This window comes from Pantherophis guttatus, chromosome 13 (genome assembly GCF_059756535.1).
Source record: "Pantherophis guttatus breed Tessera chromosome 13, ASM5975653v1, whole genome shotgun sequence".
NCBI classification, from domain to species: Eukaryota; Metazoa; Chordata; class Lepidosauria; order Squamata; family Colubridae; genus Pantherophis; species Pantherophis guttatus.
In genome coordinates, this window is record NC_142075.1 from 737,581 (window position 1) to 809,289 (window position 71,709).

Genomic DNA, 71,709 nt, shown 5'->3' on the forward strand with positions numbered 1-71,709 from the left:
TTTTGCATACCTGAGCTGTGTGTCAAAAGTTAAGTTTTCTGGCTGAATTGAGCCGTACTGCCCCTTCTGAGATGCACTTTGTTCTATCTCCTCAGGGAAAGCTCAGATTTGAAAAAATTGACTGTTTTTTGGGCTTCTCAGACTGTGGGGTACATGAATATATGTTTGTTTTGCATATCTGAGCTGTGTGTCAAAAGTTAAGATTTCTGGCTGAATTGAGCCATACTGCCCATTCTGAGATGCACTTTGTTCTATCTCCTCAGGGAAAGCTCAGATTTGAAAAAATTGACTGTTTTGGGGGCTTCTCAGACTGTGGGGTGCATGAATATACGTTTGTTTTGCATACCTGAGCTGTGTGTCAAAAGTTAAGTTTTCTGGCTGAATTGAGCCGTACTGCCCATTCTGAGATGCACTTTGTTCTATCTCCTCAGGGAAAGCTCAGATTTGAAAAAATTGACTGTTTTTTGGGCTTCTCAGACTGTGGGGTGCATGAATATACGTTTGTTTTGCATACCTGAGCTGTGTGTCAAAAGTTAAGTTTTCTGGCTGAATTGAGCCCTACTGCCCATTCTGAGATGCACTTTGGTCTATCTCCTCAGGGAAAGCTCAGGTTTGAAATAATTGACTGTTTTTTGGGCTTCTCAGACTGTGGGGTGCATGAATATACGTTTGTTTTGCATACCTGAGCTGTGTGTCAAAAGTTAAGTTTTCTGGCTGAATTGAGCCCTACTGCCCATTCTGAGATGCACTTTGGTCTATCTCCTCAGGGAAAGCTCAGGTTTGAAAAAATTGACTGTTTTTTGGGCTTCTCAGACTGTGGGGTGCATGAATATACGTTTGTTTTGCATACCTGAGCTGTGTGTCAAAAGTTAAGTTTTCTGGCTGAATTGAGTAATACTGCCTATTCTGATATACAGATCCTCAGGTAAAGTTCAGATTTTAGAATTGTGTGTTTTTGCTGTTTTCATACTTTGCGTAACATGAACATCTGTTTCTTTTGAAAATCTGAGCTTGGGTCAAAAGTTAAGTTTTCTGGCTGAATTGAGCCCAACTGCCCTTTCTGAGATTCACTTTGGTCTATCTCCTCAGGGAAAGCTCAGATTTGAAAAAATTGACTGTTTTTTGGGCTTCTCAGACTGTGGGGTGCAGGAATATACGTTTCTTTTGCATACCTGAGCTGTGTGTCAAAAGTTTTCTGGCTGAATTGAGTCCTACTGCCTATTCTGATATACAGATACTCAGGTAAAGTTCAGATTTGAGAATTGTGTGTTTTTGGTGTTTTCATACTTTGCGTAACATGAACATGTGTTTCTTTTGAAAATCTGAGCTTGGGTCAAAAGTTAAGTTTTCTGGCTGAATTGAGCCCTACTGCCATTTCTGAGATTCACTTTGGTCTATCTGCTCAGGGAAAGCTCAGATTTGAAAAAAATGACTGTTTTTTGGGCTTTTCAGAGTGTCGGGTACATGAATATATGTTTGTTTTGCATATCTGAGCTGTGTGTCAAAAGTTAAGTTTTCTGGCTGAATTGAGGCCTACTGCCCATTCTGAGATGCACTTTGGTCTATCTCAGGGAAAGCTCAGATTTGAAAAAATTGACTGTTTTTTGGGCTTCTCAGACTGTGGGGTGCATGAATATATGTTTGTTTTGCATATCTGAGCTGTGTGTCAAAAGTTAAGTTTTCTGGCTGAATTGAGCCCTACTGCCCATTCTGAGATGCACTTTGGTCTATCTCCTCAGGGAAAGCTCAGATTTGAAAAAATTGACTGTTTTTTGGGCTTCTCAGACTGTGGGGTGCATGAATATACGTTTCTTTTGCATACCTGAGCTGTGTGTCAAAAGTTAAGTTTTCTAGCTGAATTGAATCCTACTGCCTATTCTGATATACAGATCCTCAGGTAAAGTTCAGATTTGAGAATTGTGTGTTTTAGGTGTTTTCATACTTTGCGTAACATGAACATCTGTTTCTTTTGAAAATCTGAGCTTGGGTCAAAAGTTAAGTTTTTCCGCTGAATTGAGCCCTACTGCCCATTCTGAGATGCACTTTGGTCTATCTCCTCAGGGAAAGCTCAGATTTGAAAAAATTGACTGTTTTTTGGGCTTCTCAGACTGTGGGGTGCAGGAATATACGTTTCTTTTGCATACCTGAGCTGTGTGTCAAAAGTTTTCTGGCTGAATTGAGTCCTACTGCCTATTCTGATATACAGATCCTCAGGTAAAGTTCAGATTTGAGAATTGTGTGTTTTTGGTGTTTTCATACTTTGCGTAACATGAACATGTGTTTCTTTTGAAAATCTGAGCTTGGGTCAAAAGTTAAGTTTTCTGGCTGAATTGAGCCCTACTGCCATTTCTGAGATTCACTTTGGTCTATCTGCTCAGGGAAAGCTCAGATTTGAAAAAAATGACTGTTTTTTGGGCTTTTCAGAGTGTCGGGTACATGAATATATGTTTGTTTTGCATATCTGAGCTGTGTGTCAAAAGTTAAGTTTTCTGGCTGAATTGAGGCCTACTGCCCATTCTGAGATGCACTTTGGTCTATCTCAGGGAAAGCTCAGATTTGAAAAAATTGACTGTTTTTTGGGCTTCTCAGACTGTGGGGTGCATGAATATATGTTTGTTTTGCATATCTGAGCTGTGTGTCAAAAGTTAAGTTTTCTGGCTGAATTGAGCCCTACTGCCCATTCTGAGATGCACTTTGGTCTATCTCAGGGAAAGCTCAGATTTGAAAAAATTGACTGTTTTTTGGGCTTCTGAGACTGTGGGGTGCATGAATATACGATTCTTTTGCATACCTGAGCTGTGTGTCAAAAGTTAAGTTTTCTAGCTGAATTGAATCCTACTGCCTATTCTGATATACAGATCCTCAGGTAAAGTTCAGATTTGAGAATTGTGTGTTTTAGGTGTTTTCATACTTTGCGTAACATGAACATCTGTTTCTTTTGAAAATCTGAGCTTGGGTCAAAAGTTAAGTTTTTCCGCTGAATTGAGCCCTACTGCCCTTTCTGAGATTCACTTTGATCTATCTCCTCAGGGAAAGCTCAGATTTGAAAAAATTGACTGTTTTTTGGGCTTCTCAGACTGTGGGGTACATGAATATATGTTTGTTTTGCATATCTGAGCTGTGTGTCAAAAGTTAAGATTTCTGGCTGAATTGAGCCATACTGCCCATTCTGAGATGCAGTTTGTTCTATCTCCTCAGGGAAAGCTCAGATTTGAAAAAATTGACTGTTTTTTGGGCTTCTCAGACTGTGGGGTGCAGGAATATACGTTTCTTTTGCATACCTGAGCTGTGTGTCAAAAGTTTTCTGGCTGAATTGAGTCCTACTGCCTATTCTGATATACAGATCCTCAGGTAAAGTTCAGATTTGAGAATTGTGTGTTTTTGGTGTTTTCATACTTTGCGTAACATGAACATGTGTTTCTTTTGAAAATCTGAGCTTGGGTCAAAAGTTAAGTTTTCTGGCTGAATTGAGCCCTACTGCCATTTCTGAGATTCACTTTGGTCTATCTGCTCAGGGAAAGCTCAGATTTGAAAAAAATGACTGTTTTTTGGGCTTTTCAGAGTGTCGGGTACATGAATATATGTTTGTTTTGCATATCTGAGCTGTGTGTCAAAAGTTAAGTTTTCTGGCTGAATTGAGGCCTACTGCCCATTCTGAGATGCACTTTGGTCTATCTCAGGGAAAGCTCAGATTTGAAAAAATTGACTGTTTTTTGGGCTTCTCAGACTGTGGGGTGCATGAATATATGTTTGTTTTGCATATCTGAGCTGTGTGTCAAAAGTTAAGTTTTCTGGCTGAATTGAGCCCTACTGCCCATTCTGAGATGCACTTTGGTCTATCTCAGGGAAAGCTCAGATTTGAAAAAATTGACTGTTTTTTGGGCTTCTGAGACTGTGGGGTGCATGAATATACGATTCTTTTGCATACCTGAGCTGTGTGTCAAAAGTTAAGTTTTCTAGCTGAATTGAATCCTACTGCCTATTCTGATATACAGATCCTCAGGTAAAGTTCAGATTTGAGAATTGTGTGTTTTAGGTGTTTTCATACTTTGCGTAACATGAACATCTGTTTCTTTTGAAAATCTGAGCTTGGGTCAAAAGTTAAGTTTTTCCGCTGAATTGAGCCCTACTGCCCTTTCTGAGATTCACTTTGATCTATCTCCTCAGGGAAAGCTCAGATTTGAAAAAATTGACTGTTTTTTGGGCTTCTCAGACTGTGGGGTACATGAATATATGTTTGTTTTGCATATCTGAGCTGTGTGTCAAAAGTTAAGATTTCTGGCTGAATTGAGCCATACTGCCCATTCTGAGATGCAGTTTGTTCTATCTCCTCAGGGAAAGCTCAGATTTGAAAAAATTGACTGTTTTCTGGGCTTCTCAGACTGTTGGGTGCATGAATATACGTTTGTTTTGCATACCTGAGCTGTGTGTCAAAAGTTAAGTTTTCTGGCTGAATTGAGCCATACTGCCCATTCTGAGATGCACTTTGTTCTATCTCCTCAGGGAAAGCTCAGATTTGAAAAAATTGACTGTTTTTGGGGCTTCTCAGACTGTGGGGTACATGAATATATGTTTGGTTTGCATATCTGAGCTGTGTGTCAAAAGTTAAGTTTTCTGGATGAATTGAGGCCTACTGCCCTTTCTGAGATTCACTTTGGTCTATCTCCTCAGGGAAAGCTCAGATTTGAAAAAATTGACTGTTTTTTGGGCTTCTCAGACTGTGGGGTGCATGAATATACGTTTGTTTTGCATACCTGAGCTGTGTGTCAAAAGTTAAGTTTTCTGGCTGAATTGAGCCGTACTGCCCATTCTGAGATGCACTTTGTTCTATCTGCTCAGGGAAAGCTCAGATTTGAAAAAATTGACTGTTTTTTGGGCTTCTCAGACTGTGGGGTGCATGAATATACGTTTGTTTTGCATACCTGAGCTGTGTGTCAAAAGTTAAGTTTTCTAGCTGAATTGAATCCTACTGCCTATTCTGAGATACAGATCCTCAGGTAAAGATCAGATTTGAGAATTGTGTGTTTTAGGTGTTTTCATACTTTGCGTAACATGAACGTGTGTTTCTTTTGAAAATCTGAGCTTGGGTCAAAAGTTAATTTTTCTGGCTGAATTGAGCCCTACTGCCATTTCTGAGATTCACTTTGGTCTATCTGCTCAGGGAAAGCTCAGATTTGAAAAAAATGACTGTTTTTTGGGCTTTTCAGAGTGTCGGGTACATGAATATATGTTTGTTTTGCATATCTGAGCTGTGTGTCAAAAGTTAAGTTTTCTGGCTGAATTGAGGCCTACTGCCCATTCTGAGATGCACTTTGGTCTATCTCAGGGAAAGCTCAGATTTGAAAAAATTGACTGTTTTTTGGGCTTCTCAGACTGTGGGGTGCATGAATATATGTTTGTTTTGCATATCTGAGCTGTGTGTCAAAAGTTAAGTTTTCTGGCTGAATTGAGCCCTACTGCCCATTCTGAGATGCACTTTGGTCTATCTCCTCAGGGAAAGCTCAGATTTGAAAAAATTGACTGTTTTTTGGGCTTCTCAGACTGTGGGGTGCATGAATATACGTTTCTTTTGCATACCTGAGCTGTGTGTCAAAAGTTAAGTTTTCTAGCTGAATTGAATCCTACTGCCTATTCTGATATACAGATCCTCAGGTAAAGTTCAGATTTGAGAATTGTGTGTTTTAGGTGTTTTCATACTTTGCGTAACATGAACATCTGTTTCTTTTGAAAATCTGAGCTTGGGTCAAAAGTTAAGTTTTTCCGCTGAATTGAGCCCTACTGCCCATTCTGAGATGCACTTTGGTCTATCTCCTCAGGGAAAGCTCAGATTTGAAAAAATTGACTGTTTTTTGGGCTTCTCAGACTGTGGGGTGCAGGAATATACGTTTCTTTTGCATACCTGAGCTGTGTGTCAAAAGTTTTCTGGCTGAATTGAGTCCTACTGCCTATTCTGAAATACAGATCCTCAGGTAAAGTTCAGATTTGAGAATTGTGTGTTTTTGGTGTTTTCATACTTTGCGTAACATGAACATGTGTTTCTTTTGAAAATCTGAGCTTGGGTCAAAAGTTAAGTTTTCTGGCTGAATTGAGCCCTACTGCCATTTCTGAGATTCACTTTGGTCTATCTGCTCAGGGAAAGCTCAGATTTGAAAAAAATGACTGTTTTTTGGGCTTTTCAGAGTGTCGGGTACATGAATATATGTTTGTTTTGCATATCTGAGCTGTGTGTCAAAAGTTAAGTTTTCTGGCTGAATTGAGGCCTACTGCCCATTCTGAGATGCACTTTGGTCTATCTCAGGGAAAGCTCAGATTTGAAAAAATTGACTGTTTTTTGGGCTTCTCAGACTGTGGGGTGCATGAATATATGTTTGTTTTGCATATCTGAGCTGTGTGTCAAAAGTTAAGTTTTCTGGCTGAATTGAGCCCTACTGCCCATTCTGAGATGCACTTTGGTCTATCTCAGGGAAAGCTCAGATTTGAAAAAATTGACTGTTTTTTGGGCTTCTCAGACTGTGGGGTGCATGAATATACGTTTCTTTTGCATACCTGAGCTGTGTGTCAAAAGTTAAGTTTTCTAGCTGAATTGAATCCTACTGCCTATTCTGATATACAGATCCTCAGGTAAAGTTCAGATTTGAGAATTGTGTGTTTTAGGTGTTTTCATACTTTGCGTAACATGAACATCTGTTTCTTTTGAAAATCTGAGCTTGGGTCAAAAGTTAAGTTTTTCCGCTGAATTGAGCCCTACTGCCCTTTCTGAGATTCACTTTGGTCTATCTCCTCAGGGAAAGCTCAGATTTGAAAAAATTGACTGTTTTTTGGGCTTCTCAGACTGTGGGGTACATGAATATATGTTTGTTTTGCATATCTGAGCTGTGTGTCAAAAGTTAAGATTTCTGGCTGAATTGAGCCATACTGCCCATTCTGAGATGCAGTTTGTTCTATCTCCTCAGGGAAAGCTCAGATTTGAAAAAATTGACTGTTTTCTGGGCTTCTCAGACTGTGGGGTGCATGAATATACGTTTGTTTTGCATACCTGAGCTGTGTGTCAAAAGGTAAGTTTTCTGGCTGAATTGAGCCATACTGCCCATTCTGAGATGCACTTCGTTCTATCTCCTCAGGGAAAGCTCAGATTTGAAAAAATTGACTGTTTTTGGGGCTTCTCAGACTGTGGGGTACATGAATATATGTTTGGTTTGCATATCTGAGCTGTGTGTCAAAAGTTAAGTTTTCTGGATGAATTGAGGCCTACTGCCCTTTCTGAGATTCACTTTGGTCTATCTCCTCAGGGAAAGCTCAGATTTGAAAAAATTGACTGTTTTTTGGGCTTCTCAGACTGTGGGGTGCATGAATATACGTTTGTTTTGCATACCTGAGCTGTGTGTCAAAAGTTAAGTTTTCTGGCTGAATTGAGCCGTACTGCCCATTCTGAGATGCACTTTGTTCTATCTGCTCAGGGAAAGCTCAGATTTGAAAAAATTGACTGTTTTTTGGGCTTCTCAGACTGTGGGGTGCATGAATATACGTTTGTTTTGCATACCTGAGCTGTGTGTCAAAAGTTAAGTTTTCTAGCTGAATTGAATCCTACTGCCTATTCTGAGATACAGATCCTCAGGTAAAGATCAGATTTGAGAATTGTGTGTTTTAGGTGTTTTCATACTTTGCGTAACATGAACGTGTGTTTCTTTTGAAAATCTGAGCTTGGGTCAAAAGTTAAGTTTTCTGGCTGAATTGAGCCCTACTGCCATTTCTGAGATTCACTTTGGTCTATCTGCTCAGGGAAAGCTCAGATTTGAAAAAAATGACTGTTTTTTGGGCTTTTCAGAGTGTCGGGTACATGAATATATGTTTGTTTTGCATATCTGAGCTGTGTGTCAAAAGTTAAGTTTTCTGGCTGAATTGAGGCCTACTGCCCATTCTGAGATGCACTTTGGTCTATCTCAGGGAAAGCTCAGATTTGAAAAAATTGACTGTTTTTTGGGCTTCTCAGACTGTGGGGTGCATGAATATATGTTTGTTTTGCATATCTGAGCTGTGTGTCAAAAGTTAAGTTTTCTGGCTGAATTGAGCCCTACTGCCCATTCTGAGATGCACTTTGGTCTATCTCAGGGAAAGCTCAGATTTGAAAAAATTGACTGTTTTTTGGGCTTCTCAGACTGTGGGGTGCATGAATATACGTTTCTTTTGCATACCTGAGCTGTGTGTCAAAAGTTAAGTTTTCTAGCTGAATTGAATCCTACTGCCTATTCTGATATACAGATCCTCAGGTAAAGTTCAGATTTGAGAATTGTGTGTTTTAGGTGTTTTCATACTTTGCGTAACATGAACATCTGTTTCTTTTGAAAATCTGAGCTTGGGTCAAAAGTTAAGTTTTTCCGCTGAATTGAGCCCTACTGCCCTTTCTGAGATTCACTTTGGTCTATCTCCTCAGGGAAAGCTCAGATTTGAAAAAATTGACTGTTTTTTGGGCTTCTCAGACTGTGGGGTACATGAATATATGTTTGTTTTGCATATCTGAGCTGTGTGTCAAAAGTTAAGATTTCTGGCTGAATTGAGCCATACTGCCCATTCTGAGATGCAGTTTGTTCTATCTCCTCAGGGAAAGCTCAGATTTGAAAAAATTGACTGTTTTCTGGGCTTCTCAGACTGTGGGGTGCATGAATATACGTTTGTTTTGCATACCTGAGCTGTGTGTCAAAAGTTAAGTTTTCTGGCTGAATTGAGCCATACTGCCCATTCTGAGATGCACTTTGTTCTATCTCCTCAGGGAAAGCGCAGATTTGAAAAAATTGACTGTTTTTTGGGCTTCTCAGACTGTGGGGTACATGAATATATGTTTGGTTTGCATATCTGAGCTGTGTGTCAAAAGTTAAGTTTTCTGGATGAATTGAGGCCTACTGCCCTTTCTGAGATTCACTTTGGTCTATCTCCTCAGGGAAAGCTCAGATTTGAAAAAATTGACTGTTTTTTGGCCTTCTCAGTCTGTGGGGTGCATGAATATACGTTTGTTTTGCATACCTGAGCTGTGTGTCAAAAGTTTTCTGGCTGAATTGAGTCCTACTGCCTATTCTGATATACAGATCCTCAGGTAAAGTTCAGATTTGAGAATTGTGTGTTTTAGGTGTTTTCATACTTTGCGTAACATGAACATCTGTTTCTTTTGAAAATCTGAGCTTGGGTCAAAAGTTAAGTTTTTCCGCTGAATTGAGCCCTACTGCCCATTCTGAGATGCACTTTGGTCTATCTCCTCAGGGAAAGCTCAGATTTGAAAAAATTGACTGTTTTTTGGGCTTCTCAGACTGTGGGGTGCAGGAATATACATTTCTTTTGCATACCTGAGCTGTGTGTCAAAAGTTTTCTGGCTGAATTGAGTCCTACTGCCTATTCTGATATACAGATCCTCAGGTAAAGTTCAGATTTGAGAATTGTGTGTTTTTGGTGTTTTCATACTTTGCGTAACATGAACATGTGTTTCTTTTGAAAATCTGAGCTTGGGTCAAAAGTTAAGTTTTCTGGCTGAATTGAGCCCTACTGCCATTTCTGAGATTCACTTTGGTCTATCTGCTCAGGGAAAGCTCAGATTTGAAAAAAATGACTGTTTTTTGGGCTTTTCAGAGTGTCGGGTACATGAATATATGTTTGTTTTGCATATCTGAGCTGTGTGTCAAAAGTTAAGTTTTCTGGCTGAATTGAGGCCTACTGCCCATTCTGAGATGCACTTTGGTCTATCTCAGGGAAAGCTCAGATTTGAAAAAATTGACTGTTTTTTGGGCTTCTCAGACTGTGGGGTGCATGAATATATGTTTGTTTTGCATATCTGAGCTGTGTGTCAAAAGTTAAGTTTTCTGGCTGAATTGAGCCCTACTGCCCATTCTGAGAGGCACTTTGGTCTATCTCAGGGAAAGCTCAGATTTGAAAAAATTGTCTGTTTTTTGGGCTTCTCAGACTGTGGGGTGCATGAATATACGTTTCTTTTGCATACCTGAGCTGTGTGTCAAAAGTTAAGTTTTCTAGCTGAATTGAATCCTACTGCCTATTCTGATATACAGATCCTCAGGTAAAGTTCAGATTTGAGAATTGTGTGTTTTAGGTGTTTTCATACTTTGCGTAACATGAACATCTGTTTCTTTTGAAAATCTGAGCTTGGGTCAAAAGTTAAGTTTTTCCGCTGAATTGAGCCCTACTGCCCTTTCTGAGATTCACTTTGGTCTATCTCCTCAGGGAAAGCTCAGATTTGAAAAAATTGACTGTTTTTTGGGCTTCTAAGACTGTGGGGTACATGAATATATGTTTGTTTTGCATATCTGAGCTGTGTGTCAAAAGTTAAGATTTCTGGCTGAATTGAGCCATACTGCCCATTCTGAGATGCACTTTGTTCTATCTCCTCAGGGAAAGCTCAGATTTGAAAAAATTGACTGTTTTTTGGGCTTCTCAGACTGTGGGGTACATGAATATATGTTTGGTTTGCATATCTGAGCTGTGTGTCAAAAGTTAAGTTTTCTGGATGAATTGAGGCCTACTGCCCTTTCTGAGATTCACTTTGGTCTATCTCCTCAGGGAAAGCTCAGATTTGAAAAAATTGACTGTTTTTTGGCCTTCTCAGTCTGTGGGGTGCATGAATATACGTTTCTTTTCCATACCTGAGCTGTGTGTCAAAAGTTTTCTGGCTGAATTGAGTCCTACTGCCTATTCTGATATACAGATCCTCAGGTAAAGTTCAGATTTGAGAATTGTGTGTTTTCGGTGTTTCCATACTTTGCGAAACATGAACATGTGTCTCTTTTGAAAATCTGAGCTTGGGTCAAAAGTTTAGTTTTCTGGCTGAATTGAGTCCTACTGCCTATTCTGAGATGCACTTTGTTCTATCTCCTCAGGAAAAGCTCAGATTTGAAAAAATTGACTGTTTTTTGGGCTTCTCAGACTGTGGGGTGCATGAATATACGTTTGTTTTGCATACCTGAGCTGTGTGTCAAAAGTTAAGTTTTCTGGCTGAATTGAATCCTACTGCCTATTCTGAGATACAGATCCTCAGGTAAAGATCAGATTTGAGAATTGTGTGTTTTCGGTGTTTTCATACTTTGCGTAACATGAACATCTGTTTCTTTTGAAAATCTGAGCTTGGGTCAAAAGTTAAGTTTTCTGGCTGAATTGAGCCCTACTGCCCTTTCTGAGATTCACTTTGGTCTATCTCCTCAGGGAAAGCTCAGATTTGAAAAAATTGACTGTTTTTTGGGCTTCTCAGACTGTGGGGTACATGAATATATGTTTGGTTTGCATATCTGAGCTGTGTGTCAAAAGTTAAGTTTTCTGGCTGAATTGATCCCTACTGTCCTTTCTGAGATTCACTTTGGTCTATCTCCTCAGGGAAAGCTCAGATTTGAAAAAATTGACTGTTTTTTGGGCTTCTCAGATTGTGGGGTGAATGAATATACGTTTGTTTTGCATACCTGAGCTGTGTGTCAAAAGTTAAGTTTTCTGGCTGAATTGAGTCCTACTGCCTATTCTGAGATATAGATCCTCAGGTAAAGTTCAGATTTGAGAATTGTGTGTTTTTGCTGTTTTCATACTTTGCGTAACATGAACATGTGTTTCTTTTGAAAATCTGAGCTTGGGTCAAAAGTTAAGTTTTCTGGCAGAATTGAGCCCTACTGCCCTTTCTGAGATTCACTTTGGTTTATCTCCTCAGGGAAAGCTCAGATTTGAAAAAATTGACTATTTTTTGGGCTTCTCAGACTGTGGGGTACATGAATATATATTTGGTTTGCATATCTGAGCTGTGTGTCAAAAGTTAAGTTTTCTGGCTGAATTGAGCCCTACTGCCCTTTCTGAGATTCACTTTGGTCTATCTCCTCAGGGAAAGCTCAGATTTGAAAAAATTGACTGTTTTTTGGGCTTCTCAGACTGTGGGGTACATGAATATATATTTGGTTTGCATATCTGAGCTGTGTGTCAAAAGTTAAGTTTTCTGGCTGAATTGAGCCCTACTGCCCTTTCTGAGATTCACTTTGGTCTATCTCCTCAGGGAAAGCTCAGATTTGAAAAAATTGACTGTTTTTTGGGCTTCTCAGACTGTGGGTTGCATGAATATACGTTTGTTTTGCATACCTGAGCTGTGTGTCAAAAGTTTTCTGGCTGAATTGTGTCCTACTGCCCATTCTGAGATGCACTTTGGTCTATCTCAGGGAAAGCTCAGATTTGAAAAAATTGACTGTTTTTTGGGCTTCTCAGACTGTGGGGTGCATGAATATATATTTGTTTTGCATATCTGAGCTGTGTGTCAAAAGTTAAGTTTTCTGGCTGAATTGAATCCTACTGCCTATTCTGAGATACAGATCCTCAGGTAAAGTTCAGATTTGAGAATTGTGTGTTTTAGGTGTTTCCATACTTTGCGTAACATGAACATCTGTTTCTTTTGAAAATCTGAGCTTGGGTCAAAAGTTAAGTTTTCTGGCTGAATTGAGCCCTACTGCCCTTTCTGAGATTCACTTTGGTCAATCTCCTCAGGGAAAGCTCAGATTTGAAAAAATTGACTGTTTTTTGGGCTTCTCAGACTGTGGGGTACATGAATATATGTTTGGTTTGCATATCTGAGCTGTGTGTCAAAAGTTAAGTTTTCTGGCTGAATTGAGCCCTACTGCCCTTTCTGAGATTCACTTTGGTTATCTCCTCAGGGAAATCTCAGATTTGAAAAAATTGACTGTTTTTTAGGCTTCTCAGATTGTGGGGTGCATGAATATACGTTTGTTTTGCATACCTGAGCTGTGTGTCAAAAGCTAAGTTTTCTGGCTGAATTGAGTCCTACTGCCTATTCTGATATACAGATCCTCAGGTAAAGTTCAGATTTGAGAATTGTGTGTTTTTGCTGTTTTCATACTTTGCGTAACATGAACATGTGTTTGTTTTGAAAATCTGAGCTTGGGTCAAAAGTTAAGTTTTCTGGCAGAATTGAGCCCTACTGCTCTTTCTGAGATTCACTTTGGTTTATCTCCTCAGGGAAAGCTCAGATTTGAAAAAATTGACTGTTTTTTGGGCTTCTCAGACTGTGGGGTACATGAATATATATTTGGTTTGCATATCTGAGCTGTGTGTCAAAAGTTAAGTTTTCTGGCTGAATTGAGCCCTACTGCCCTTTCTGAGATTCACTTTGGTCTATCTCCTCAGGGAAAGCTCAGATTTGAAAAAATTGACTGTTTTTTGGGCTTCTCAGACTGTGGGGTGCATGAATATACGTTTGTTTTGCATACCTGAGCTGTGTGTCAAAAGTTTTCTGGCTGAATTGAGTCCTACTGCCTATTCTGATATACTTATCCTCAGGTAAAGTTCAGATTTGAGAATTGTGTGTTTTTGGTGTTTTCATACTTTGCGAAACATGAACATGTGTTTCTTTTGAAAATCTGAGCTTGGGTCAAAAGTTCAGTTTTCTGGCTGAATTGAGTCCTACTGCCTATTCTGATATACAGATCCTCAGGTAAAGTTCAGATTTGAGAATTGCGTGTTTTAGGTGTTTTCATACTTTGCGTAACATGAACATCTGTTTCTTTTGAAAATCTGAGCTTGGGTGAAAAGTTAAGTTTTCTGGCTGAATTGAGCCCTACTGCCCTTTCTGAGATTCACTTTGGTCTATCTCCTCAGGGAAAGCTCAGATTTGAAAAAATTGACTGTTTTTTGGGCTTCTCAGACTGTGGGGTACATGAATATATGTTTGTTTTGCATATCTGAGCTGTTTGTCAAAAGTTAAGATTTCTGGCTGAATTGAGCCATACTGCCCATTCTGAGATGCAGTTTGTTCTATCTCCTCAGGGAAAGCTCAGATTTGAAAAAATTGACTGTTTTCTGGGCTTCTCAGACTGTGGGGTGCATGAATATACGTTTGTTTTGCATACCTGAGCTGTGTGTCAAAAGTTAAGTTTTCTGGCTGAATTGAGCCATACTGCCCATTCTGAGATGCACTTTGTTCTATCTCCTCAGGGAAAGCTCAGATTTGAAAAAATTGACTGTTTTTTGGGCTTCTCAGACTGTGGGGTACATGAATATATGTTTGGTTTGCATATCTGAGCTGTGTGTCAAAAGTTAAGTTTTTCCGCTGAATTGAGCCCTACTGCCCTTTCTGAGATTCACTTTGGTCTATCTCCTCAGGGAAAGCTCAGATTTGAAAAAATTGACTGTTTTTTGGCCTTCTCAGTCTGTGGGGTGCATGAATATACGTTTCTTTTGCATACGTGAGCTGTGTGTCAAAAGTTTTCTGGCTGAATTGAGTCCTACTGCCTATTCTGAGATGCACTTTGTTCTATCTCCTCAGGAAAAGCTCAGATTTGAAAAAATTGACTGTTTTTTGGGCTTCTCAGACTGTGGGGTGCATGAATATACGTTTGTTTTGCATACCTGAGCTGTGTGTCAAAAGTTAAGTTTTCTGGCTGAATTGAATCCTACTGCCTATTCTGAGATACAGATCCTCAGGTAAAGATCAGATTTGAGAATTGTGTGTTTTCGGTGTTTTCATACTTTGCGTAACATGAACATCTGTTTCTTTTGAAAATCTGAGCTTGGGTCAAAAGTTAAGTTTTCTGGCTGAATTGAGCCCTACTGCCCTTTCTGAGATTCACTTTGGTCTATCTCCTCAGGGAAAGCTCAGATTTGAAAAAATTGACTGTTTTTTGGGCTTCTCAGACTGTGGGGTACATGAATATATGTTTGGTTTGCATATCTGAGCTGTGTGTCAAAAGTTAAGTTTTCTGGCTGAATTGATCCCTACTGTCCTTTCTGAGATTCACTTTGGTCTATCTCCTCAGGGAAAGCTCAGATTTGAAAAAATTGACTGTTTTTTGGGCTTCTCAGATTGTGGGGTGAATGAATATACGTTTGTTTTGCATACCTGAGCTGTGTGTCAAAAGTTAAGTTTTCTGGCTGAATTGAGTCCTACTGCCTATTCTGAGATATAGATCCTCAGGTAAAGTTCAGATTTGAGAATTGTGTGTTTTTGCTGTTTTCATACTTTGCGTAACATGAACATGTGTTTCTTTTGAAAATCTGAGCTTGGGTCAAAAGTTAAGTTTTCTGGCAGAATTGAGCCCTACTGCCCTTTCTGAGATTCACTTTGGTTTATCTCCTCAGGGAAAGCTCAGATTTGAAAAAATTGACTATTTTTTGGGCTTCTCAGACTGTGGGGTACATGAATATATATTTGGTTTGCATATCTGAGCTGTGTGTCAAAAGTTAAGTTTTCTGGCTGAATTGAGCCCTACTGCCCTTTCTGAGATTCACTTTGGTCTATCTCCTCAGGGAAAGCTCAGATTTGAAAAAATTGACTGTTTTTTGGGCTTCTCAGACTGTGGGGTACATGAATATATATTTGGTTTGCATATCTGAGCTGTGTGTCAAAAGTTAAGTTTTCTGGCTGAATTGAGCCCTACTGCCCTTTCTGAGATTCACTTTGGTCTATCTCCTCAGGGAAAGCTCAGATTTGAAAAAATTGACTGTTTTTTGGGCTTCTCAGACTGTGGGTTGCATGAATATACGTTTGTTTTGCATACCTGAGCTGTGTGTCAAAAGTTTTCTGGCTGAATTGTGTCCTACTGCCCATTCTGAGATGCACTTTGGTCTATCTCAGGGAAAGCTCAGATTTGAAAAAATTGACTGTTTTTTGGGCTTCTCAGACTGTGGGGTGCATGAATATATATTTGTTTTGCATATCTGAGCTGTGTGTCAAAAGTTAAGTTTTCTGGCTGAATTGAATCCTACTGCCTATTCTGAGATACAGATCCTCAGGTAAAGTTCAGATTTGAGAATTGTGTGTTTTAGGTGTTTCCATACTTTGCGTAACATGAACATCTGTTTCTTTTGAAAATCTGAGCTTGGGTCAAAAGTTAAGTTTTCTGGCTGAATTGAGCCCTACTGCCCTTTCTGAGATTCACTTTGGTCAATCTCCTCAGGGAAAGCTCAGATTTGAAAAAATTGACTGTTTTTTGGGCTTCCCAGACTGTGGGGTACATGAATATATGTTTGGTTTGCATATCTGAGCTGTGTGTCAAAAGTTAAGTTTTCTGGCTGAATTGAGCCCTACTGCCCTTTCTGAGATTCACTTTGGTTATCTCCTCAGGGAAAGCTCAGATTTGAAAAAATTGACTGTTTTTTAGGCTTCTCAGATTGTGGGGTGCATGAATATACGTTTGTTTTGCATACCTGAGCTGTGTGTCAAAAGCTAAGTTTTCTGGCTGAATTGAGTCCTACTGCCTATTCTGATATACAGATCCTCAGGTAAAGTTCAGATTTGAGAATTGTGTGTTTTTGCTGTTTTCATACTTTGCGTAACATGAACATGTGTTTGTTTTGAAAATCTGAGCTTGGGTCAAAAGTTAAGTTTTCTGGCAGAATTGAGCCCTACTGCCCTTTCTGAGATTCACTTTGGTTTATCTCCTCAGGGAAAGCTCAGATTTGAAAAAATTGACTGTTTTTTGGGCTTCTCAGACTGTGGGGTACATGAATATATGTTTGGTTTGCATATCTGAGCTGTGTGTCAAAAGTTAAGTTTTCTGGCTGAATTGAGCCCTACTGCCCTTTCTGAGATTCACTTTGGTCTATCTCCTCAGGGAAAGCTCAGATTTGAAAAAATTGACTGTTTTTTGGGCTTCTCAGACTGTGGGGTGCATGAATATACGTTTGTTTTGCATACCTGAGCTGTGTGTCAAAAGTTTTCTGGCTGAATTGAGTCCTACTGCCTATTCTGATATACTTATCCTCAGGTAAAGTTCAGATTTGAGAATTGTGTGTTTTTGGTGTTTTCATACTTTGCGAAACATGAACATGTGTTTCTTTTGAAAATCTGAGCTTGGGTCAAAAGTTCAGTTTTCTGGCTGAATTGAGTCCTACTGCCTATTCTGATATACAGATCCTCAGGTAAAGTTCAGATTTGAGAATTGCGTGTTTTAGGTGTTTTCATACTTTGCGTAACATGAACATCTGTTTCTTTTGAAAATCTGAGCTTGGGTGAAAAGTTAAGTTTTCTGGCTGAATTGAGCCCTACTGCCCTTTCTGAGATTCACTTTGGTCTATCTCCTCAGGGAAAGCTCAGATTTGAAAAAATTGACTGTTTTTTGGGCTTCTCAGACTGTGGGGTACATGAATATATGTTTGTTTTGCATATCTGAGCTGTTTGTCAAAAGTTAAGATTTCTGGCTGAATTGAGCCCTACTGCCCATTCTGAGATGCACTTTGTTCTATCTCCTCAGGGAAAGCTCAGATTTGAAAAAATTGACTGTTTTTGGGGCTTCTCAGACTGTGGGGTGCATGAATATACGTTTCTTTTGCATACCTGAGCTGTGTGTCAAAAGTTAAGTTTTCTAGCTGAATTGAATCCTACTGCCTATTCTGATATACAGATCCTCAGGTAAAGTTCAGATTTGAGAATTGTGTGTTTTAGGTGTTTTCATACTTTGCGTAACATGAACATCTGTTTCTTTTGAAAATCTGAGCTTGGGTCAAAAGTTAAGTTTTTCCGCTGAATTGAGCCCTACTGCCCTTTCTGAGATTCACTTTGGTCTATCTCCTCAGGGAAAGCTCAGATTTGAAAAAATTGACTGTTTTTTGGGCTTCTCAGACTGTGGGGTACATGAATATATGTTTGTTTTGCATATCTGAGCTGTGTGTCAAAAGTTAAGATTTCTGGCTGAATTGAGCCATACTGCCCATTCTGAGATGCAGTTTGTTCTATCTCCTCAGGGAAAGCTCAGATTTGAAAAAATTGACTGTTTTCTGGGCTTCTCAGACTGTGGGGTGCATGAATATACGTTTGTTTTGCATACCTGAGCTGTGTGTCAAAAGTTAAGTTTTCTGGCTGAATTGAGCCATACTGCCCATTCTGAGATGCACTTTGTTCTATCTCCTCAGGGAAAGCTCAGATTTGAAAAAATTGACTGTTTTTTGGGCTTCTCAGACTGTGGGGTACATGAATATATGTTTGGTTTGCATATCTGAGCTGTGTGTCAAAAGTTAAGTTTTCTGGATGAATTGAGGCCTACTGCCCTTTCTGACATTCACTTTGGTCTATCTCCTCAGGGAAAGCTCAGATTTGAAAAAATTGACTGTTTTTTGGCCTTCTCAGTCTGTGGGGTGCATGAATATACGTTTGTTTTGCATACCTGAGCTGTGTGTCAAAAGTTTTCTGGCTGAATTGAGTCCTACTGCCTATTCTGATATACAGATCCTCAGGTAAAGTTCAGATTTGAGAATTGTGTGTTTTCGGTGTTTCCATACTTTGCGAAACATGAACATGTGTCTCTTTTGAAAATCTGAGCTTGGGTCAAAAGTTTAGTTTTCTGGCTGAATTGAGTCCTACTGCCTATTCTGAGATGCACTTTGTTCTATCTCCTCAGGAAAAGCTCAGATTTGAAAAAATTGACTGTTTTTTGGGCTTCTCAGACTGTGGGGTGCATGAATATACGTTTTTTTTGCATACCTGAGCTGTGTGTCAAAAGTTAAGTTTTCTGGCTGAATTGAATCCTACTGCCTATTCTGAGATACAGATCCTCAGGTAAAGATCAGATTTGAGAATTGTGTGTTTTCGGTGTTTTCATACTTTGCGTAACATGAACATCTGTTTCTTTTGAAAATCTGAGCTTGGGTCAAAAGTTAAGTTTTCTGGCTGAATTGAGCCCTACTGCCCTTTCTGAGATTCACTTTGGTCTATCTCCTCAGGGAAAGCTCAGATTTGAAAAAATTGACTGTTTTTTGGGCTTCTCAGACTGTGGGGTACATGAATATATGTTTGGTTTGCATATCTGAGCTGTGTGTCAAAAGTTAAGTTTTCTGGCTGAATTGATCCCTACTGTCCTTTCTGAGATTCACTTTGGTCTATCTCCTCAGGGAAAGCTCAGATTTGAAAAAATTGACTGTTTTTTGGGCTTCTCAGATTGTGGGGTGAATGAATATACGTTTGTTTTGCATACCTGAGCTGTGTGTCAAAAGTTAAGTTTTCTGGCTGAATTGAGTCCTACTGCCTATTCTGAGATATAGATCCTCAGGTAAAGTTCAGATTTGAGAATTGTGTGTTTTTGCTGTTTTCATACTTTGCGTAACATGAACATGTGTTTCTTTTGAAAATCTGAGCTTGGGTCAAAAGTTAAGTTTTCTGGCAGAATTGAGCCCTACTGCCCTTTCTGAGATTCACTTTGGTTTATCTCCTCAGGGAAAGCTCAGATTTGAAAAAATTGACTGTTTTTTGGGCTTCTCAGACTGTGGGGTACATGAATATATGTTTGGTTTGCATATCTGAGCTGTGTGTCAAAAGTTAAGTTTTCTGGCTGAATTGAGCCCTACTGCCCTTTCTGAGATTCACTTTGGTCTATCTCCTCAGGGAAAGCTCAGATTTGAAAAAATTGACTGTTTTTTGGGCTTCTCAGATTGTGGGGTGAATGAATATACTTTTTTTTTGCATACCTGAGCTGTGTGTCAAAAGTTAAGTTTTCTGGCTGAATTGAGTCCTACTGCCTATTCTGAGATATAGATCCTCAGGTAAAGTTCAGATTTGAAAATTGTGTGTTTTTGCTGTTTTCATACTTTGCGTAACATGAACATGTGTTTCTTTTGAAAATCTGAGCTTGGGTCAAAAGTTAAGTTTTCTGGCAGAATTGAGCCCTACTGCCCTTTCTGAGATTCACTTTGGTTTATCTCCTCAGGGAAAGCTCAGATTTGAAAAAATTGACTATTTTTTGGGCTTCTCAGACTGTGGGGTACATGAATATATATTTGGTTTGCATATCTGAGCTGTGTGTCAAAAGTTAAGTTTTCTGGCTGAATTGAGCCCTACTGCCCTTTCTGAGATTCACTTTGGTCTATCTCCTCAGGGAAAGCTCAGATTTGAAAAAATTGACTGTTTTTTGGGCTTCTCAGACTGTGGGGTACATGAATATATATTTGGTTTGCATATCTGAGCTGTGTGTCAAAAGTTAAGTTTTCTGGCTGAATTGAGCCCTACTGCCCTTTCTGAGATTCACTTTGGTCTATCTCCTCAGGGAAAGCTCAGATTTGAAAAAATTGACTGTTTTTTGGGCTTCTCAGACTGTGGGTTGCATGAATATACGTTTGTTTTGCATACCTGAGCTGTGTGTCAAAAGTTTTCTGGCTGAATTGTGTCCTACTGCCCATTCTGAGATGCACTTTGGTCTATCTCAGGGAAAGCTCAGATTTGAAAAAATTGACTGTTTTTTGGGCTTCTCAGACTGTGGGGTGCATGAATATATATTTGTTTTGCATATCTGAGCTGTGTGTCAAAAGTTAAGTTTTCTGGCTGAATTGAATCCTACTGCCTATTCTGAGATACAGATCCTCAGGTAAAGTTCAGATTTGAGAATTGTGTGTTTTAGGTGTTTCCATACTTTGCGTAACATGAACATCTGTTTCTTTTGAAAATCTGAGCTTGGGTCAAAAGTTAAGTTTTCTGGCTGAATTGAGCCCTACTGCCCTTTCTGAGATTCACTTTGGTCAATCTCCTCAGGGAAAGCTCAGATTTGAAAAAATTGACTGTTTTTTGGGCTTCTCAGACTGTGGGGTACATGAATATATGTTTGGTTTGCATATCTGAGCTGTGTGTCAAAAGTTAAGTTTTCTGGCTGAATTGAGCCCTACTGCCCTTTCTGAGATTCACTTTGGTTATCTCCTCAGGGAAAGCTCAGATTTGAAAAAATTGACTGTTTTTTGGGCTTCTCAGATTGTGGGGTGCATGAATATACGTTTGTTTTGCATACCTGAGCTGTGTGTCAAAAGCTAAGTTTTCTGGCTGAATTGAGTCCTACTGCCTATTCTGATATACAGATCCTCAGGTAAAGTTCAGATTTGAGAATTGTGTGTTTTTGCTGTTTTCATACTTTGCGTAACATGAACATGTGTTTGTTTTGAAAATCTGAGCTTGGGTCAAAAGTTAAGTTTTCTGGCAGAATTGAGCCCTACTGCCCTTTCTGAGATTCACTTTGGTTTATCTCCTCAGGGAAAGCTCAGATTTGAAAAAATTGACTGTTTTTTGGGCTTCTCAGACTGTGGGGTACATGAATATATGTTTGGTTTGCATATCTGAGCTGTGTGTCAAAAGTTAAGTTTTCTGGCTGAATTGAGCCCTACTGCCCTTTCTGAGATTCACTTTGGTCTATCTCCTCAGGGAAAGCTCAGATTTGAAAAAATTGACTGTTTTTTGGGCTTCTCAGACTGTGGGTTGCATGAATATACGTTTGTTTTGCATACCTGAGCTGTGTGTCAAAAGTTTTCTGGCTGAATTGTGTCCTACTGCCTATTCTGATATACTTATCCTCAGGTAAAGTTCAGATTTGAGAATTGTGTGTTTTTGGTGTTTTCATACTTTGCGAAACATGAACATGTGTTTCTTTTGAAAATCTGAGCTTGGGTCAAAAGTTCAGTTTTCTGGCTGAATTGAGTCCTACTGCCTATTCTGATATACAGATCCTCAGGTAAAGTTCAGATTTGAGAATTGCGTGTTTTAGGTGTTTTCATACTTTGCGTAACATGAACATCTGTTTCTTTTGAAAATCTGAGCTTGGGTGAAAAGTTAAGTTTTCTGGCTGAATTGAGCCCTACTGCCCTTTCTGAGATTCACTTTGGTCTATCTCCTCAGGAAAAGCTCAGATTTGAAAAAATTGACTGTTTTTTGGGCTTCTCAGACTGTGGGGTACATGAATATATGTTTGTTTTGCATATCTGAGCTGTTTGTCAAAAGTTAAGATTTCTGGCTGAATTGAGCCCTACTGCCCATTCTGAGATGCACTTTGTTCTATCTCCTCAGGGAAAGCTCAGATTTGAAAAAATTGACTGTTTTTGGGGCTTCTCAGACTGTGGGGTGCATGAATATACGTTTGTTTTGCATACCTGAGCTGTGTGTCAAAAGTTATGTTTTCTGGCTGAATTGAGCCGTACTGCCCATTCTGAGATGCACTTTTTTCTATCTCCTCAGGGAAAGCTCAGATTTGAAAAAATTGACTGTTTTTTGGGCTTCTCAGACTGTGGGGTGCATGAATATACGTTTGTTTTGCATACCTGAGCTGTGTGTCAAAAGTTAAGTTTTCTGGCTGAATTGAGCCCTACTGCCCATTCTGAGATGCACTTTGGTCTATCTCCTCAGGGAAAGCTCAGGTTTGAAAAAATTGACTGTTTTTTGGGCTTCTCAGACTGTGGGGTGCATGAATATACGTTTGTTTTGCATACCTGAGCTGTGTGTCAAAAGTTAAGATTTCTGGCTGAATTGAGCCATACTGCCCATTCTGAGATGCACTTTGTTCTATCTCCTCAGGGAAAGCTCAGATTTGAAAAAATTGACTGTTTTGGGGGCTTCTCAGACTCTTGGGTGCATGAATATACGTTTGTTTTGCATACCTGAGCTGTGTGTCAAAAGTTAAGTTTTCTGGCTGAATTGAGCCGTACTGCCCATTCTGAGATGCACTTTGGTCTATCTCCTCAGGGAAAGCTCAGGTTTGAAAAAATTGACTGTTTTTTGGGCTTCTCAGACTGTGGGGTGCAAGAATATACGTTTGTTTTGCATACCTGAGCTGTGTGTCAAAAGTTAAGTTTTCTGGCTGAATTGAGTCCTACTGCCTATTCTGAGATATAGATCCTCAGGTAAAGTTCAGATTTGAGAATTGCGTGTTTTTGCTGTTTTCATACTTTGCGTAACATGAACATGTGTTTCTTTTGAAAATCTGAGCTTGGGTCAAAAGTTAAGTTTTCTGGCAGAATTGAGCCCTACTGCCCTTTCTGAGATTCACTTTGGTTTATCTCCTCAGGGAAAGCTCAGATTTGAAAAAATTGACTATTTTTTGGGCTTCTCAGACTGTGGGGTACATGAATATATATTTGGTTTGCATATCTGAGCTGTGTGTCAAAAGTTAAGTTTTCTGGCTGAATTGAGCCCTACTGCCCTTTCTGAGATTCACTTTGGTCTATCTCCTCAGGGAAAGCTCAGATTTGAAAAAATTGACTGTTTTTTGGGCTTCTCAGACTGTGGGGTACATGAATATATATTTGGTTTGCATATCTGAGCTGTGTGTCAAAAGTTAAGTTTTCTGGCTGAATTGAGCCCTACTGCCCTTTCTGAGATTCACTTTGGTCTATCTCCTCAGGGAAAGCTCAGATTTGAAAAAATTGACTGTTTTTTGGGCTTCTCAGACTGTGGGTTGCATGAATATACGTTTGTTTTGCATACCTGAGCTGTGTGTCAAAAGTTTTCTGGCTGAATTGTGTCCTACTGCCCATTCTGAGATGCACTTTGTTCTATCTCAGGGAAAGCTCAGATTTGAAAAAATTGACTGTTTTTTGGGCTTCTCAGACTGTGGGGTGCATGAATATATATTTGTTTTGCATATCTGAGCTGTGTGTCAAAAGTTAAGTTTTCTGGCTGAATTGAATCCTACTGCCTATTCTGAGATACAGATCCTCAGGTAAAGTTCAGATTTGAGAATTGTGTGTTTTAGGTGTTTCCATACTTTGCGTAACATGAACATCTGTTTCTTTTGAAAATCTGAGCTTGGGTCAAAAGTTAAGTTTTCTGGCTGAATTGAGCCCTACTGCCCTTTCTGAGATTCACTTTGGTCAATCTCCTCAGGGAAAGCTCAGATTTGAAAAAATTGACTGTTTTTTGGGCTTCTCAGACTGTGGGGTACATGAATATATGTTTGGTTTGCATATCTGAGCTGTGTGTCAAAAGTTAAGTTTTCTGGCTGAATTGAGCCCTACTGCCCTTTCTGAGATTCACTTTGGTTATCTCCTCAGGGAAAGCTCAGATTTGAAAAAATTGACTGTTTTTTGGGCTTCTCAGATTGTGGGGTGCATGAATATACGTTTGTTTTGCATACCTGAGCTGTGTGTCAAAAGCTAAGTTTTCTGGCTGAATTGAGTCCTACTGCCTATTCTGATATACAGATCCTCAGGTAAAGTTCAGATTTGAGAATTGTGTGTTTTTGCTGTTTTCATACTTTGCGTAACATGAACATGTGTTTGTTTTGAAAATCTGAGCTTGGGTCAAAAGTTAAGTTTTCTGGCAGAATTGAGCCCTACTGCCCTTTCTGAGATTCACTTTGGTTTATCTCCTCAGGGAAAGCTCAGATTTGAAAAAATTGACTGTTTTTTGGGCTTCTCAGACTGTGGGGTACATGAATATATGTTTGTTTTGCATATCTGAGCTGTGTGTCAAAAGTTAAGTTTTCTGGCTGAATTGAGTCCTACTGCCTATTCTGATATACAGATCCTCAGGTAAAGTTCAGATTTGAGAATTGTGTGTTTTTGGTGTTTTCATACTTTGCGTAACATGAACATGTGTTTCTTTTGAAAATCTGAGGTTGGGTCAAAAGTTAAGTTTTCTGGCTGAATTGAGCTATACTGCCCTTTCTGAGATTCACTTTGGTCTATCACCTCAGGGAAAGCTCAGATTTGAAAAAATTGACTGTTTTTTGGGCTTCTCAGACTGTGGGGTACATGAATATATGTTTGTTTTGCATATCTGAGCTGTGTGTCAAAAGTTAAGTTTTCTGGCTGAATTGAGGCCTACTGCCCATTCTGAGATGCACTTTGGTCTATCTCCTCAGGGAAAGCTCAGATTTGAAAAAATTGACTGTTTTTTGGGCTTCTCAGACTGTGGGGTACATGAATATATGTTTGTTTTGCATATCTGAGCTGTGTGTCAAAAGTTAAGTTTTCTGGCTGAATTGAGTCCTACTGCCTATTCTGATATACAGATCCTCAGGTAAAGTTCAGATTTGAGAATTGTGTGTTTTTGGTGTTTTCATACTTTGCGTAACATGAACATGTGTTTCTTTTGAAAATCTGAGCTTGGGTCAAAAGTTAAGTTTTCTGGCTGAATTGAGCTATACTGCCCTTTCTGAGATTCACTTTGGTCTATCACCTCAGGGAAAGCTCAGATTTGAAAAAATTGGCTGTTTTTTGGGCTTCTCAGACTGTGGGGTACATGAATATATGTTTGGTTTGCATATCTGAGCTGTGTGTCAAAAGTTTTCTGGCTGAATTGAGTCCTACTGCCTATTCTGATATACAGATCCTCAGGTAAAGTTCAGATTTGAGAATTGTGTGTTTTTGGTGTTTTCATACTTTGCGAAACATGAACATGTGTTTCTTTTGAAAATCTGAGCTTGGGTCAAAAGTTAAGTTTTCTGGCTGAATTGAGTCCTACTGCCTATTCTGATATACAGATCCTCAGGTAAAGTTCAGATTTGAGAATTGTGTGTTTTAGGTGTTTTCATACTTTGCGTAACATGAACATCTGTTTCTTTTGAAAATCTGAGCTTGGGTCAAAAGTTAAGTTTTCTGGCTGAATTGAGGCGTACTGCCCATTTTGAGATTCACTTTGGTCTATCTCCTCAGGGAAAGCTCAGATTTGAAAAAATTGACTGTTTTTTGGGCTTCTCAGACTGTGGGGTACATGAATATATGTTTGTTTTGCATATCTGAGCTGTGTGTCAAAAGTTAAGTTTTCTGGCTGAATTGAGGCCTACTGCCCATTCTGAGATGCACTTTGGTCTATCTCCTCAGGGAAAGCTCAGATTTGAAAAAATTGACTGTTTTTGGGGCTTCTCAGACTGTGGGGTACATGAATATATGTTTGTTTTGCATATCTGAGCTGTGTGTCAAAAGTTAAGTTTTCTGGCTGAATTGAGTCCTACTGCCTATTCTGATATACAGATCCTCAGGTAAAGTTCAGATTTGAGAATTGTGTGTTTTTGGTGTTTTCATACTTTGCGTAACATGAACATGTGTTTCTTTTGAAAATCTGAGCTTGGGTCAAAAGTTAAGTTTTCTGGCTGAATTGAGCTATACTGCCCTTTCTGAGATTCACTTTGGTCTATCACCTCAGGGAAAGCTCAGATTTGAAAAAATTGACTGTTTTTTGGGCTTCTCAGACTGTGGGGTACATGAATATATGTTTGTTTTGCATATCTGAGCTGTGTGTCAAAAGTTAAGTTTTCTGGCTGAATTGAGGCCTACTCCCCATTCTGAGATGCACTTTGGTCTATCTCCTCAGGGAAAGCTCAGATTTGAAAAAATTGACTGTTTTTTGGGCTTCTCAGACTGTGGGGTACATGAATATATGTTTGTTTTGCATATCTGAGCTGTGTGTCAAAAGTTAAGTTTTCTGGCTGAATTGAGTCCTACTGCCTATTCTGATATACAGATCCTCAGGTAAAGTTCAGATTTGAGAATTGTGTGTTTTTGGTGTTTTCATACTTTGCGTAACATGAACATGTGTTTCTTTTGAAAATCTGAGCTTGGGTCAAAAGTTAAGTTTTCTGGCTGAATTGAGCTATACTGCCCTTTCTGAGATTCACTTTGGTCTATCTCCTCAGGGAAAGGTCAGATTTGAAAAAATTGACTGTTTTTGGGGCTTCTCAGACTATGGGGTGCATGAATATACGTTTGTTTTGCATACCTGAGCTGTGTGTCAAAAGTTTTCTGGCTGAATTGAGTCCTACTGCCTATTCTGATATACAGATCCTCAGGTAAAGTTCAGATTTGAGAATTGTGTGTTTTTGGTGTTTTCATACTTTGCGAAACATGAACATGTGTTTCTTTTGAAAATCTGAGCTTGGGTCAAAAGTTAAGTTTTCTGGCTGAATTGAGTCCTACTGCCCATTCTGATATACAGATCCTCAGGTAAAGTTCAGATTTGAGAATTGTGTGTTTTAGGTGTTTTCATACTTTGCGTAACATGAACATCTGTTTCTTTTGAAAATCTGAGCTTGGGTCAAAAGTTAAGTTTTCTGGCTGAATTGAGGCCTACTGCCCATTTTGAGATTCACTTTGGTCTATCTCCTCAGGGAAAGCTCAGATTTGAAAAAATTGACTGTTTTTTGGGCTTCTCAGACTGTGGGGTACATGAATATATGTTTGTTTTGCATATCTGAGCTGTGTGTCAAAAGTTAAGTTTTCTGGCTGAATTGAGGCCTACTGCCCATTCTGAGATGCACTTTGGTCTATCTCCTCAGGGAAAGCTCAGATTTGAAAAAATTGACTGTTTTTTGGGCTTCTCAGACTGTGGGGTACATGAATATATGTTTGTTTTGCATATCTGAGCTGTGTGTCAAAAGTTAAGTTTTCTGGCTGAATTGAGTCCTACTGCCTATTCTGATATACAGATCCTCAGGTAAAGTTCAGATTTGAGAATTGTGTGTTTTTGGTGTTTTCATACTTTGCGTAACATGAACATGTGTTTCTTTTGAAAATCTGAGCTTGGGTCAAAAGTTAAGTTTTCTGGCTGAATTGAGCTATACTGCCCTTTCTGAGATTCACTTTGGTCTATCAACTCAGGGAAAGCTCAGATTTGAAAAAATTGACTGTTTTTTGGGCTTCTCAGACTGTGGGGTACATGAATATATGTTTGTTTTGCATATCTGAGCTGTGTGTCAAAAGGTAAGTTTTCTGGCTGAATTGAGGCCTACTGCCCATTCTGAGATGCACTTTGGTCTATCTCCTCAGGGAAAGCTCAGATTTGAAAAAATTGACTGTTTTTTGGGCTTCTCAGACTGTGGGGTACATGAATATATTTTTGTTTTGCATATCTGAGCTGTGTGTCAAAAGTTAAGTTTTCTGGCTGAATTGAGTCCTACTGCCTATTCTGATATACAGATCCTCAGGTAAAGTTCAGATTTGAGAATTGTGTGTTTTTGGTGTTTTCATACTTTGCGTAACATGAACATGTGTTTCTTTTGAAAATCTGAGCTTGGGTCAAAAGTTAAGTTTTCTGGCTGAATTGAGCTATACTGCCCTTTCTGAGATTCAATTTGGTCTATCACCTCAGGGAAAGCTCAGATTTGAAAAAATTGGCTGTTTTTTGGGCTTCTCAGACTGTGGGGTACATGAATATATGTTTGTTTTGCATATCTGAGCTGTGTGTCAAAAGTTAAGTTTTCTGGCTGAATTGAGGCCTACTGCCCATTCTGAGATGCACTTTGTTCTATCTCCTCAGGGAAAGCTCAGATTTGAAAAAATTGACTGTTTTTTGGGCTTCTCAGACTGTGGGGTGCATGAATATACGTTTGTTTTGCATACCTGAGCTGTGTGTCAAAAGTTTTCTGGCTGAATTGAGTCCTACTGCCTATTCTGATATACAGATCCTCAGGTAAAGTTCAGATTTGAGAATTGTGTGTTTTTGGTGTTTTCATACTTTGCGTAACATGAACATGTGTTTCTTTTGAAAATCTGAGCTTGGGTCAAAAGTTAAGTTTTCTGGCTGAATTGAGCCCTACTGCCCTTTCTGAGATTCACTTTGGTCTATCTCCTCAGGGAAAGCTCAGATTTGAAAAAATTGACTGTTTTTTGGGCTTCTCAGACTGTGGGGTGCATGAATATACGTTTGTTTTGCATACATGAGCTGTGTGTCAAAATTTAAGTTTTCTGGCTGAATTGAGCCCTACTGCCCATTCTGAGATGCACTTTGGTCTATCTCCTCAGGGAAAGCTCAGGTTTGAAAAAATTGACTGTTTTTTGGCCTTCTCAGACTGTGGGGTGCATGAATATACGTTTGTTTTGCATACCTGAGCTGTGTGTCAAAAGTTAAGTTTTCTGGCTGAATTGAGTCCTACTGCCTATTCTGATATACAGATCCTCAGGAAAAGTTAAGATTTTAGAATTGTGTGTTTTTGCTGTTTTCATACTTTGCGTAACATGAACATGTGTTTCTTTTGAAAATCTGAGCTTGGGTCAAAAGTTAAGTTTTCTGGCTGAATTGAGCCCTACTGCCCATTCTGAGATGCACTTTGTTCTATCTCCTCAGGGAAAGCTCAGATTTGAAAAAATTGACTGTTTTTTGGGCTTCTCAGACTGTGGGGTGCATGAATATACGTTTGTTTTGCATACCTGAGCTGTCTGTCAAAAGTTTTCTGGCTGAATTGAGTCCTACTGCCTATTCTGATATACAGATCCTCAGGTAAAGTTCAGATTTGAGAATTGTGTGTTTTTGGTGCTTTCATACTTTGCGTAACATGAACATGTGTTTCTTTTGAAAATCTGAGCTTGGGTCAAAAGTTAAGTTTTCTGGCTGAATTGAGCCCTACTGCCCTTTCTGAGATTCACTTTGGTCTATCTCCTCAGGGAAAGCTCAGATTTGAAAAAATTGACTGTTTTTTGGGCTTCTCAGACTGTGGGGTACATGAATATATGTTTGTTTTGCATATCTGAGCTGTGTGTCAAAAGTTAAGTTTTCTGGCTGAATTGAGGCCTACTGCCCATTCTGAGATGCACTTTGGTCTATCTCCTCAGGGAAAGCTCAGATTTGAAAAAATTGACTGTTTTTTGGGCTTCTCAGACTGTGGGGTACATGAATATATGTTTGTTTTGCATATCTGAGCTGTGTGTCAAAAGTTAAGTTTTCTGGCTGAATTGAGTCCTACTGCCTATTCTGATATACAGATCCTCAGGTAAAGTTCAGATTTGAGAATTGTGTGTTTTTGGTGTTTTCCTACTTTGCGTAACATGAACATGTGTTTCTTTTGAAAATCTGAGCTTGGGTCAAAAGTTAAGTTTTCTGGCTGAATTGAGCTATACTGCCCTTTCTGAGATTCACTTTGGTCTATCACCTCAGGGAAAGCTCAGATTTGAAAAAATTGGCTGTTTTTTGGGCTTCTCAGACTGTGGGGTACATGAATATATGTTTGTTTTGCATATCTGAGCTGTGTGTCAAAAGTTAAGTTTTCTGGCTGAATTGAGGCCTACTGCCCATTCTGAGATGCACTTTGTTCTATCTCCTCAGGGAAAGCTCAGATTTGAAAAAATTGACTGTTTTTTGGGCTTCTCAGACTGTGGGGTGCATGAATATACGTTTGTTTTGCATACCTGAGCTGTGTGTCAAAAGTTTTCTGGCTGAATTGAGTCCTACTGCCTATTCTGATATACAGATCCTCAGGTAAAGTTCAGATTTGAGAATTGTGTGTTTTTGGTGTTTTCATACTTTGCGTAACATGAACATGTGTTTCTTTTGAAAATCTGAGCTTGGGTCAAAAGTTAAGTTTTCTGGCTGAATTGAGCCCTACTGCCCTTTCTGAGATTCACTTTGGTCTATCTCCTCAGGGAAAGCTCAGATTTGAAAAAATTGACTGTTTTTTGGGCTTCTCAGACTGTGGCGTACATGAATATATGTTTGTTTTGCATATCTGAGCTGTGTGTCAAAAGTTAAGTTTTCTGGCTGAATTGAGGCCTACTGCCCATTCTGAGATGCACTTTGGTCTATCTCCTCAGGGAAAGCTCAGATTTGAAAAAATTGACTGTTTTTTGGGCTTCTCAGACTGTGGGGTACATGAATATATGTTTGTTTTGCATATCTGAGCTGTGTGTCAAAAGTTAAGTTTTCTGGCTGAATTGAGTCCTACTGCCTATTCTGATATACAGATCCTCAGGTAAAGTTCAGATTTGAGAATTGTGTGTTTTAGGTGTTTTCATACTTTGCGTAACATGAACATGTGTTTCTTTTGAAAATCTGAGCTTGGGTCAAAAGTTAAGTTTTCTGGCTGAATTGAGCTATACTGCCCTTTCTGAGATTCACTTTGGTCTATCACCTCAGGGAAAGCTCAGATTTGAAAAAATTGACTGTTTTTTGGGCTTCTCAGACTGTGGGGTACATGAATATATGTTTGTTTTGCATATCTGAGCTGTGTGTCAAAAGTTAAGTTTTCTGGCTGAATTGAGGCCTACTGCCCATTCTGAGATGCACTTTGGTCTATCTCCTCAGGGAAAGCTCTGATTTGAAAAAATTGACTGTTTTTTGGGCTTCTCAGACAGTGGGGTACATGAATATATGTTTGTTTTGCATATCTGAGCTGTGTGTCAAAAGTTAAGTTTTCTGGCTGAATTGAGTCCTACTGCCTATTCTGATATACAGATCCTCAGGTAAAGTTCAGATTTGAGAATTGTGTGTTTTTGGTGTTTTCATACTTTGCGTAACATGAACATGTGTTTCTTTTGAAAATCTGAGCTTGGGTCAAAAGTTAAGTTTTCTGGCTGAATTGAGCTATACTGCCCTTTCTGAGATTCACTTTGGTCTATCACCTCAGGGAAAGCTCAGATTTGAAAAAATTGGCTGTTTTTTGGGCTTCTCAGACTGTGGGGTACATGAATATATGTTTGTTTTGCATATCTGAGCTGTGTGTCAAAAGTTAAGTTTTCTGGCTGAATTGAGGCCTACTGCCCATTCTGAGATGCACTTTGTTCTATCTCCTCAGGGAAAGCTCAGATTTGAAAAAATTGACTGTTTTTTGGGCTTCTCAGACTGTGGGGTGCATGAATATACGTTTGTTTTGCATACCTGAGCTGTGTGTCAAAAGTTTTCTGGCTGAATTGAGTCCTACTGCCTATTCTGATATACAGATCCTCAGGTAAAGTTCAGATTTGAGAATTGTGTGTTTTTGGTGTTTTCATACTTTGCGTAACATGAACATGTGTTTCTTTTGAAAATCTGAGCTTGGGTCAAAAGTTAAGTTTTCTGGCTGAATTGAGCCCTACTGCCCTTTCTGAGATTCACTTTGGTCTATCTCCTCAGGGAAAGCTCAGATTTGAAAAAATTGACTGTTTTTTGGGCTTCTCAGACTGTGGCGTACATGAATATATGTTTGTTTTGCATATCTGAGCTGTGTGTCAAAAGTTAAGTTTTCTGGCTGAATTGAGGCCTACTGCCCATTCTGAGATGCACTTTGGTCTATCTCCTCAGGGAAAGCTCAGATTTGAAAAAATTGACTGTTTTTTGGGCTTCTCAGACTGTGGGGTACATGAATATATGTTTGTTTTGCATATCTGAGCTGTGTGTCAAAAGTTAAGTTTTCTGGCTGAATTGAGTCCTACTGCCTATTCTGATATACAGATCCTCAGGTAAAGTTCAGATTTGAGAATTGTGTGTTTTAGGTGTTTTCATACTTTGCGTAACATGAACATGTGTTTCTTTTGAAAATCTGAGCTTGGGTCAAAAGTTAAGTTTTCTGGCTGAATTGAGCTATACTGCCCTTTCTGAGATTCACTTTGGTCTATCACCTCAGGGAAAGCTCAGATTTGAAAAAATTGACTGTTTTTTGGGCTTCTCAGACTGTGGGGTACATGAATATATGTTTGTTTTGCATATCTGAGCTGTGTGTCAAAAGTTAAGTTTTCTGGCTGAATTGAGGCCTACTGCCCATTCTGAGATGCACTTTGGTCTATCTCCTCAGGGAAAGCTCAGATTTGAAAAAATTGACTGTTTTTTGGGCTTCTCAGACAGTGGGGTACATGAATATATGTTTGTTTTGCATATCTGAGCTGTGTGTCAAAAGTTAAGTTTTCTGGCTGAATTGAGTCCTACTGCCTATTCTGATATACAGATCCTCAGGTAAAGTTCAGATTTGAGAATTGTGTGTTTTTGGTGTTTTCATACTTTGCGTAACATGAACATGTGTTTCTTTTGAAAATCTGAGCTTGGGTCAAAAGTTAAGTTTTCTGGCTGAATTGAGCTATACTGCCCTTTCTGAGATTCACTTTGGTCTATCACCTCAGGGAAAGCTCAGATTTGAAAAAATTGGCTGTTTTTTGGGCTTCTCAGACTGTGGGGTACATGAATATATGTTTGTTTTGCATATCTGAGCTGTGTGTCAAAAGTTAAGTTTTCTGGCTGAATTGAGGCCTACTGCCCATTCTGAGATGCACTTTGTTCTGTCTCCTCAGGGAAAGCTCAGATTTGAAAAAATTGACTGTTTTTTGGGCTTCTCAGACTGTGGGGTGCATGAATATATGTTTGTTTTGCATACCTGAGCTGTGTGTCAAAAGTTTTCTGGCTGAATTGAGTCCTACTGCCTATTCTGATATACAGATCCTCAGGTAAAGTTCAGATTTGAGAATTGTGTGTTTTTGGTGTTTTCATACTTTGCGTAACATGAACATGTGTTTCTTTTGAAAATCTGAGCTTGGGTCAAAAGTTAAGTTTTCTGGCTGAATTGAGCCCTACTGCCCTTTCTGAGATTCACTTTGGTCTATCTCCTCAGGGAAAGCTCAGATTTGAAAAAATTGACTGTTTTTTGGGCTTCTCAGACTGTGGGGTGCATGAATATACGTTTGTTTTGCATACATGAGCTGTGTGTCAAAATTTAAGTTTTCTGGCTGAATTGAGCCCTACTGCCCATTCTGAGATGCACTTTGGTCTATCTCCTCAGGGAAAGCTCAGGTTTGAAAAAATTGACTGTTTTTTGGCCTTCTCAGACTGTGGGGTGCATGAATATACGTTTGTTTTGCATAATTGAGCTGTGTGTCAAAAGTTAAGTTTTCTGGCTGAATTGAGTCCTACTGCCTATTCTGATATACAGATCCTCAGGAAAAGTTAAGGTTTTAGAATTGTGTGTTTTTGCTGTTTTCATACTTTGCGTAACATGAACATGTGTTTCTTTTGAAAATCTGAGCTTGGGTCAAAAGTTAAGTTTTCTGGCTGAATTGAGCCCTACTGCCCATTCTGAGATGCACTTTGTTCTATCTCCTCAGGGAAAGCTCAGATTTGAAAAAATTGACTGTTTTTTGGGCTTCTCAGACTGTGGGGTGCATGAATATACGTTTGTTTTGCATACCTGAGCTGTCTGTCAAAAGTTTTCTGGCTGAATTGAGTCCTACTGCCTATTCTGATATACAGATCCTCAGGTAAAGTTCAGATTTGAGAATTGTGTGTTTTTGGTTCTTTCATACTTTGCGTAACATGAACATGTGTTTCTTTTGAAAATCTGAGCTTGGGTCAAAAGTTAAGTTTTCTGGCTGAATTGAGCCCTACTGCCCTTTCTGAGATTCACTTTGGTCTATCTCCTCAGGGAAAGCTCAGATTTGAAAAAATTGACTGTTTTTTGGGCTTCTCAGACTGTGGGGTACATGAATATATGTTTGTTTTGCATATCTGAGCTGTGTGTCAAAAGTTAAGTTTTCTGGCTGAATTGAGGCCTACTGCCCATTCTGAGATGCACTTTGCTCTATCTCCTCAGGGAAAGCTCAGATTTGAAAAAATTGACTGTTTTTTGGGCTTCTCAGACTGTGGGGTGCATGAATATACGTTTGTTTTGCATACCTGAGCTGTGTGTCAAAAGTTTTCTGGCTGAATTGAGTCCTACTGCCTATTCTGATATACAGATCCTCAGGTAAAGTTCAGATTTGAGAATTGTGTGTTTTTGGTGTTTTCATACTTTGCGAAACATGAACATGTGTTTCTTTTGAAAATCTGAGCTTGGGTCAAAAGTTAAGTTTTCTGGCTGAATTGAGTCCTACTGCCTATTCTGATATACAGATCCTCAGGTAAAGTTCAGATTTGAGAATTGCGTGTTTTAGGTGTTTTCATACTTTGCATAACATGAACATCTGTTTCTTTTGAAAATCTGAGCTTTGGTCAAAAGTTAAGTTTTCTGGCTGAATTCAGCCCTACTGCCCTTTCTGAGATTCACTTTGGTCTATCTCCTCAGGGAAAGCTCAGATTTGAAAAAATTGACTGTTTTTTGGGCTTCTCAGACTGTGGGGTACATGAATATATGTTTGTTTTGCATATCTGAGCTGTGTGTCAAAAGTTAAGATTTCTGGCTGAATTGAGCCATACTGCCCATTCTGAGATGCACTTTGTTCTATCTCCTCAGGGAAAGCTCAGATTTGAAAAAATTGACTGTTTTTGGGGCTTCTCAGACTGTGGGGTGCATGAATATACGTTTGTTTTGCATACCTGAGCTGTGTGTCAAAAGTTAAGTTTTCTGGCTGAATTGAGCCGTACTGCCCATTCTGAGATGCACTTTGTTCTATCTCCTCAGGGAAAGCTCAGATTTGAAAAAATTGACTGTTTTTTGGGCTTCTCAGACTGTGGGGTGCATGAATATACGTTTGTTTTGCATACCTGAGCTGTGTGTCAAAAGTTAAGTTTTCTGGCTGAATTGAGCCCTACTGCCCATTCTGAGATGCACTTTGGTCTATCTCCTCAGGGAAAGCTCAGATTTGAAAAAATTGACTGTTTTTTGGGCTTCTCAGACTGTGGGGTACATGAATATATGTTTGTTTTGCATATCTGAGCTGTGTGTCAAAAGTTAAGTTTTCTGGCTGAATTGAGGCCTACTGCCCATTCTGAGATGCACTTTGGTCTATCTCCTCAGGGAAAGCTCAGATTTGAAAAAATTGACTGTTTTTTGGGCTTCTCAGACTGTGGGGTACATGAATATATGTTTGTTTTGCATATCTGAGCTGTGTGTCAAAAGTTAAGTTTTCTGGCTGAATTGAGTCCTACTGCCTATTCTGATATACAGATCCTCAGGTAAAGTTCAGATTTGAGAATTGTGTGTTTTTGGTGTTTTCATACTTTGTGTAACATGAACATGTGTTTCTTTTGAAAATCTGAGCTTGGGTCAAAAGTTAAGTTTTCTGGCTGAATTGAGCTATACTGCCCTTTCTGAGATTCACTTTGGTCTATCAACTCAGGGAAAGCTCAGATTTGAAAAAATTGACTGTTTTTTGGGCTTCTCAGACTGTGGGGTACATGAATATATGTTTGTTTTGCATATCTGAGCTGTGTGTCAAAAGTTAAGTTTTCTGGCTGAATTGAGGCCTACTGCCCATTCTGAGATGCACTTTGGTCTATCTCCTCAGGGAAAGCTCAGATTTGAAAAAATTGACTGTTTTTTGGGCTTCTCAGACTGTGGGGTACATGAATATATGTTTGTTTTGCATATCTGAGCTGTGTGTCAAAAGTTAAGTTTTCTGGCTGAATTGAGTCCTACTGCCTATTCTGATATACAGATCCTCAGGTAAAGTTCAGATTTGAGAATTGTGTGTTTTTGGTGTTTTCATACTTTGCGTAACATGAACATGTGTTTCTTTTGAAAATCTGAGCTTGGGTCAAAAGTTAAGTTTTCTGGCTGAATTGAGCTATACTGCCCTTTCTGAGATTCACTTTGGTCTATCACCTCAGGGAAAGCTCAGATTTGAAAAAATTGGCTGTTTTTTGGGCTTCTCAGACTGTGGGGTACATGAATATATGTTTGTTTTGCATATCTGAGCTGTGTGTCAAAAGTTAAGTTTTCTGGCTGAATTGAGGCCTACTGCCCATTCTGAGATGCACTTTGTTCTATCTCCTCAGGGAAAGCTCAGATTTGAAAAAATTGATTGTTTTTTGGGCTTCTCAGACTGTGGGGTGCATGAATATACGTTTGTTTTGCATACCTGAGCTGTGTGTCAAAAGTTTTCTGGCTGAATTGAGTCCTACTGCCTATTCTGATATACAGATCCTCAGGTAAAGTTCAGATTTGAGAATTGTGTGTTTTTGGTGTTTTCATACTTTGCGTAACATGAACATGTGTTTCTTTTGAAAATCTGAGCTTGGGTCAAAAGTTAAGTTTTCTGGCTGAATTGAGCTATACTGCCCTTTCTGAGATTCACTTTGGTCTATCACCTCAGGGAAAGCTCAGATTTGAAAAAATTGGCTGTTTTTTGGGCTTCTCAGACTGTGGGGTACATGAATATATGTTTGTTTTGCATATCTGAGCTGTGTGTCAAAAGTTAAGTTTTCTGGCTGAATTGAGGCCTACTGCCCATTCTGAGATGCACTTTGTTCTGTCTCCTCAGGGAAAGCTCAGATTTGAAAAAATTGACTGTTTTTTGGGCTTCTCAGACTGTGGGGTGCATGAATATATGTTTGTTTTGCATACCTGAGCTGTGTGTCAAAAGTTTTCTGGCTGAATTGAGTCCTACTGCCTATTCTGATATACAGATCCTCAGGTAAAGTTCAGATTTGAGAATTGTGTGTTTTTGGTGTTTTCATACTTTGCGTAACATGAACATGTGTTTCTTTTGAAAATCTGAGCTTGGGTCAAAAGTTAAGTTTTCTGGCTGAATTGAGCCCTACTGCCCTTTCTGAGATTCACTTTGGTCTATCTCCTCAGGGAAAGCTCAGATTTGAAAAAATTGACTGTTTTTTGGGCTTCTCAGACTGTGGCGTACATGAATATATGTTTGTTTTGCATATCTGAGCTGTGTGTCAAAAGTTAAGTTTTCTGGCTGAATTGAGGCCTACTGCCCATTCTGAGATGCACTTTGGTCTATCTCCTCAGGGAAAGCTCAGATTTGAAAAAATTGACTGTTTTTATGGCTTCTCAGACTGTGGGGTACATGAATATATGTTTGTTTTGCATATCTGAGCTGTGTGTCAAAAGTTAAGTTTTCTGGCTGAATTGAGTCCTACTGCCTATTCTGATATACAGATCCTCAGGTAAAGTTCAGATTTGAGAATTGTGTGTTTTAGGTGTTTTCATACTTTGCGTAACATGAACATCTGTTTCTTTGAAAATCTGAGCTTCGGTCAAAAGTTAAGTTTTCTGGCTGAATTGAGCCCTACTGCCCTTTCTGAGATTCACTTTGGTCTATCTCCTCAGGGAAAGCTCAGATTTGAAAAAATTGACTGTTTTTTGGGCTTCTCAGACTGTGGGGTGCATGAATATACGTTTGTTTTGCATACATGAGCTGTGTGTCAAAATTTAAGTTTTCTGGCTGAATTGAGCCCTACTGCCCATTCTGAGATGCACTTTGGTCTATCTCCTCAGGGAAAGCTCAGGTTTGAAAAAATTGACTGTTTTTTGGCCTTCTCAGACTGTGGGGTGCATGAATATACGTTTGTTTTGCATACCTGAGCTGTGTGTCAAAAGTTAAGTTTTCTGGCTGAATTGAGTCCTACTGCCTATTCTGATATACAGATCCTCAGGAAAAGTTAAGATTTTAGAATTGTGTGTTTTTGCTGTTTTCATACTTTGCGTAACATGAACATGTGTTTCTTTTGAAAATCTGAGCTTGGGTCAAAAGTTAAGTTTTCTGGCTGAATTGAGCCCTACTGCCCATTCTGAGATGCACTTTGTTCTATCTCCTCAGGGAAAGCTCAGATTTGAAAAAATTGACTGTTTTTTGGGCTTCTCAGACTGTGGGGTGCATGAATATACGTTTGTTTTGCATACCTGAGCTGTCTGTCAAAAGTTTTCTGGCTGAATTGAGTCCTACTGCCTATTCTGATATACAGATCCTCAGGTAAAGTTCAGATTTGAGAATTGTGTGTTTTTGGTTCTTTCATACTTTGCGTAACATGAACATGTGTTTCTTTTGAAAATCTGAGCTTGGGTCAAAAGTTAAGTTTTCTGGCTGAATTGAGCCCTACTGCCCTTTCTGAGATTCACTTTGGTCTATCTCCTCAGGGAAAGCTCAGATTTGAAAAAATTGACTGTTTTTGGGGCTTCTCAGACTGTGGCGTACATGAATATATGTTCGTTTTGCATATCTGAGCTGTGTGTCAAAAGTTAAGTTTTCTGGCTGAATTGAGGCCTACTGCCCATTCTGAGATGCACTTTGGTCTATCTCCTCAGGGAAAGCTCAGATTTGAAAAAATTGACTGTTTTTTGGGCTTCTCAGACTGTGGGGTACATGAATATATGTTTGTTTTGCATATCTGAGCTGTGTGTCAAAAGTTAAGTTTTCTGGCTGAATTGAGTCCTACTGCCTATTCTGATATACAGATCCTCAGGTAAAGTTCAGATTTGAGAATTGTGTGTTTTAGGTGTTTTCATACTTTGCGTAACATGAACATGTGTTTCTTTTGAAAATCTGAGCTTGGGTCAAAAGTTAAGTTTTCTGGCTGAATTGAGCTATACTGCCCTTTCTGAGATTCACTTTGGTCTATCACCTCAGGGAAAGCTCAGATTTGAAAAAATTGACTGTTTTTTGGGCTTCTCAGACTGTGCGGTACATGAATATATGTTTGTTTTGCATATCTGAGCTGTGTGTCAAAAGTTAAGTTTTCTGGCTGAATTGAGGCCTACTGCCCATTCTGAGATGCACTTTGGTCTATCTCCTCAGGGAAAGCTCAGATTTGAAAAAATTGACTGTTTTTTGGGCTTCTCAGACAGTGGGGTACATGAATATATGTTTGTTTTGCATATCTGAGCTGTGTGTCAAAAGTTAAGTTTTCTGGCTGAATTGAGTCCTACTGCCTATTCTGATATACAGATCCTCAGGTAAAGTTCAGATTTGAGAATTGTGTGTTTTTGGTGTTTTCATACTTTGCGTAACATGAACATGTGTTTCTTTTGAAAATCTGAGCTTGGGTCAAAAGTTAAGTTTTCTGGCTGAATTGAGCTATACTGCCCTTTCTGAGATTCACTTTGGTCTATCACCTCAGGGAAAGCTCAGATTTGAAAAAATTGGCTGTTTTTTGGGCTTCTCAGACTGTGGGGTACATGAATATATGTTTGTTTTGCATATCTGAGCTGTGTGTCAAAAGTTAAGTTTTCTGGCTGAATTGAGGCCTACTGCCCATTCTGAGATGCACTTTGTTCTGTCTCCTCAGGGAAAGCTCAGATTTGAAAAAATTGATTTTTTTTTGGGCTTCTCAGACTGTGGGGTGCATGAATATATGTTTGTTTTGCATACCTGAGCTGTGTGTCAAAAGTTTTCTGGCTGAATTGAGTCCTACTGCCTATTCTGATATACAGATCCTCAGGTAAAGTTCAGATTTGAGAATTGTGTGTTTTTGGTGTTTTCATACTTTGCGTAACATGAACATGTGTTTCTTTTGAAAATCTGAGCTTGGGTCAAAAGTTAAGTTTTCTGGCTGAATTGAGCCCTACTGCCCTTTCTGAGATTCACTTTGGTCTATCTCCTCAGGGAAAGCTCAGATTTGAAAAAATTGACTGTTTTTTGGGCTTCTCAGACTGTGGCGTACATGAATATATGTTTGTTTTGCATATCTGAGCTGTGTGTCAAAAGTTAAGTTTTCTGGCTGAATTGAGGCCTACTGCCCATTCTGAGATGCACTTTGGTCTATCTCCTCAGGGAAAGCTCAGATTTGAAAAAATTGACTGTTTTTATGGCTTCTCAGACTGTGGGGTACATGAATATATGTTTGTTTTGCATATCTGAGCTGTGTGTCAAAAGTTAAGTTTTCTGGCTGAATTGAGTCCTACTGCCTATTCTGATATACAGATCCTCAGGTAAAGTTCAGATTTGAGAATTGTGTGTTTTAGGTGTTTTCATACTTTGCGTAACATGAACATCTGTTTCTTTGAAAATCTGAGCTTGGGTCAAAAGTTAAGTTTTCTGGCTGAATTGAGCCCTACTGCCCTTTCTGAGATTCACTTTGGTCTATCTCCTCAGGGAAAGCTCAGATTTGAAAAAATTGACTGTTTTTTGGGCTTCTCAGACTGTGGGGTGCATGAATATACGTTTGTTTTGCATACATGAGCTGTGTGTCAAAATGTAAGTTTTCTGGCTGAATTGAGCCCTACTGCCCATTCTGAGATGCACTTTGGTCTATCTCCTCAGGGAAAGCTCAGGTTTGAAAAAATTGACTGTTTTTTCGCCTTCTCAGACTGTGGGGTGCATGAATATACGTTTGTTTTGCATACCTGAGCTGTGTGTCAAAAGTTAAGTTTTCTGGCTGAATTGAGTCCTACTGCCTATTCTGATATACAGATCCTCAGGAAAAGTTAAGATTTTAGAATTGTGTGTTTTTGCTGTTTTCATACTTTGCGTAACATGAACATGTGTTTCTTTTGAAAATCTGAGCTTGGGTCAAAAGTTAAGTTTTCTGGCTGAATTGAGCCCTACTGCCCATTCTGAGATGCACTTTGTTCTATCTCCTCAGGGAAAGCTCAGATTTGAAAAAATTGACTGTTTTTTGGGCTTCTCAGACTGTGGGGTGCATGAATATACGTTTGTTTTGCATACCTGAGCTGTCTGTCAAAAGTTTTCTGGCTGAATTGAGTCCTACTGCCTATTCTGATATACAGATCCTCAGGTAAAGTTCAGATTTGAGAATTGTGTGTTTTTGGTTCTTTCATACTTTGCGTAACATGAACATGTGTTTCTTTTGAAAATCTGAGCTTGGGTCAAAAGTTAAGTTTTCTGGCTGAATTGAGCCCTACTGCCCTTTCTGAGATTCACTTTGGTCTATCTCCTCAGGGAAAGCTCAGATTTGAAAAAATTGACTGTTTTTTGGGCTTCTCAGACTGTGGGGTACATGAATATATGTTTGTTTTGCATATCTGAGCTGTGTGTCAAAAGTTAAGTTTTCTGGCTGAATTGAGGCCTACTGCCCATTCTGAGATGCACTTTGGTCTATCTCCTCAGGGAAAGCTCAGATTTGAAAAAATTGACTGTTTTTTGGGCTTCTCAGACTGTGGGGTACATGAATATATGTTTGTTTTGCATATCTGAGCTGTGTGTCAAAAGTTAAGTTTTCTGGCTGAATTGAGTCCTACTGCCTATTCTGATATACAGATCCTCAGGTAAAGTTCAGATTTGAGAATTGTGTGTTTTTGGTGTTTTCATACTTTGCGTAACATGAACATGTGTTTCTTTTGAAAATCTGAGCTTGGGTCAAAAGTTAAGTTTTCTGGCTGAATTGAGCTATACTGCCCTTTCTGAGATTCACTTTGGTCTATCACCTCAGGGAAAGCTCAGATTTGAAAAAATTGGCTGTTTTTTGGGCTTCTCAGACTGTGGGGTACATGAATATATGTTTGTTTTGCATATCTGAGCTGTGTGTCAAAAGTTAAGTTTTCTGGCTGAATTGAGGCCTACTGCCCATTCTGAGATGCACTTTGTTCTATCTCCTCAGGGAAAGCTCAGATTTGAAAAAATTGACTGTTTTTTGGGCTTCTCAGACTGTGGGGTGCATGAATATACGTTTGTTTTGCATACCTGAGCTGTGTGTCAAAAGTTTTCTGGCTGAATTGAGTCCTACTGCCTATTCTGATATACAGATCCTCAGGTAAAGTTCAGATTTGAGAATTGTGTGTTTTTGGTGTTTTCATACTTTGCGAAACATGAACATGTGTTTCTTTTGAAAATCTGAGCGTGGGTCAAAAGTTAAGTTTTCTGGCTGAATTGAGTCCTACTGCCTATTCTGATATACAGATCCTCAGGTAAAGTTCAGATTTGAGAATTGCGTGTTTTAGGTGTTTTCATACTTTGCGTAACATGAACATCTGTTTCTTTTGAAAATCTGAGCTTTGGTCAAAAGTTAAGTTTTCTGGCTGAATTCAGCCCTACTGCCCTTTCTGAGATTCACTTTGGTCTATCTCCTCAGGGAAAGCTCAGATTTGAAAAAATTGACTGTTTTTTGGGCTTCTCAGACTGTGGGGTACATGAATATATGTTTGTTTTGCATATCTTAGCTGTGTGTCAAAAGTTAAGATTTCTGGCTGAATTGAGCCATACTGCCCATTCTGAGATGCACTTTGTTGTATCTCCTCAGGGAAAGCTCAGATTTGAAAAAATTGACTGTTTTTGGGGCTTCTCAGACTGTGGGGTGCATGAATATACGTTTGTTTTGCATACCTGAGCTGTGTGTCAAAAGTTAAGTTTTCTGGCTGAATTGAGCCGTACTGCCCATTCTGAGATGCACTTTGTTCTATCTCCTCAGGGAAAGCTCAGATTTGAAAAAATTGACTGTTTTTTGGGCTTCTCAGACTGTGGGGTGCATGAATATACGTTTGTTTTGCATACCTGAGCTGTGTGTCAAAAGTTAAGTTTTCTGGCTGAATTGAGCCCTACTGCCCATTCTGAGATGCACTTTGGTCTATCTCCTCAGGGAAAGCTCAGGTTTGAAAAAATTGACTGTTTTTTGGGCTTCTCAGACTGTGGGGTGCATGAATATACGTTTGTTTTGCATACCTGAGCTGTGTGTAAAAAGTTAAGTTTTCTGGCTGAATTGAGTAATACTGCCTATTCTGATATACAGATCCTCAGGTAAAGTTCAGATTTGAGAATTGTGTGTTTTTGGTGTTTTCATACTTTGCGTAACATGAACATGTGTTTCTTTTGAAAATCTGAGCTTGGGTCAAAAGTTAAGTTTTCTGGCTGAATTGAGCCCTACTGCCATTTCTGAGATTCACTTTGGTCTATCTGCTCAGGGAAAGCTCAGATTTGAAAAAAATGACTGCTTTTTGGGCTTTTCAGAGCGTCGGGTACATGAATATATGTTTGTTTTGCATATCTGAGCTGTGTGTCAAAAGTTAAGTTTTCTGGCTGAATTGAGGCCTACTGCCCATTCTGAGATGCACTTTGGTCTATCTCAGGGAAAGCTCAGATTTGAAAAAATTGACTGTTTTTTGGGCTTCTCAGACTGTGGGGTGCATGAATATACGTTTCTTTTGCATACCTGAGCTGTGTGTCAAAAGTTAAGTTTTCTAGCTGAATTGAATCCTACTGCCTATTCTGAGATACAGATCCTCAGGTAAAGTTCAGATTTGAGAATTGTGTGTTTTAGGTGTTTTCATACTTTGCGTAACATGAACATCTGTTTCTTTGAAAATCTGAGCTTGGGTCAAAAGTTAAGTTTTTTGGCTGAATTGAGCCGTACTGTCCATTCTGAGATGCACTTTGTTCTATCTGCTCAGGGAAAGCTCAGATTTGAAAAAAATGACTGTTTTTTGGGCTTCTCAGACAGTGGGGTGCATGAATATACGTTTGTTTTGCATATCTGAGCTGTGTGTCAAAAGTTAAGTTTTCTGGCTGAATTGAGGCCTACTGCCCATTCTGAGATGCACTTTGGTCTATCTCAGGGAAAGCTCAGATTTGAAAAAATTGACTGTTTTTTGGGCTTCTCAGACTGTGGGGTGCATGAATATATGTTTGTTTTGCATATCTGAGCTGTGTGTCAAAAGTTAAGTTTTCTGGCTGAATTGAGCCCTACTGCCCATTCCGCGATGCACTTTGGTCTATCTCCTCAGGGAAAGCTCAGATTTGAAAAAATTGACTGTTTTTTGGGCTTCTCAGACTGTGGGGTGCATGAATATATGTTTCTTTTGCATATCTGAGCTGTGTTTCAAAAGTTTTCTGGCTGAATTGAGTCCTACTGCCTATTCTGATATACAGATCCTCAGGTAAAGTTCAGATTTTAGAATTGTGTGTTTTTGCTGTTTTCATACTTTGCGTAACATGAACATGTATTTCTTTTGAAAATCTGACCTTGGGTCAAAAGTTAAGTTTTCTGGCTGAATTGAGCCCTACTGCCCTTTCTGAGATTCACTTTGGTCTATCTCCTCAGGGAAAGCTCAGATTTGAAAAAATTGACTGTTTTTTGGGGTTCTCAGATTGTGGGGTACATGAATATATGTTTATTTTGCATATCTGAGCTGTGTGTCAAAAGTTCAGTTTTCTGGCTGAATTGAGGCCTACTGCCCATTCTGAGATGCACTTTGGTCTATCTCGTCAGGGAAAGCTCAGATTTGAAAAAATTGACTGTTTTTTGGGCTTCTCAGACTGTGGGGTACTTGAATATATGTTTGTTTTGCATATCTGAGCTGTGTGTCAAAACTTAAGTTTTCTGGCTGAATTGAGCCCTACTGCCCATTCTGAGATGCACTTTGTTCTATCTCCTCAGGGAAAGCTCAGATTTGAAAAAATTGACTGTTTTTTGGGCTTCTCAGACTGTGGGGTACATGAATATGTTTCGTTTGCATATCTGAGCTGTGTGTCAAAAGTTAAGTTTTCTGGCTGAATTGAGCCCTACTGCCCTTTCTGAGATTCACTTTGGTCTATCTCCTCAGGGAAAGCTCAGATTTGAAAAAATTGACTGTTTTTGGGGCTTCTCAGACTATGGGGTGCATGAATATACGTTTGTTTTGCATACCTGAGCTGTGTGTCAAAAGTTTTCTGGCTGAATTGAGTCCTACTGCCTATTCTGATATACAGATCCTCAGGTAAAGTTCAGATTTGAGAATTGTGTGTTTTTGGTGTTTTCATACTTTGCGAAACATGAACATGTGTTTCTTTTGAAAATCTGAGCTTGGGTCAAAAGTTAAGTTTTCTGGCTGAATTGAGTCCTACTGCCTATTCTGATATACAGATCCTCAGGTAAAGTTCAGATTTGAGAATTGTGTGTTTTAGGTGTTTTCATACTTTGCGTAACATGAACATCTGTTTCTTTTGAAAATCTGAGCTTGGGTCAAAAGTTAAGTTTTCTGGCTGAATTGAGGCCTACTGCCCATTTTGAGATGCACTTTGGTCTATCTCCTCAGGGAAAGCTCAGATTTGAAAAAATTGACTGTTTTTTGGGCTTCTCAGACTGTGGGGTACATGAATATATGTTTGTTTTGCATATCTGAGCTGTGTGTCAAAAGTTAAGTTTTCTGGCTGAATTGAGGCCTACTGCCCATTCTGAGATGCACTTTGGTCTATCTCCTCAGGGAAAGCTCAGATTTGAAAAAATTGACTGTTTTTTGGGCTTCTCAGACTGTGGGGTACATGAATATATGTTTGTTTTGCATATCTGAGCTATGTGTCAAAAGTTAAGTTTTCTGGCTGAATTGAGTCCTACTGCCTATTCTGATATACAGATCCTCAGGTAAAGTTCAGATTTGAGAATTGTGTGTTTTTGGTGTTTTCATACTTTGCGTAACATGAACATGTGTTTCTTTTGAAAATCTGAGCTTGGGTCAAAAGTTAAGTTTTCTGGCTGAATTGAGCTATACTGCCCTTTCTGAGATTCACTTTGGTCTATCACCTCAGGGAAAGCTCAGATTTGAAAAAAATTGACTGTTTTTTGGGCTTCTCAGACTGTGGGGTACATGAATATATGTTTGTTTTGCATATCTGAGCTGTGTGTCAAAAGTTAAGTTTTCTGGCTGAATTGAGGCCTACTGCCCATTCTGAGATGCACTTTGGTCTATCTCCTCAGGGAAAGCTCAGATTTGAAAAAATTGACTGTTTTTTGGGCTTCTCAGACTGTGGGGTACATGAATATATGTTTGTTTTGCATATCTGAGCTGTGTGTCAAAAGTTAAGTTTTCTGGCTGAATTGAGTCCTACTGCCTATTCTGATATACAGATCCTCAGGTAAAGTTCAGATTTGAGAATTGTGTGTTTTTGGTGTTTTCATACTTTGCGTAACATGAACATGTGTTTCTTTTGAAAATCTGAGCTTGGGTCAAAAGTTAAGTTTTCTGGCTGAATTGAGCTATACTGCCCTTTCTGAGATTCACTTTGGTCTATCACCTCAGGGAAAGCTCAGATTTGAAAAAATTGGCTGTTTTTTGGGCTTCTCAGACTGTGGGGTACATGAATATATGTTTGTTTTGCATATCTGAGCTGTGTGTCAAAAGTTAAGTTTTCTGGCTGAATTGAGGCCTACTGCCCATTCTGAGATGCACTTTGTTCTATCTCCTCAGGGAAAGCTCAGATTTGAAAAAATTGACTGTTTTTTGGGCTTCTCAGACTGTGGGGTGCATGAATATACGTTTGTTTTGCATACCTGAGCTGTGTGTCAAAAGTTTTCTGGCTGAATTGAGTCCTACTGCCTATTCTGATATACAGATCCTCAGGTAAAGTTCAGATTTGAGAATTGTGTGTTTTTGGTGTTTTCATACTTTGCGAAACATGAACATGTGTTTCTTTTGAAAATCTGAGCTTGGGTCAAAAGTTAAGTTTTCTGGCTGAATTGAGTCCTACTGCCTATTCTGATATACAGATCCTCAGGTAAAGTTCAGATTTGAGAATTGTGTGTTTTAGGTGTTTTCATACTTTGCGTAACATGAACATCTGTTTCTTTTGAAAATCTGAGCTTGGGTCAAAAGTTAAGTTTTCTGGCTGAATTGAGGCCTACTGCCCATTTTGAGATGCACTTTGGTCTATCTCCTCAGGGAAAGCTCAGATTTGAAAAAATTGACTGTTTTTTGGGCTTCTCAGACTGTGGGGTACATGAATATATGTTTGTTTTGCATATCTGAGCTGTGTGTCAAAAGTTAAGTTTTCTGGCTGAATTGAGGCCTACTGCCCATTCTGAGATGCACTTTGGTCTATCTCCTCAGGGAAAGCTCAGATTTGAAAAAATTGACTGTTTTTTGGGCTTCTCAGACTGTGGGGTACATGAATATATGTTTGTTTTGCATATCTGAGCTGTGTGTCAAAAGTTAAGTTTTCTGGCTGAATTGAGTCCTACTGCCTATTCTGATATACAGATCCTCAGGTAAAGTTCAGATTTGAGAATTGTGTGTTTTTGGTGTTTTCATACTTTGCGTAACATGAACATGTGTTTCTTTTGAAAATCTGAGCTTGGGTCAAAAGTTAAGTTTTCTGGCTGAATTGAGCTATACTGCCCTTTCTGAGATTCACTTTGGTCTATCACCTCAGGGAAAGCTCAGATTTGAAAAAATTGACTGTTTTTTGGGCTTCTCAGACTGTGGGGTACATGAATATATGTTTGTTTTGCATATCTGAGCTGTGTGTCAAAAGTTAAGTTTTCTGGCTGAATTGAGGCCTACTGCCCATTCTGAGATGCACTTTGGTCTATCTCCTCAGGGAAAGCTCAGATTTGAAAAAATTGACTGTTTTTTGGGCTTCTCAGACTGTGGGGTACATGAATATATCTTTGTTTTGCATATCTGAGCTGTGTGTCAAAAGTTAAGTTTTCTGGCTGAATTGAGTCCTACTGCCTATTCTGATATACAGATCCTCAGGTAAAGTTCAGATTTGAGAATTGTGTGTTTTTGGTGTTTTCATACTTTGCGTAACATGAACATGTGTTTCTTTTGAAAATCTGAGCTTGGGTCAAAAGTTAAGTTTTCTGGCTGAATTGAGCTATACTGCCCTTTCTGAGATTCACTTTGGTCTATCACCTCAGGGAAAGCTCAGATTTGAAAAAATTGGCTGTTTTTTGGGCTTCTCAGACTGTGGGGTACATGAATATATGTTTGTTTTGCATATCTGAGCTGTGTGTCAAAAGTTAAGTTTTCTGGCTGAATTGAGGCCTACTGCCCATTCTGAGATGCACTTTGTTCTATCTCCTCAGGGAAAGCTCAGATTTGAAAAAATTGACTGTTTTTTGGGCTTCTCAGACTGTGGGGTGCATGAATATACGTTTGTTTTGCATACCTGAGCTGTGTGTCAAAAGTTTTCTGGCTGAATTGAGTCCTACTGCCTATTCTGATATACAGATCCTCAGGTAAAGTTCAGATTTGAGAATTGTGTGTTTTTGGTGTTTTCATACTTTGCGTAACATGAACATGTGTTTCTTTTGAAAATCTGAGCTTGGGTCAAAAGTTAAGTTTTCTGGCTGAATTGAGCCCTACTGCCCTTTCTGAGATTCACTTTGGTCTATCTCCTCAGGGAAAGCTCAGATTTGAAAAAATTGACTGTTTTTTGGGCTTCTCAGACTGTGGCGTACATGAATATATGTTTGTTTTGCATATCTGAGCTGTGTGTCAAAAGTTAAGTTTTCTGGCTGAATTGAGGCCTACTGCCCATTCTGAGATGCACTTTGGTCTATCTCCTCAGGGAAAGCTCAGATTTGAAAAAATTGACTGTTTTTTGGGCTTCTCAGACTGTGGGGTACATGAATATATGTTTGTTTTGCATATCTGAGCTGTGTGTCAAAAGTTAAGTTTTCTGGCTGAATTGAGTCCTACTGCCTATTCTGATATACAGATCCTCAGGTAAAGTTCAGATTTGAGAATTGTGTGTTTTAGGTGTTTTCATACTTTGCGTAACATGAACATGTGTTTCTTTTGAAAATCTGAGCTTGGGTCAAAAGTTAAGTTTTCTGGCTGAATTGAGCTATACTGCCCTTTCTGAGATTCACTTTGGTCTATCACCTCAGGGAAAGCTCAGATTTGAAAAAATTGACTGTTTTTTGGGCTTCTCAGACTGTGGGGTACATGAATATATGTTTGTTTTGCATATCTGAGCTGTGTGTCAAAAGTTAAGTTTTCTGGCTGAATTGAGGCCTACTGCCCATTCTGAGATGCACTTTGTTCTATCTCCTCAGGGAAAGCTCAGATTTGAAAAAATTGACTGTTTTTTGGGCTTCTCAGACTGTGGGGTGCATGAATATACGTTTGTTTTGCATACCTGAGCTGTGTGTCAAAAGTTTTCTGGCTGAATTGAGTCCTACTGCCTATTCTGATATACAGATCCTCAGGTAAAGTTCAGATTTGAGAATTGTGTGTTTTTGGTGTTTTCATACTTTGCGTAACATGAACATGTGTTTCTTTTGAAAATCTGAGCTTGGGTCAAAAGTTAAGTTTTCTGGCTGAATTGAGCCCTACTGCCCTTTCTGAGATTCACTTTGGTCTATCTCCTCAGGGAAAGCTCAGATTTGAAAAAATTGACTGTTTTTTGGGCTTCTCAGACTGTGGCGTACATGAATATATGTTTGTTTTGCATATCTGAGCTGTGTGTCAAAAGTTAAGTTTTCTGGCTGAACTGAGGCCTACTGCCCATTCTGAGATGCACTTTGGTCTATCTCCTAAGGGAAAGCTCAGATTTGAAAAAATTGACTGTTTTTTGGGCTTCTCAGACTGTGGGGTACATGAATATATGTTTGTTTTGCATATCTGAGCTGTGTGTCAAAAGTTAAGTTTTCTGGCTGAATTGAGTCCTACTGCCTATTCTGATATACAGATCCTCAGGTAAAGTTCAGATTTGAGAATTGTGTGTTTTAGGTGTTTTCATACTTTGCGTAACATGAACATCTGTTTCTTTTGAAAATCTGAGCTTGGGTCAAAAGTTAAGTTTTCTGGCTGAATTGAGCCCTACTGCCCTTTCTGAGATTCACTTTGGTCTATCTCCTCAGGGAAAGCTCAGATTTGAAAAAATTGACTGTTTTTTGGGCTTCTCAGACTGTGGGGTGCATGAATATACGTTTGTTTTGCATACATGAGCTGTGTGTCAAAATTTAAGTTTTCTGGCTGAATTGAGCCCTACTGCCCATTCTGAGATGCACTTTGTTCTATCTCCTCAGGGAAAGCTCAGGTTTGAAAAAATTGACTGTTTTTTGGCCTTCTCAGACTGTGGGGTGCATGAATATACGTTTGTTTTGCATACCTGAGCTGTGTGTCAAAAGTTTTCTGGCTGAATTGAGTCCTACTTCCTATTCTGATATACAGATCCTCAGGTAAAGTTCAGATTTGAGAATTGTGTGTTTTTGGTGTTTTCATACTTTGCGTAACATGAACATGTGTTTCTTTTGAAAATCTGAGCTTGGGTCAAAAGTTAAGTTTTCTGGCTGAATTGAGCCCTACTGCCCTTTCTGAGATTCACTTTGGTCTATCTCCTCAGGGAAAGCTCAGATTTGAAAAAATTGACTGTTTTTTGGGCTTCTCAGACTGTGGGGTACATGAATATATGTTTGTTTTGCATATCTGAGCTGTGTGTCAAAAGTTAAGTTTTCTGGCTGAATTGAGTCCTACTGCCTATTCTGATATACAGATCCTCAGGTAAAGTTCAGATTTGAGAATTGTGTGTTTTAGGTGTTTTCATACTTTGCGTAACATGAACATCTGTTTCTTTGAAAATCTGAGCTTGGGTCAAAAGTTAAGTTTTCTGGCTGAATTGAGCCCTACTGCCCTTTCTGAGATTCACTTTGGTCTATCTCCTCAGGGAAAGCTCAGGTTTGAAAAAATTGACTGTTTTTTGGCCTTCTCAGACTGTGGGGTGCATGAATATACGTTTGTTTTGCATACCTGAGCTGTGTGTCAAAAGTTAAGTTTTCTGGCTGAATTGAGTCCTACTGCCTATTCTGATATACAGATCCTCAGGAAAAGTTAAGATTTTAGAATTGTGTGTTTTTGCTGTTTTCATACTTTGCGTAACATGAACATGTGTTTCTTTTGAAAATCTGAGCTTGGGTCAAATTTTAAGTTTTCTGGCTGAATTGAGCCCTACTGCCCATTCTGAGATGCACTTTGTTCTATCTCCTCAGGGAAAGCTCAGATTTGAAAAAATTGACTGTTTTTTGGGCTTCTCAGACTGTGGGGTGCATGAATATACGTTTGTTTTGCATACCTGAGCTGTCTGTCAAAAGTTTTCTGGCTGAATTGAGTCCTACTGCCTATTCTGATATACAGATCCTCAGGTAAAGTTCAGATTTGAGAATTGTGTGTTTTTGGTGCTTTCATACTTTGCGTAACATGAACATGTGTTTCTTTTGAAAATCTGAGCTTGGGTCAAAAGTTAAGTTTTCTGGCTGAATTGAGCCCTACTGCCCTTTCTGAGATTCACTTTGGTCTATCTCCTCAGGGAAAGCTCAGATTTGAAAAAATTGACTGTTTTTTGGGCTTCTCAGACTGTGGGGTACATGAATATATGTTTGTTTTGCATATCTGAGCTGTGTGTCAAAAGTTAAGTTTTCTGGCTGAATTGAGGCCTACTGTCCATTCTGAGATGCACTTTGCTCTATCTCCTCAGGGAAAGCTCAGATTTCAAAAAAATTGACTGTTTTTTGGGCTTCTCAGACTGTGGGGTACATGAATATATGTTTGTTTTGCATATCTGAGCTGTGTGTCAAAAGTTAAGTTTTCTGGCTGAATTGAGTCCTACTGCTTATTCTGATATACAGATCCTCAGGTAAAGTTCAGATTTGAGAATTGTGTGTTTTTGGTGTTTTCATACTTTGCGTAACATGAACATGTGTTTCTTTTGAAAATCTGAGCTTGGGTCAAAAGTTAAGTTTTCTGGCTGAATTGAGCTATACTGCCCTTTCTGAGATTCACTTTGGTCTATCACCTCAGGGAAAGCTCAGATTTGAAAAAATTGGCTGTTTTTTGGGCTTCTCAGACTGTGGGGTACATGAATATATGTTTGTTTTGCATATCTGAGCTGTGTGTCAAAAGTTAAGTTTTCTGGCTGAATTGAGGCCTACTGCCCATTCTGAGATGCACTTTGTTCTATCTCCTCAGGGAAAGCTCAGATTTGAAAAAATTGACTGTTTTTTGGGCTTCTCAGACTGTGGGGTGCATGAATATACGTTTGTTTTGCATACCTGAGCTGTGTGTCAAAAGTTTTCTGGCTGAATTGAGTCCTACTGCCTATTCTGATATACAGATCCTCAGGTAAAGTTCAGATTTGAGAATTGTGTGTTTTTGGTGTTTTCATACTTTGCGTAACATGAACATGTGTTTCTTTTGAAAATCTGAGCTTGGGTCAAAAGTTAAGTTTTCTGGCTGAATTGAGCCCTACTGCCCTTTCTGAGATTCACTTTGGTCTATCTCCTCAGGGAAAGCTCAGATTTGAAAAAATTGACTGTTTTTTGGGCTTCTCAGACTGTGGCGTACATGAATATATGTTTGTTTTGCATATCTGAGCTGTGTGTCAAAAGTTAAGTTTTCTGGCTGAACTGAGGCCTACTGCCCATTCTGAGATGCACTTTGGTCTATCTCCTCAGGGAAAGCTCAGATTTGAAAAAATTGACTGTTTTTTGGGCTTCTCACACTGTGGGGTGCATGAATATACGTTTGTTTTGCATACCTGAGCTGTGTGTCAAAAGTTAACTTTTCTGGCTGAATTGAGTCCTACTGCCTATTCTGATATACAGATGGTCAGGTAAAGTTCAGATTTGAGAATTATGTGTTTTTGGTGTTTTCATACTTTGCGTAACATGAACATCTGTTTCTTTTGAAAATCTGAGCTTGGGTCAAAAGTTAAGTTTTCTGGCTGAATTGAGCCCTACTGCCCTTTCTGAGATTCACTTTGGTCTATCTCCTCAGGGAAAGCTCAGATTTGAAAAAATTGACTGTTTTTTGGGCTTCTCAGACTGTGGGGTACATGAATATATGTTTGTTTTGCATATCTGAGCTGTGTGTCAAAAGTTAAGTTTTCTGGCTGAATTGAGGCCTACTGCCCATTCTGAGATGCACTTTGCTCTATCTCCTCAGGGAAAGCTCAGATTTGAAAAAATTGACTGTTTTTTGGGCTTCTCAGACTGTGGGGTACATGAATATATGTTTGTTTGGCATATCTGAGCTGTGTGTCAAAAGTTAAGTTTTCTGGCTGAATTGAGGCCTACTGCCCATTCTGAGATGCACTTTGCTCTATCTCCTCAGGGAAAGCTCAGATTTGAAAAAATTGACTGTTTTTTGGGCTTCTCAGACTGTGGCGTACATGAATATATGTTTGTTTTGCATATCTGAGCTGTGTGTCAAAAGTTAAGTTTTCTGGCTGAATTGAGGCCTACTGCCCATTCTGAGATGCACTTTGGTCTATCTCCTCAGGGAAAGCTCAGATTTGAAAAAATTGACGGTTTTTTCGGCTTCTCAGACTGTGGGGTACATGAATATATGTTTGTTTTGCATATCTGAGCTGTGTGTCAAAAGTTAAGTTTTCTGGCTGAATTGAGTCCTACTGCCTATTCTGATATACAGATCCTCAGGTAAAGTTCAGATTTGAGAATTGTGTGTTTTAGGTGTTTTCATACTTTGCGTAACATGAACATGTGTTTCTTTTGAAAATCTGAGCTTGGGTCAAAAGTTAAGTTTTCTGGCTGAATTGAGGCCTACTGCCCATTCTGAGATGCACTTTGGTCTATCTCCTCAGGGAAAGCTCAGATTTGAAAAAATTGACTGTTTTTTGGGCTTCTCAGACAGTGGGGTACATGAATATATGTTTGTTTTGCATATCTGAGCTGTGTGTCAAAAGTTAAGTTTTCTGGCTGAATTGAGTCCTACTGCCTATTCTGATATACAGATCCTCAGGTAAAGTTCAGATTTGAGAATTGTGTGTTTTTGGTGTTTTCATACTTTGCGTAACATGAACATCTGTTTCTTTGAAAATCTGAGCTTGGGTCAAAAGTTAAGTTTTCTGGCTGAATTGAGCCCTACTGCCCTTTCTGAGATTCACTTTGGTCTATCTCCTCAGGGAAAGCTCAGGTTTGAAAAAATTGACTGTTTTTTGGCCTTCTCAGACTGTGGGGTGCATGAATATACGTTTGTTTTGCATACCTGAGCTGTGTGTCAAAAGTTAAGTTTTCTGGCTGAATTGAGTCCTACTGCCTATTCTGATATACAGATCCTCAGGAAAAGTTAAGATTTTAGAATTGTGTGTTTTTGCTGTTTTCATACTTTGCGTAACATGAACATGTGTTTCTTTTGAAAATCTGAGCTTGGGTCAAATTTTAAGTTTTCTGGCTGAATTGAGCCCTACTGCCCATTCTGAGATGCACTTTGTTCTATCTCCTCAGGGAAAGCTCAGATTTGAAAAAATTGACTGTTTTTTGGGCTTCTCAGACTGTGGGGTGCATGAATATACGTTTGTTTTGCATACCTGAGCTGTCTGTCAAAAGTTTTCTGGCTGAATTGAGTCCTACTGCCTATTCTGATATACAGATCCTCAGGTAAAGTTCAGATTTGAGAATTGTGTGTTTTTGGTGCTTTCATACTTTGCGTAACATGAACATGTGTTTCTTTTGAAAATCTGAGCTTGGGTCAAAAGTTAAGTTTTCTGGCTGAATTGAGCCCTACTGTCCTTTCTGAGATTCACTTTGGTCTATCTCCTCAGGGAAAGCTCAGATTTGAAAAAATTGACTGTTTTTTGGGCTTCTCAGACTGTGGGGTACATGAATATATGTTTGTTTTGCATATCTGAGCTGTGTGTCAAAAGTTAAGTTTTCTGGCTGAATTGAGGCCTACTGTCCATTCTGAGATGCACTTTGCTCTATCTCCTCAGGGAAAGCTCAGATTTCAAAAAAATTGACTGTTTTTTGGGCTTCTCAGACTGTGGGGTACATGAATATATGTTTGTTTTGCATATCTGAGCTGTGTGTCAAAAGTTAAGTTTTCTGGCTGAATTGAGTCCTACTGCTTATTCTGATATACAGATCCTCAGGTAAAGTTCAGATTTGAGAATTGTGTGTTTTTGGTGTTTTCATACTTTGCGTAACATGAACATGTGTTTCTTTTGAAAATCTGAGCTTGGGTCAAAAGTTAAGTTTTCTGGCTGAATTGAGCTATACTGCCCTTTCTGAGATTCACTTTGGTCTATCACCTCAGGGAAAGCTCAGATTTGAAAAAATTGGCTGTTTTTTGGGCTTCTCAGACTGTGGGGTACATGAATATATGTTTGTTTTGCATATCTGAGCTGTGTGTCAAAAGTTAAGTTTTCTGGCTGAATTGAGGCCTACTGCCCATTCTGAGATGCACTTTGTTCTATCTCCTCAGGGAAAGCTCAGATTTGAAAAAATTGACTGTTTTTTGGGCTTCTCAGACTGTGGGGTGCATGAATATACGTTTGTTTTGCATACCTGAGCTGTGTGTCAAAAGTTTTCTGGCTGAATTGAGTCCTACTGCCTATTCTGATATACAGATCCTCAGGTAAAGTTCAGATTTTAGAATTGTGTGTTTTTGCTGTTTTCATACTTTGCGTAACATGAACATGTGTTTCTTTTGAAAATCTGAGCTTGGGTCAAATTTTAAGTTTTCTGGCTGAATTGAGCCCTACTGCCCATTCTGAGATGCACTTTGTTCTATCTCCTCAGGGAAAGCTCAGATTTGAAAAAATTGACTGTTTTTTGGGCTTCTCAGACTGTGGGGTGCATGAATATACGTTTGTTTTGCATACCTGAGCTGTCTGTCAAAAGTTTTCTGGCTGAATTGAGTCCTACTGCCTATTCTGATATACAGATCCTCAGGTAAAGTTCAGATTTGAGAATTGTGTGTTTTTGGTGCTTTCATACTTTGCGTAACATGAACATGTGTTTCTTTTGAAAATCTGAGCTTGGGTCAAAAGTTAAGTTTTCTGGCTGAATTGAGCCCTACTGTCCTTTCTGAGATTCACTTTGGTCTATCTCCTCAGGGAAAGCTCAGATTTGAAAAAATTGACTGTTTTTTGGGCTTCTCAGACTGTGGGGTACATGAATATATGTTTGTTTTGCATATCTGAGCTGTGTGTCAAAAGTTAAGTTTTCTGGCTGAATTGAGGCCTACTGTCCATTCTGAGATGCACTTTGCTCTATCTCCTCAGGGAAAGCTCAGATTTCAAAAAAATTGACTGTTTTTTGGGCTTCTCAGACTGTGGGGTACATGAATATATGTTTGTTTTGCATATCTGAGCTGTGTGTCAAAAGTTAAGTTTTCTGGCTGAATTGAGTCCTACTGCTTATTCTGATATACAGATCCTCAGGTAAAGTTCAGATTTGAGAATTGTGTGTTTTTGGTGTTTTCATACTTTGCGTAACATGAACATGTGTTTCTTTTGAAAATCTGAGCTTGGGTCAAAAGTTAAGTTTTCTGGCTGAATTGAGCTATACTGCCCTTTCTGAGATTCACTTTGGTCTATCACCTCAGGGAAAGCTCAGATTTGAAAAAATTGGCTGTTTTTTGGGCTTCTCAGACTGTGGGGTACATGAATATATGTTTGTTTTGCATATCTGAGCTGTGTGTCAAAAGTTAAGTTTTCTGGCTGAATTGAGGCCTACTGCCCATTCTGAGATGCACTTTGTTCTATCTCCTCAGGGAAAGCTCAGATTTGAAAAAATTGACTGTTTTTTGGGCTTCTCAGACTGTGGGGTGCATGAATATACGTTTGTTTTGCATACCTGAGCTGTGTGTCAAAAGTTTTCTGGCTGAATTGAGTCCTACTGCCTATTCTGATATACAGATCCTCAGGTAAAGTTCAGATTTGAGAATTGTGTGTTTTTGGTGTTTTCATACTTTGCGTAACATGAACATGTGTTTCTTTTGAAAATCTGAGCTTGGGTCAAAAGTTAAGTTTTCTGGCTGAATTGAGCCCTACTGCCCTTTCTGAGATTCACTTTGGTCTATCTCCTCAGGGAAAGCTCAGATTTGAAAAAATTGACTGTTTTTTGGGCTTCTCAGACTGTGGCGTACATGAATATATGTTTGTTTTGCATATCTGAGCTGTGTGTCAAAAGTTAAGTTTTCTGGCTGAACTGAGGCCTACTGCCCATTCTGAGATGCACTTTGGTCTATCTCCTCAGGGAAAGCTCAGATTTGAAAAAATTGACTGTTTTTTGGGCTTTCAGACTGTGGGGTACATGAATATATGTTTGTTTTGCATATCTGAGCTGTGTGTCAAAAGTTAAGTTTTCTGGCTGAATTGAGTCCTACTGCCTATTCTGATATACAGATCCTCAGGTAAAGTTCAGATTTGAGAATTGTGTGTTTTTGGTGTTTTCATACTTTGCGTAACATGAACATGTGTTTCTTTTGAAAATCTGAGCTTGGGTCAAAAGTTAAGTTTTCTGGCTGAATTGAGCCCTACTGCCCTTTCTGAGATTCACTTTGGTCTATCTCCTCAGGGAAAGCTCAGATTTGAAAAAATTGACTGTTTTTTGGGCTTCTCAGACTGTGGGGTACATGAATATATGTTTGTTTTGCATATCTGAGCTGTGTGTCAAAAGTTAAGTTTTCTGGCTGAATTGAGGCCTACTGCCCATTCTGAGATGCACTTTGCTCTATCTCCTCAGGGAAAGCTCAGATTTGAAAAAATTGACTGTTTTTTGGGCTTCTCAGACTGTGGGGTGCATGAATATACGTTTGTTTTGCATACCTGAGCTGTGTGTCAAAAGTTTTCTGCCTGAATTGAGTCCTACTGCCTATTCTGATATACAGATCCTCAGGTAAAGTTCAGATTTGAGAATTGTGTGTTTTTGGTGTTTTCATACTTTGCGTAACATGAACATGTGTTTCTTTTGAAAATCTGAGCTTGGGTCAAAAGTTAAGTTTTCTGGCTGAATTGAGCCCTACTGCCCTTTCTGAGATTCACTTTGGTCTATCTCCTCAGGGAAAGCTCAGATTTGAAAAAATTGACTGTTTTTTGGGCTTCTCAGACTGTGGCGTACATGAATATATGTTTGTTTTGCATATCTGAGCTGTGTGTCAAAAGTTAAGTTTTCTGGCTGAACTGAGGCCTACTGCCCATTCTGAGATGCACTTTGGTCTATCTCCTAAGGGAAAGCTCAGATTTGAAAAAATTGACTGTTTTTTGGGCTTCTCAGACTGTGGGGTACATGAATATATGTTTGTTTTGCATATCTGAGCTGTGTGTCAAAAGTTAAGTTTTCTGGCTGAATTGAGTCCTACTGCCTATTCTGATATACAGATCCTCAGGTAAAGTTCAGATTTGAGAATTGTGTGTTTTAGGTGTTTTCATACTTTGCGTAACATGAACATCTGTTTCTTTTGAAAATCTGAGCTTGGGTCAAAAGTTAAGTTTTCTGGCTGAATTGAGCCCTACTGCCCTTTCTGAGATTCACTTTGGTCTATCTCCTCAGGGAAAGCTCAGATTTGAAAAAATTGACTGTTTTTTGGGCTTCTCAGACTGTGGGGTGCATGAATATACGTTTGTTTTGCATACATGAGCTGTGTGTCAAAATTTAAGTTTTCTGGCTGAATTGAGCCCTACTGCCCATTCTGAGATGCACTTTGTTCTATCTCCTCAGGGAAAGCTCAGGTTTGAAAAAATTGACTGTTTTTTGGCCTTCTCAGACTGTGGGGTGCATGAATATACGTTTGTTTTGCATACCTGAGCTGTGTGTCAAAAGTTTTCTGGCTGAATTGAGTCCTACTTCCTATTCTGATATACAGATCCTCAGGTAAAGTTCAGATTTGAGAATTGTGTGTTTTTGGTGTTTTCATACTTTGCGTAACATGAACATGTGTTTCTTTTGAAAATCTGAGCTTGGGTCAAAAGTTAAGTTTTCTGGCTGAATTGAGCCCTACTGCCCTTTCTGAGATTCACTTTGGTCTATCTCCTCAGGGAAAGCTCAGATTTGAAAAAATTGACTGTTTTTTGGGCTTCTCAGACTGTGGGGTACATGAATATATGTTTGTTTTGCATATCTGAGCTGTGTGTCAAAAGTTAAGTTTTCTGGCTGAATTGAGGCCTACTGCCCATTCTGAGATGCACTTTGCTCTATCTCCTCAGGGAAAGCTCAGATTTGAAAAAAATGACTGTTTTTTGGGCTTCTCAGACTGTGGGGTACATGAATATATGTTTGTTTTGCATATCTGAGCTGTGTGTCAAAAGTTAAGTTTTCTGGCTGAATTGAGTCCTACTGCCTATTCTGATATACAGATCCTCAGGTAAAGTTCAGATTTGAGAATTGTGTGTTTTTGGTGTTTTCATACTTTGCGTAACATGAACATGTGTTTCTTTTGAAAATCTGAGCTTGGGTCAAAAGTTAAGTTTTCTGGCTGAATTGAGCTATACTGCCCTTTCTGAGATTCACTTTGGTCTATCACCTCAGGGAAAGCTCAGATTTGAAAAAATTGACTGTTTTTTGGGCATCTCAGACTGTGGCGTACATGAATATATGTTTGTTTTGCATATCTGAGCTGTGTGTCAAAAGTTAAGTTTTCTGCTGAATTGAGGCCTACTGCCCATTCGAAAATGCACTTTGGTCTATCTCCTCAGGGAAAGCTCAGATTTGAAAAAATTGACTGTTTTTCGGGCTTCTCAGACTGTGAGGTACATGAATATATGTTTGTTTTGCATATCTGAGCTGTGTGTCAAAAGTTAAGTTTTCTGGCTGAAATGAGCCCTACTGCCCTTTCTGAGATTCACTTTGGTCTATCTCCTCAGGGAAAGCTCAGATTTGAAAAAAATGACTGTTTTTTGGGCTTCTCAGACTGTGGGGTACATGAATATACGTTTGTTTTGCATATCTGAGCTGTGTGTCAAAAGTTAAGTTTTCTGTCTGAATAGAGGCCTACTGCCCATTCTGAGATGCACTTTGGTCTATCTCCTCAGGGAAAGCTCAGATTTGAAAAAATTGACTGTTTTTTGGGCTTCTCACACTGTGGGGTGCATGAATATACGTTTGTTTTGCATACCTGAGCTGTGTGTCAAAAGTTAACTTTTCTGGCTGAATTGAGTCCTACTGCCTATTCTGATATACAGATGGTCAGGTAAAGTTCAGATTTGAGAATTATGTGTTTTTGGTGTTTTCATACTTTGCGTAACATGAACATCTGTTTCTTTTGAAAATCTGAGCTTGGGTCAAAAGTTAAGTTTTCTGGCTGAATTGAGCCCTACTGCCCTTTCTGAGATTCACTTTGGTCTATCTCCTCAGGGAAAGCTCAGATTTGAAAAAATTGACTGTTTTTTGGGCTTCTCAGACTGTGGGGTACATGAATATATGTTTGTTTTGCATATCTGAGCTGTGTGTCAAAAGTTAAGTTTTCTGGCTGAATTGAGGCCTACTGCCCATTCTGAGATGCACTTTGCTCTATCTCCTCAGGGAAAGCTCAGATTTGAAAAAATTGACTGTTTTTTGGGCTTCTCAGACTGTGGGGTACATGAATATATGTTTGTTTGGCATATCTGAGCTGTGTGTCAAAAGTTAAGTTTTCTGGCTGAATTGAGGCCTACTGCCCATTCTGAGATGCACTTTGCTCTATCTCCTCAGGGAAAGCTCAGATTTGAAAAAATTGACTGTTTTTTGGGCTTCTCAGACTGTGGGGTACATGAATATATGTTTGTTTTGCATATCTGAGCTGTGTGTCAAAAGTTAAGTTTTCTGGCTGAATTGAGGCCTACTGCCCATTCTGAGATGCACTTTGGTCTATCTCCTCAGGGAAAGCTCAGATTTGAAAAAATTGACGGTTTTTTCGGCTTCTCAGACTGTGGGGTACATGAATATATGTTTGTTTTGCATATCTGAGCTGTGTGTCAAAAGTTAAGTTTTCTGGCTGAATTGAGTCCTACTGCCTATTCTGATATACAGATCCTCAGGTAAAGTTCAGATTTGAGAATTGTGTGTTTTAGGTGTTTTCATACTTTGCGTAACATGAACATGTGTTTCTTTTGAAAATCTGAGCTTGGGTCAAAAGTTAAGTTTTCTGGCTGAATTGAGGCCTACTGCCCATTCTGAGATGCACTTTGGTCTATCTCCTCAGGGAAAGCTCAGATTTGAAAAAATTGACTGTTTTTTGGGCTTCTCAGACTGTGGGGTGCATGAATATACGTTTGTTTTGCATACCTGAGCTGTGTGTCAAAAGTTTTCTGGCTGAATTGAGTCCTACTGCCTATTCTGATATACAGATCCTCAGGTAAAGTTCAGATTTGAGAATTGTGTGTTTTTGGTGTTTTCATACTTTGCGTAACATGAACATGTGTTTCTTTTGAAAATCTGAGCTTGGGTCAAAAGTTAAGTTTTCTGGCTGAATTGAGCCCTACTGCCCTTTCTGAGATTCACTTTGGTCTATCTCCTCAGGGAAAGCTCAGATTTGAAAAAATTGACTGTTTTTTGGGCTTCTCAGACTGTGGCGTACATGAATATATGTTTGTTTTGCATATCTGAGCTGTGTGTCAAAAGTTAAGTTTTCTGGCTGAATTGAGGCCTACTGCCCATTCTGAGATGCACTTTGGTCTATCTCCTCAGGGAAAGCTCAGATTTGAAAAAATTGACTGTTTTTTGGGCTTCTCAGACTGTGGGGTACATGAATATATGTTTGTTTTGCATATCTGAGCTGTGTGTCAAAAGTTAAGTTTTCTGGCTGAATTGAGTCCTACTGCCTATTCTGATATACAGATCCTCAGGTAAAGTTCAGATTTGAGAATTGTGTGTTTTAGGTGTTTTCATACTTTGCGTAACATGAACATCTGTTTCTTTGAAAATCTGAGCTTGGGTCAAAAGTTAAGTTTTCTGGCTGAATTGAGCCCTACTGCCCTTTCTGAGATTCACTTTGGTCTATCTCCTCAGGGAAAGCTCAGGTTTGAAAAAATTGACTGTTTTTTGGCCTTCTCAGACTGTGGGGTGCATGAATATACGTTTGTTTTGCATACCTGAGCTGTGTGTCAAAAGTTAAGTTTTCTGGCTGAATTGAGTCCTACTGCCTATTCTGATATACAGATCCTCAGGAAAAGTTAAGATTTTAGAATTGTGTGTTTTTGCTGTTTTCATACTTTGCGTAACATGAACATGTGTTTCTTTTGAAAATCTGAGCTTGGGTCAAATTTTAAGTTTTCTGGCTGAATTGAGCCCTACTGCCCATTCTGAGATGCACTTTGTTCTATCTCCTCAGGGAAAGCTCAGATTTGAAAAAATTGACTGTTTTTTGGGCTTCTCAGACTGTGGGGTGCATGAATATACGTTTGTTTTGCATACCTGAGCTGTCTGTCAAAAGTTTTCTGGCTGAATTGAGTCCTACTGCCTATTCTGATATACAGATCCTCAGGTAAAGTTCAGATTTGAGAATTGTGTGTTTTTGGTGCTTTCATACTTTGCGTAACATGAACATGTGTTTCTTTTGAAAATCTGAGCTTGGGTCAAAAGTTAAGTTTTCTGGCTGAATTGAGCCCTACTGCCCTTTCTGAGATTCACTTTGGTCTATCTCCTCAGGGAAAGCTCAGATTTGAAAAAATTGACTGTTTTTTGGGCTTCTCAGACTGTGGGGTACATGAATATATGTTTGTTTTGCATATCTGAGCTGTGTGTCAAAAGTTAAGTTTTCTGGCTGAATTGAGGCCTACTGTCCATTCTGAGATGCACTTTGCTCTATCTCCTCAGGGAAAGCTCAGATTTCAAAAAAATTGACTGTTTTTTGGGCTTCTCAGACTGTGGGGTACATGAATATATGTTTGTTTTGCATATCTGAGCTGTGTGTCAAAAGTTAAGTTTTCTGGCTGAATTGAGTCCTACTGCTTATTCTGATATACAGATCCTCAGGTAAAGTTCAGATTTGAGAATTGTGTGTTTTTGGTGTTTTCATACTTTGCGTAACATGAACATGTGTTTCTTTTGAAAATCTGAGCTTGGGTCAAAAGTTAAGTTTTCTGGCTGAATTGAGCTATACTGCCCTTTCTGAGATTCACTTTGGTCTATCACCTCAGGGAAAGCTCAGATTTGAAAAAATTGGCTGTTTTTTGGGCTTCTCAGACTGTGGGGTACATGAATATATGTTTGTTTTGCATATCTGAGCTGTGTGTCAAAAGTTAAGTTTTCTGGCTGAATTGAGGCCTACTGCCCATTCTGAGATGCACTTTGTTCTATCTCCTCAGGGAAAGCTCAGATTTGAAAAAATTGACTGTTTTTTGGGCTTCTCAGACTGTGGGGTGCATGAATATACGTTTGTTTTGCATACCTGAGCTGTGTGTCAAAAGTTTTCTGGCTGAATTGAGTCCTACTGCCTATTCTGATATACAGATCCTCAGGTAAAGTTCAGATTTGAGAATTGTGTGTTTTTGGTGTTTTCATACTTTGCGTAACATGAACATGTGTTTCTTTTGAAAATCTGAGCTTGGGTCAAAAGTTAAGTTTTCTGGCTGAATTGAGCCCTACTGCCCTTTCTGAGATTCACTTTGGTCTATCTCCTCAGGGAAAGCTCAGATTTGAAAAAATTGACTGTTTTTTGGGCTTCTCAGACTGTGGCGTACATGAATATATGTTTGTTTTGCATATCTGAGCTGTGTGTCAAAAGTTAAGTTTTCTGGCTGAACTGAGGCCTACTGCCCATTCTGAGATGCACTTTGGTCTATCTCCTCAGGGAAAGCTCAGATTTGAAAAAATTGACTGTTTTTTGGGCTTCTCAGACTGTGGGGTACATGAATATATGTTTGTTTTGCATATCTGAGCTGTGTGTCAAAAGTTAAGTTTTCTGGCTGAATTGAGTCCTACTGCCTATTCTGATATACAGATCCTCAGGTAAAGTTCAGATTTGAGAATTGTGTGTTTTTGGTGTTTTCATACTTTGCGTAACATGAACATGTGTTTCTTTTGAAAATCTGAGCTTGGGTCAAAAGTTAAGTTTTCTGGCTGAATTGAGCCCTACTGCCCTTTCTGAGATTCACTTTGGTCTATCTCCTCAGGGAAAGCTCAGATTTGAAAAAATTGACTGTTTTTTGGGCTTCTCAGACTGTGGGGTACATGAATATATGTTTGTTTTGCATATCTGAGCTGTGTGTCAAAAGTTAAGTTTTCTGGCTGAATTGAGGCCTACTGCCCATTCTGAGATGCACTTTGCTCTATCTCCTCAGGGAAAGCTCAGATTTGAAAAAAATGACTGTTTTTTGGGCTTCTCAGACTGTGGGGTACATGAATATATGTTTGTTTTGCATATCTGAGCTGTGTGTCAAAAGTTAAGTTTTCTGGCTGAATTGAGTCCTACTGCCTATTCTGATATACAGATCCTCAGGTAAAGTTCAGATTTGAGAATTGTGTGTTTTTGGTGTTTTCATACTTTGCGTAATATGAACATGTGTTTCTTTTGAAAATCTGAGCTTGGGTCAAAAGTTAAGTTTTCTGGCTGAATTGAGCTATACTGCCCTTTCTGAGATTCACTTCGGTCTATCTCCTCAGGGAAAGCTCAGATTTGAAAAAATTGACTGTTTTTTGGGCTTCTCAGACTGTGGGGTACATGAATATATGTTTGTTTTGCATATCTGAGCTGTGTGTCAAAAGTTAAGTTTTCTGGCTGAATTGAGGCCTACTGCCCATTCGAAAATGCACTTTGGTCTATCTCCTCAGGGAAAGCTCAGATTTGAAAAAATTGACTGTTTTTCAGGCTTCTCAGACTGTGGGGTACATGAATATATGTTTGTTTTGCATATCTGAGCTGTGTGTCAAAAGTTAAGTTTTCTGGCTGAATTGAGGCCTACTGCCCATTCTGAGATGCACTTTGGTCTATCTCCTCAGGGAAAGCTCAGATTTGAAAAAATTGACTGTTTTTTGGGCTTCTCAGACTGTGGGGTACATGAATATATGTTTGTTTTGCATATCTGAGCTGTGTGTCAAAAGTTAAGTTTTCTGGCTGAATTGAGTCCTACTGCCTATTCTGATATACAGATCCTCAGGTAAAGTTCAGATTTGAGAATTGTGTGTTTTTGATGTTTCCATACTTTGCGTAACATGAACATGTGTTTCTTTTGAAAATCTGAGCTTGGGTCAAAAGTTAAGTTTTCTGGCTGAATTGAGCTATACTGCCCTTTCTGATATTCACTTTGGTCTATCTCCTCAGGGAAAGCTCAGATTTGAAAAAATTGACTGTTTTTTGGGCTTCTCAGACTGTGGGGTACATGAATATATGTTTTGCATATCTGAGCTGTGTGTCAAAAGTTAAGTTTTCTGGCTGAATTGAGCCCTACTGCCCATTCTGAGATGCACTTTGTTCTATCTCCTCAGGGAAAGGTCAGATTTGAAAAAATTGACTGTTTTTTGGGCTTCTCAGACTGTGGGATGCATGAATATACGTTTGTTTTGCATACCTGAGCTGTGTGTCAAAAGTTTTCTGGCTGAATTGAGTCCTACTGCCTATTCTGATATACAGATCCTCAGGTAAAGTTCAGATTTGAGAATTGTGTGTTTTTGGTGTTTTCATACTTTGCGTAACATGAACATGTGTTTCTTTTGAAAATCTGAGCTTGGGTCAAAAGTTAAGTTTTCTGGCTGAATTGAGCTATACTGCCCTTTCTGAGATTCACTTTGGTCTATCACCTCAGGGAAAGCTCAGATTTGAAAAAATTGACTGTTTTTTGGGCATCTCAGACTGTGGCGTACATGAATATATGTTTGTTTTGCATATCTGAGCTGTGTGTCAAAAGTTAAGTTTTCTGGCTGAATTGAGGCCTACTGCCCATTCTGAGATGCACTTTGGTCTATCTCCTCAGGGAAAGCTCAGATTTGAAAAAATTGACTGTTTTTTGGGCTTCTCAGACTGTGGGGTACATGAATATATGTTTGTTTTGCATATCTGAGCTGTGTGTCAAAAGTTAAGTTTTCTGGCTGAATTGAGTCCTACTGCCTATTCTGATATACAGATCCTCAGGTAAAGTTCAGATTTGAGAATTGTGTGTTTTTGGTGTTTTCATACTTTGCGTAACATGAACATGTGTTTCTTTTGAAAATCTGAGCTGTGTGTCAAAAGTTAAGTTTTCTGGCTGAATTGAGGCCTACTGCCCATTCGAAAATGCACTTTGGTCTATCTTCTCAGGGAAAGCTCAGATTTGAAAAAATTGACTGTTTTTTGGGCTTCTCAGACTGTGGGGTACATGAATATATGTTTGTTTTGCATATCTGAGCTGTGTGTCAAAAGTTAAGTTTTCTGGCTGAATTGAGCCCTACTGCCCTTTCTGAGATTCACTTTGGTCTATCTCCTCAGGGAAAGCTCAGATTTGAAACAATTGACTGTTTTTTGGGCTTCTCAGACTGTGGGGTGCATGAATATACGTTTGTTTTGCATACCTGAGCTGTGTGTCAAAAGTTTTCTGGCTGAATTGAGTCCTACTGCCTATTCTGATATACAGATCCTCAGGTAAAGTTCAGATTTGAGAATTGTGTGTTTTTGGTGTTTTCATACTTTGCGAAACATGAACATGTGTTTCTTTTGAAAATCTGAGCTTGGGTCAAAAGTTAAGTTTTCTGGCTGAATTGAGCTATACTGCCCTTTCTGAGATTCACTTTGGTCTATCTCCTCAGGGAAAGCTCAGATTTGAAAAAATTGACTGTTTTTTGGGCATCTCAGACTGTGGCGTACATGAATATATGTTTGTTTTGCATATCTGAGCTGTGTGTCAAAAGTTAAGTTTTCTGGCTGAATTGAGGCCTACTGCCCATTCTGATATACAGATCCTCAGGTAAAGTTCAGATTTGAGAATTGTGTGTTTTTGGTGTTTTCATACTTTGCGTAACATGAACATGTGTTTCTTTTGAAAATCTGAGCTTGGGTCAAAAGTTAAGTTTTCTGGCTGAATTGAGCTATACTGCCCTTTCTGAGATTCACTTTGGTCTATCACCTCAGGGAAAGCTCAGATTTGAAAAAATTGACTGTTTTTTGGGCTTCTCAGACTGTGGGGTACATGAATATATGTTTGTTTTGCATATCTGAGCTGTGTGTCAAAAGTTAAGTTTTCTGGCTGAATTGAGCCCTACTGCCCTTTCTGAGATTCACTTTGGTCTATCTCCTCAGGGAAAGCTCAGATTTGAAAAAATTGGCTGTTTTTTGGGCTTCTCAGACTGTGGGGTACATGAATATATGTTTGTTTTGCATATCTGAGCTGTGTGTCAAAAGTTAAGTTTTCTGGCTGAATAGAGGCCTACTGCCTTTTGTAAGTTACAGCTTTGGTGTAACTCCTCAGGGAAAGGTGAGATTTGAAAATGGTGTATTTTTGGTGTTTTTATAGTTTCCGTAAAATGAATATGTGTTTCTTTTGAAAATCTGAGCTTGTATCAAAAGTTAAGTTTTTTGGCTGAATTGAGCCCTACTGCCAATTCTGAGATGCACCTTCTCCTCAGGGAAAGCTCAGATTCGAAAAAATTGACTGTTTTTTGGGCTCTTCAGACTGTCGGGTACATGAATATATGTTTGTTTTTCAAATCTGAGCTGTGTGTCAAAAGTTAAGTTTTCTGGCTGAATAGAGGCCTACTGCCCATTCTGAGATGCACTTTGGTCTATCTCCTCAGGGAACGCTCAGATTTGAAAAAAATGACCTTTTTTGGGGCTTTTCAGACTGTGGGGTACATGAATATGTGTTTCTTTTGTAAACCTGAGCTTGTGTAAAAATGATATTTTCTGGCTGAATTGAGCCTTACTGCCTATCCTGAGATACAGCTTTGGTCTAACTCCTCAGGGAAAGCTCAGATTTGAAAAAATTGACTGTTTTTTGAGCTCTTCAGACTGTCGGGTACATGAATATATGTTTGTTTTTCAAATCTGAGCTGTGTGTCAAAAGTTCCATTTCCTGGCTGAATTGAGCCCTACTGCCTATTGTAAGTTACAGCTTTGGTGTAACTCCTCAGGGAAAGGTGAGATTTGAAAATGGTGTATTTTTGGTGTTTTTATAGTTTCCGTAAAATGAATATGTGTTTCTTCTGCAAACCTGAGCTATATGTCAAAAGTTAAGTTTTCTGGCTCAATTGAGCCCTGCTGCCAATTCTGAGATGCACCTTCTCCTCAGGGAAAGCTCAGATTCGAAAAAATTGACTGTTTTTTGGGGTTTTCAGACTGGGGGGTACATGAATATATGTTTGTTTTGCATATCTGAGCTGTTTGTCAATACTTAAGTTTTCTGGCTGAATGGCCTACTGCCCGTTCGGTCTATCTCCTCAGGGAAAGCTCAGATTTGAAAAAATTGACTGTTTTTTGGGCTCTTCAGTCTGTCGGGTACATGAATATATGTTTGTTTTTCAAATCTGAGCTGTGTGTCAAAAGTTAAGTTTTCTGGCTGAATAGAGGCCTACTGCCCATTCTGAGATGCACTTTGGTCTATCTCCTCAGGGAAAGCTCAGATTTGAAAAAATTGACTGTTTTTTATTTATTTATTTTTATTTATTTATTCGCATTTCTATACCGCCCTTCTCCTTTCGGACTCAGGGCGGTGAACAGCCGGATAAAAAACATCTATAACAAACATCACAATTAAAATAAGATTAAGATAATTTATAAATTTGGCTCATAATTTAAAATTTGTCAATTAAAATAAATATTAAAATTTTAAAAATTTTAAAACTAACCCTAAAATCAGGACAGACCAGCTAGTTGAAAAAAATGAGTTTTTAGGGCCCGACGAAAAATCCGGAGGTCGGAAATCACTCGTATCTCTGGGGGTAGATTGTTCCATAGGGTAGGTGCCACCACAGAGAAGGCTCTCCTCCTGGGGGTCGTCAGCCGGCATTGTCTGGCCGACGGCACCCTGAGGAGACCCTCTCTGTGGGAGCGAACCGGCCGGTGGGAGGCTATTGGTGGCAGAAGGCGGTCCCGTAAGTACCCTGGCCCTAAGCCATGGAGCGCTTTAAAGGTAATCACCAACACCTTGAAGCGCACCCAGAAGTCCACCGGAAGCCAATGCAGCTCGCGCAGGAGAGGAGTCACATGGGAGCGCCCCGTCGCTCCCATAATCCCCCGCGCAGCCGCATTCTGCACCAGTTGGAGCCTCCGGGTGCACCCCAAGGGGAGCCCCATGTAGAGAGCGTTACAATAGTCCAGACGAGAAGTGACGAGTGCTTGAGTGACCGTGCGTAGGGAGTCCCGGTCCAGAAAGGGACGCAACTGGCGTATCAGGCGAACCTGACAAAAAGCCCTCCTGGCCACGGCTGTCATATGCCCTTCTAAGGACAGCCGCGCATCCAGGAGGACACCCAAGTTGCGGACCCTCTCTGTGGGGGCCAATGATTCGCCCCCAATAACCAGCGATGGCGTCAGCTGGCTATACCGGGACGCCGGCAGCCACAGCCACTCGGTCTTGGAAGGGTTGAGTCGAAGCCTGTTTCTCCCCATCCAGACCCGCACGGCCTCCAGGCACTGGGACATCACTTCCAAGGCATCATTGGGATGGTCTGGGGTGGAAATGTACAGCTGAGTGTCATCAGCGTACTGATGGAACTCCACCCCAAAACCACGGATGATCTCACCCAGCGGCTTCACATAAATGTTGAACAGGAGGGGCGAGAGGACCGACCCTTGCGGCACCCCACAAACAAGGCGCCTTGGGGTCGACCGCTGCCCCCCTGTCAACACAGATTGCGACCGGTCGGAGAGATAGGAGGAGAACCACCGCAAAACAGTGCCCCCCACTCCCAGTCCCTCCAGCCGGCGCAACATGATACCATGGTCGATGGTATCAAAAGCCGCTGAGAGGTCTAATAGGACCAGGATAGAGGAATAACCCCTATCCCGGGCCCTCCAGAGATCATCCACCAACGCGACCAATGCCGTTTCCGTGCTGTACCCAGGTCTGAAGCCGGACTGGAGCGGATCCAGATAGACAGCTTCATCCAGGTACTGGGGAAGCTGTCGCGCCACCACACTCTCAACAACCTTCGCAATAAAGCGAAGGTTGGAGACTGGACGATAGTTAGCCAAAATAGCCGGATACAGGGATGGCTTCTTGAGGAGAGGCCTCACCACCGCCTCTTTCAAGGCGGCCGGCAGGACACCCTCGCTCAAAGAAGCGTTAATAATCCCCTGGAGCCAGCCTCGTGTAACCTCCCGGGAAGCCAGCACCAACCAGGAGGGACACGGGTCCAATAAACATGTGGTTGCGTTCAGCCGTCCCAAGATCCTGTCCATGTCCTCGGGAGCCACAGGATCGAACTCCTCCCAGGTAACATTCTCAAGGCCTGCCTCAGTCATCTCGTCTGAACTAACCCAGTCGGCGGCCAAGTCTTCCCGAATCTGAGTTATTTTATCATCCAGATACTGTACAAAATCCTCAGCTCGGCCCTGCAAGGGGTCCTCCCGCGCTCCCAGATGGAGGAGGGAGCGGGTCACCCTAAACAGGGTGGCTGGGCGGTTATCTGATGACGCGATAAGAGCGGCAAAATAGCTAGATTTCGCCGCTTTTATCGCCACTAGGTAGGTCTTAATATGAGACCTTACCAGTGTCAAGTCAGACTCGGAACGACTGGCCCTCCAACTGCTCTCTAGGCGTCTTTTCCGGCGCTTCATCTCCCTCAGCTCCTCGGAAAACCAAGGAGCTAGGTGAGTTCGGTGCCGGGTCAGAGGCCGCAAAGGCACGACCCGGTCCAAAGCCCCGGCAGCCGCCCTATCCCAGGCGGCCACCAGGTCATCAGCCGAGTCATGAGCTAGAGTCTCAGGAAATGGCCCTGCTCCATCTGGAACCTATCAGGGTCCATCAGGCGCCTGGGGCGGAACCACCTGGTCGGTTCCGCCTCCCTGCGACGGGGTACGGCGGTCGGAAAGTCAAGTCGAAGGAGCGAGTGGTCAGACCATGACAAGGGTTCGATATCTACATCCCCTATATCGAGGCCACTCAACCACTGACCAGAGATAAAAACTAGGTCCAGAGTGTGTCCCCCCATATGAGTAGGGCCGTGAATTACTTGGGTCAGGTCCATGGCCGTCATGGAAGCCATGAACTCCCGAGCTACCTCAGATGTTTCACCGATGGATGGCAGGTTGAAATCCCCCATGACCACAAGTCTGGGGGTATCAGCCGCCACCTCGGCTATAACATTGAGGAGCTCGGGCAGGGTCGTTGCCACGTGGCAGGGAGCCAGGTACGTGATCAACAGACCCATCTGCACCCCGCGACCCCACTTCACAAAAAGGGACTCACATCCGGCTATCTGAGGTACAGTGGTCTCCCTCGGATCAAGACCTTCTTTTAGAATGACCGCCACCCCCCCGCCCCTGCCCTGAGCTCTCGGCTGATGAAATGCCCGGAAGCCTGGTGGGCACATCTCCACGAGGGGAACTCCCCCCTCATGGCCCAACCAGGTCTCCGTGATACCTGCCAGGTCGGCTCCCCCCTCCTGAATAAGATCACAAATGAGGGGGGCTTTATTTACCACGGACCTGGCATTACATAACATCAGCCGGAGACTCGGGCGCTGAGACTCTAAGCAGCCTGGGGAACGGGAAGAGCTAAGGGGGCCGGGGCACACAATCGCTCGAAGATAGCGAGCACGAGCCCCCACCACATGATATGGCCCCCTGCTCCCGCCATACCTGCCCCTCCCACTCAGTGTGTTAATAGAGAAGCCCTCACTAGAGGGCATTCTAACAGTCCCCTTTCCCCCAGAGTCCGCACCCCCTACGGCACCATTAATAACAACCGGACTGGTCTGCAACCCCCGTGGGTTTTCCCCCAAACCCACATAACCTCCCCCACCCCCAGAACCCCTTAAAAGTCTATTTAAAAGAGTCTTTAAAAAACCCCTCAATCCCCTTTTTGCGACATGCCACCTCTCGGGGTCCCAAGATCCGTCATTAAGGTGTTTTGGGGTTTTCAGACTGGGGGGTACATGAGTATATGTTTGTTTTGCATATCTGAGCTGTTTGTCAATACTTAAGTTTTCTGGCTGAATAGAGGCCTACTGCCCATTCTGAGATGCATTTCGGTCTATCTCCTCAGGGAAAGCTCAGATTTGAGAAAATTGACTGTTTTTTGGGCTCTTCAGACTGTCGGGTCCATGAATATATGTTTGTTTTTCAAATCTGAGCTGTGTGTCAAAAGTTAAGTTTTCTGGCTGAATATAGGCCTACTGCACATTCTGAGATGCACTTTGGTCTATCTCCTCAGGGAAAG